Consider the following 72,089-nt stretch of genomic DNA (forward strand, 5'->3'; position numbering starts at 1 on the left):
TGTCTGTGTGTTTGAGTGTTTATATGCAATTTTTACCCTAGTCATGTTAACTCTATTGCAATCTTACCTATTCCAGACTAATATTTTTGCTTCATCTAATGTTTTTATTCAAAAACCATGAAGTAGACACATCTCATTTTTAGGAAGATAAATAATTTGCCCAAGTGCATATAAATGGGAGAGTTGAGATTTGAGCCAAGGTTTGTCTGTCTCCAAACGTAAATTCTAAGCTTGTCTACAGCTACCGAAATTCATGCTATGGAAGACCAGCTAATGATAAAATCATACAAGTGTGTTTTTAGGTAAACTGAATCTACTCTGTTCCTTTCTCCTCCAGCTTCTCAATGGGTTTGTCTAATTGAAAGTAGAGGCAGGATATTAGATGATGGGAATGATAAGGTTTGGCTGTGTCCCCACCCAAATCTCATCTTGAATTGTAGCTCCCGCAATTCCCACGTGTTGTAGGAGGCACCCAGAAGGAGATAACTGAATCATAGAGCAGGTCTTTCTTGTGTTGTTCTTGTGATAGTGAATAAGTCTCACGAGATCTGATGGTTTTACAAAAGGGAGATTTCCTGCACAAGTTCCCTTCTCTTGTCTGCCGCCATGTAAGACGTGCTTTCACCTTTCACTATGATTGTGAGGCCTACCCAGCCATGTGGAACTGTGAGTCCATTAAACCTCTTCCTTTTGTAAATTACCCAGTCTGTGGTACGTCCTTATCAGCAGTGTGGAAATGAACTAATACAGGGAGGTAAGAGATAGGTAGGGGGTACTTGTTATCATGGTTTCTTTTTTTCTGAGTCTACATTTTACAGTCCCTAAGTTCCTGTGAAAGACTATAACTTTAATAACTACAGCCTTTTCTGGGTTCTAAAAACTATTCTTCCCCTTGGCATTTCAGACATAGCAGTGGTAACAGCTTCATAATGTTTCTCAATTTAGGTACTTTTGCATCCTGTATAGTTCTCCTTAACCCTGTCAGTACCTTTAAAACACTCTGCTTATTAAGCCTGGTGGCAGCATGATCTTCGTACTTTGACAGCCCTATAAATGATAAAACCTGTGTGCTATATACCCCATTATATTTTTAATTACATTTAAGATTAAAATATTAAAAATTATATAAATATTTATATATGCTTCATTTATAATGTAGATCTAAACCTACATTCAAAAACACAAGAATAAAAAAAGTTGGAAGTTATCTACAGAGTAAATGGACAATAGAGTAGGTGGGAGCAGAAGTATTTGGACAATTTCCAACATAAACTTTGTATTGTCATTTGATGCTTAAAATATATAAAATAACTACCTGTACAAAATAGACTGAATAAAATTAGCACAATCATGAATGGCATTAAGATGCTTTAATTTCAAAGGTGAATCTCATTTTTTGTCCTAAAGAATGAAATTATTATTAGTTTACTAATTTAATCTATAGTTTTTGTTGATCATGTTTCCTACTTTTCATTCTGTCGCATTTTGAGAAACCAAGGCCTCCCTCTTTCTTACCTTATCACTAGGCAGAGATTTTTAACATGATTTCAGGACAAAAAGGAGACTAAGGATGGGAGAAATTTCAGTGCAACAATATATGGATAGAGGAAGTGTTTTGATGTTTTCCTATTTTGACTTAATTTTGGTTCTATTTTCATTTTACAAAGGATGCATGATTTCCCAAGGCTCAAGAGAACCGCCTGGCATAAACATTTGCAAACATTAGTCTGATTATCTAGGCTCTACTGGAGACAGATGAAAGGTGATCTGAGTTTAATGTATTGTATTGTCTCTGCTCAGGGTAAGATCACTGAGAGGAATCTGCATCCTGCCAGGCTGCATGTAGGTACTGGAAACAAAGAAAATAATGTTTACTGACAGTGATTCTGAGATGCAATGATCCAGCCATCTATGCTTATGAGACACAATTGCTGTTACTTGTGTGATCAACACAGGAAACATTCAATTTTACACACCCTAACATCATACAGTAAATATTTAATTTAGGAAGCAAGTTTCTGGATATTGTATACTTTCTTTTGTAGCAGATAGGAAAAGTGTCAATTTGTAAAAACTCTTTACCCCTATTGATTAGGAATTTATTATGTAGGAACAATTCTTCTGTTTTATTTAGAATTCTTAATGGTGCAAATAAGGATGCTTCAGTCTTTCATCCTCAATAAAAAAAAAAATCACTGAACTTCATGAAAACAAAGGCCTCATCTCCCATGATTTTTAAAAATTATTTTTGAATTCAAGATAAGTATATACTTATAGGGAATAAGTTGAGTTTTAAAAATATGCTGCTGCTTCTTAATACTCTTCTCATATTATTATCATCTAAATATTTCCTATAATTTGTATATCTTAATCCCAAAAGTCCCAACAAAGACATTACTTTCCCTAAGCAGCATCTCCAGGAGTAGTGTGTGGATTGTGGTGGGTCCACAGAGCCAATAGCCAGAGCCATCAATCAATATGCAAAGACATAAGTGGCAAATTTTCAGGGCCACCACAAATTGATCTTACTGTGTTTCCTCAGTCAGTATTACATTCTGTAATGATATAGCCTTCTTATAGGTTTTAGTATGCTGCATAAGATAGTATCTCACAGTGTTTTACTCCATCCAAGGATATAAACTCCTCTCATTCAGAAGGCTTATTAAAGTAGCCATCATGCCAACTCCAAAATCTATGCTTATTCATCTGACATAAAGCATATCTACAGAACACGAATCCTTGCACAGTTGTTTCTAAATCATTTTAGAAGTGAAACAAATAAATCAGCCCAGAAAATTCCAAGGCTAGCAGTTTGCTTTTCTCCCTCTTTATTTTCTCTACACATCTTAGATATTTCAGACTGGAAAATATAATTCAATCAAATTGTTAAAAGGTTAATATGTTTATTACTATTACTCTAATCATGAATCTTTAGTAGTCATCAGAAACATTTCATATTTTTATTAATCAAATCTCAGGTTTGAAGTGAGTCGGATTGTTCCTTTTTTACATTCTTTTCCTTAAAAGGATCGTATCAAAAATCGGTGTGTTACACTGCAATTATCTTATGTGACTATAGCACTGTTAAAAATCATGAATAATTATTTTAAGAATATTAATCAAAATATTTGTATTGAAAATATCAAAGGGAAATGTTCCACAATTTAAATCAAAGTATTGGGAAAATTATCTCACATATCGCTGAATATTATTGCTTATTTGTCCTACATGTTTTAAACTAGAAAGACATATTATGCAATTCCAGCAGGCAATTGAGTAAGACTACCTAGATTTAGATGTAAAATTTACAAATTTCTAATTTAGTGACCACGAGTAAGACATCCCTGTGAACCTTAGTTTTCTTATTTGCAAAATAGGCGATGCAATATAAACCACCATATAAACTCATTGACAGACCAATTAGCATGCATAGAGTCCATTTTATAGAGTCCTGCCACTATTTTGTTTTTGGCTTAAAAAGTTGTTAATTTAATATTTGATATACAATACTATTTTTGTATCACATAGAATATGTGAATGATTAACCCCATGGGATAACAATTTATAACATTGCCATTCTGCCAATGGTGGATAATTACAACGAAAGTTTATCCATTGTTCCCGAACAAATTATTGCAGTTGTATGATGTTTAAGAATAAGAGTGAAATCATTATCTCTAGTGTTGTTTTTAAAAATTCCAAGATTTTGATAACACTGTGAATCTGAGAATAGCTGGCAAGTAGAATATATTAAACCTATAACAAGGGTTCTAGTGGAGTTGTGGAAATAACTATTCTATTATAGGCTTTGCTGATCCTGTAGGAAAACAAATAGCTAACATTTAAAGGTTCCATATAGAGAACAGTCTAGCACTTTGGCCCACCTGGATATATTTCTTCTTATGAAGCTACACATATTATTGATACTAGCATACAGAAATGGGCAAAGAAACATAGTATTACATGAATATAGTATATTCCTATCACCCTCATTGCAGTGATCTTATGGAAAGTTTGAATAAACAATTAAGTCATGTGTTCTTTAATTCAGGAGGTGAGAAAGGCTTGAAAGCTTTAGTACAAATGTGCTCTGTTGCAGGTGAAAGAAGAAAAGAAAGAACACTACTGGAAAGCTTTCAGAATTTCTATGTAGATATACGTGATGACAGTAATAGAATTATGCAACTTTATTACCTCTCATATTTCTTGAAAACTTTTATTTTGTTTTGACTGAGTTGATGTTTAAGCATTGTGGCTACACTCAGCCAGTAGGAGAAGATGTCACTGCAAAAGACATGAATCCATACCATTGAATTTGGCTTGTGCATTCTTAAAAGAACCCTGGGGTCGCTTATAACATGTTCCCTTGTAGTTAAAATAGAGTTAGTTATGACTACATTAGCAAAGGGAAGGACAGTTGTGCAATTTTTACCTGTCAAATCCTATGATACTTTCCAGGGGAAGAAGCAGAGGAGAAATCATACCGATGTTGTTACGGTTTGCTGAGTAAGTAATACTGCCAAAGCAGGCTATTCTGTCAGGGTGAGTTAAATGAGGTAATAAATGGAAACTGATGGAGCTTATGACAAATGTGAAGACGACACACAAGACTGTCTCAAAGAAATACAGTCATTCTTGTCTTAGCTCATTTATGCTGCTATAACAAAATGTACCATGAACTGGGTGGCTTACAAACAATAAAACTTATTTCTCACAGTTCTGGAGACTGGGAAAACCATGACCAAGGCACTGGTAGATTCAGTATCTGGTGAGGGCCCATTTTCTGGTTTATAAATGACATTTTTATGTTGTGTTCCCACATGTTGAAAGGGGCAAAGTGCCTTTCTGGAGCCTAAGAGTACTCATCTCATTCTTGAGGGCTCCAGCCTCATGAGCTAATCACCTCTCAATGGCCTCACCTTCTAATGGCATCATATTGGTAATTAGGTTTCAACAGATAAATTTAGGAGAGGCACGAAGACTCAGACCCCAGCAATACTCTAAACAGCTTCTCTCAGGCTTATTGCAGACAATGGGTGACGTAAAGCAAAGCTGCCTAAATTACTCCTTTTTCCAGTAAAAGAAAATAGGTCTCCTGCTTACTTAAAGTGTCTACCTAAAGACTTCGCCTGAATGATCTGGATTTAAGGATTTAAGGTGTGATGGGGCACACTCTAACATAATCGTTGACTGGTTGGAGCTACCATTTGACTCATGATATTAGGATTATATTCATTGTTGTTGTTTCTGAGTGTGGTCTGGGGAACCCCTGAGAAAAAAACAAATGATAAATTTTAAGATGAGGGCTCAGAATTGACAGTTATTTACATCTATATTCTATGAACAAAAGACAGTTATATTATGTATTGGTTGCCATCATTCTTTCACTTGAAGCCAAATCGTTTCAATCTCTGTTTCTGTGGCCACACTCTATCTTGTTTTATGTTGTTTTGTTTTGTTTTTCAGACAAGGTCTTGCTTGGTTGCCCAGACGGGACTCGGAGTGCAGTAGTGTGATCTGGCTCACTGCACTGCAACCTTTGCTTTCCAGGCTCAAGGAATCCTCCCACTTTAGCCTCTTGAGTAGGTGGGACTACAGGTGTGGGCCACTATGCCCAGCTAATTTTTATTTATTTATTTATTTATTGTAGATACAGGGTTTCACCATGCTGACCAGGCTGGTCTTGAACTCCTGGACTCAAGCAATCTGCCAACCTTTGCCTCCCAAAGTGCTGGGATTACAGATGTAACACACTGGACCTGGCCCTTTCTCTCTCTCAAAATTGCTTCTACTTCTCTTATAAGGATACATGTGATTGCATTTAGGGTCCAAAGAATAATCTAGAATAAGCATTTTCTCTAAAGATTCTTAAATGAATACAGTCAATGCCTCCCTTAATGACAGGGATATGTTCTGAGAAATGCATCTTTCAGCATTTTCATTGGTGTACAAACATAGAGTACTTACACAAGCCAAGATGGTATAGCCCACAACAAACCTAGGCTACACAGTACAGCTTACCACGCTGAGGCTACAAATCTATACAACATTTTACTATACTGAACACTGGAGACAACTGTAACACAATGGTAATTTATTTATTTTTATTTATTTATTTTTAGATGATAGAGTCTTGCTCTGTTGCCCAGGCTGGAGTGCAGTGGCACAATCTCGGCTCACTGCATCCTCCATCTCCCAGGTTCAAGTGATTCTCCTGCCTCACCTTCCCAAGTAGCTAGGACTGCAGTCATGCACCAGCACACCCAGCTAATTTTTGTATTTTTAGTAGAGACGAGTTTCATCATGTTGGCCAGGCTGGTCTCAAACTCCTGATCACAGGTTATCCACCCACCTCAGCCTCCCAAAGTCCTGGGATTACAGGCGTGAGTCACCATGCCTGACCCTTAAATATATTTAAACATAGAACACGCAGAGTAAAAATACGGTGTGAAAGATAAAATGTGGTCCGCCTGTATAGGACATTTAACATGAATGGAGCTTTTAGAACTGCAAGTTGCTGTGGGTGAGTCAGCAAGTGGGTGCTGAGTGAATGTGAAGGTCTAGGATATTACTGTACACTACCGTAGACTTCATAAACTCTGTATACTACCGTAGACTTCATAAACACTGTACACTACCATAGACTTCATAAGCACTGTACACTATTGTATACTTTATAAGCACTGTTCAATGCTGTATACTTTATAAGCACTGTACACTACCATAGATTTTGTAAACACTGTACACTACCATGGACTTTATAAACACTGTACACTTAAGCACTACTAAATTTATTTAAAAATATTTACTTTCTTCTATAATTAAACTTAGCTTACTGAAAGTTTTTATGTTATAAACTTATTTTTTTTTACTTTTGACTCATACTCTTATAACATCTGAAAACACAAACACATTGTACAAAAATATTTTTCTTTATATCCTTATTCTATAAGCTTTTTCTAGTTTTTAAATTTATTTTATTATCAATTTATTTTTAAACTTCTTTGTTAAAAACAAGACACAACCATGCAGATTCACCTAGGCCTACACATGGCTAGCATCATCAACATCAGTTTCTTCTACCTCCACATCCTGTCCCCCTGGAAGGTCATCAGAGGCAATAACACTCAAGGAGCTGTCATCTTCTGTGATAACAATGCCTCCTGAGGGACCTGCCTGAAGCTGTTTTACAGTTAACCTTTTCTTTTTCTTTAATAATAAGAAAGCATACACTTTGAAATATAGTATGTTAAATATTAGGTGATGGGAATTTTTCAGTGTCATTATAATCTTATAGGACCACAGTCATACCGTGTATGCAATCCAAATTGTGACAAGAAACATGACTGTAAGATACTTTTCCAAATAAGGTAATATTCACAGGTGTCTGGGATTGGGACATTTTTGGGGCCATCATCCATTCCACATAAGGCAAAGGCCAAAGTCAAATGGTGGGCGACAGACTTCATCCATTGTAAGGATATGGCCATAGTGTAAGTTTACAACACAACAAGGGGCTACTAAAAAGTTGGGACCAAAAAGAAAAAAAAGAATTGCCATCTTTTACATAGTGAGTCATGGTATGCAAATTTTACATTTCCCTAATATCAAAACGTCCCCAAATCTCACTGAACTGTTGGTGTCAGGCTTAAAGTCTAGGTTCGCATGATCTACAGACAAGTTATCCCATTTTTAAAAATTTTCAAAGAAATTTTTTAAAATTTTTGTAGGTACACAGTGGGTATATATATTTATGGAGTACACGAGATATTTTGACACTGGCATGAAATGCAAACTAAGCATATCATGGAGAATGGGATAACTGTTCTCTCAAGTATTTACCTTTTGGGTTACAAACAATCCAATTATACTCTTCAAATTATTTTAAAATGTAGTTATTATTGACCACAGTCACCCTGTTGTGCCACCAAATAGTAGATCTTATTTATTCTTTCTACTTCTCGTACCTATTAACCATCCTCACCTTTTCATCCTCCCCCTCACTACCCTTCCCAGCCTCTGGTAACCATCCTTCTACTCTCTACGTCCATGAGTTCAATTGTTTTGATTTTCAGGTCGCTCAAATAAGTGAGAACATGTGATGTTTGTCTTTCTGTGCCTGGCTTATTTCACTTAACATAATGATCTCCAGTCTCATCCATGTTGTTGCATATAGCAGGATCTCATTCATTTTTTGTGGCTGAATAGTACCCCATTGTGTATATGTACCACATCTTCTTTATCCATACACTAATTACAATTATGGAATCTTAGCATAAACTAAACACACTCTCACTTTAAAAGGGAAAACAAAGAGGAGGTGCATATTATACTCTCTGAATATTGTGAAATCTTGCTGAGAAAATGTTATTAGGTTGTGGAAATTTTCCTTAACTTAATTCTGCTTTTGATCCCCGGGAAGGGCTTCTCCAACCACTTTTCTTTATAGTTTGAATTTGCTTTCTGGGGAGATTTCCTTCCCTATAATATGCTGTTTATTCAAAGAGATCACTGAAAAATATGCCCTTCAATCAACATTTTCAAAATATTTTCTTCTTGCAGAATGCTGGGGGGCAGGGCAGAGATATTTATCACTTTTTACATTTCCCATCAACTTTACTCCAGACTGGCAATTCTTTTGGAAATACAACTTTCTCAAATATTCATTAGCTTCCTTGATTTTTGATTCAAGTCTACTCTGTAGCAAAAGCCAGAAGCAAAATTTATGTCCCAACCTCCCTCTCTGTCTAGGCTTGTTTACTCCAACTATGGGCGTGCCATGGCTGCTAGGAGACCTAAAGCCTATTTATCCTGCAGAAACTATCTTCTGGGGAAAACCTGAATTATTTTAGAAATTTTAGTCAACATTTTCATAATAACAATGTTGATTTGGTCATATCCTTTAGGTTATGTCTTAATGTGAAAATATTTAACCGACATGAGAGTCTGAACATAAAAAAAGTTTTATTTTCCAAACTAGCAAATTCTGGTCCCTGCATATTAATCTCTAAATTCTACTTTGAAGCTTTTCAGTTCTTTTCTGAGTTAATTTCTGAGTTAATATCTTTCTTGGAGTATCACAATATCCCATATAATCAATATGCTGCCTGGAAGACTGTTTAAGTCTAAAAGCTCATTTATACATTTTCTACCGTCTAATTTACTGCAGGTGAAGAGTTGTACTAAATAATTTGCTATAGCAAAACATGGATTGCCCTTTTCCCAGCCTACTATTTTCCTTTTTGCTGTGTTATCCCAACCTTCTCTAATTATTTTCTTGTCATTTACTAACTTCTTTTAATAGTGTCCCCATCTCCAGCACCTGGCACAAAATTACTGCTACATACTTCAAGGTTGTCTTATGGTAGCTTACCTCCCCGGGTATTAAAAAAAATGGATTAATCTGGGGATTTATCATTTATAAAAAGTCATTATTTGATTTTGAAAACATGAGAATACTGTATTAGTCTGTCCTCATGCTGCTAATAAAGACATACTTAAGACTGGGTAATTTAGAAAGAAAAGAAGTTTAATTGACTCACAGTTCCACGTGGCTGGGGATGCCTCACAATCACATTAGAAGGCAAATAAGGAGCAAAGTTATGTCCTACATGACAGCTGTCAAAAAGGGAACTTGTGTAGGAAATCTCCCCTTTATAAAAGCACTGGATCTCCTGAGACTCATTCACTATCACGCACACAGCAGAGGAAATACCCACCCCCATGATTCAATTACCTCCCATCAGGTCCCTCCCATGACACATGGGGATTATGGCAGCTACAATTCAAGATGAAATTTTGGTGAGGATATTGTCAAATCATATAAAATACCATAGCAACTAACATACACAAATGTGAGGGGAGCTACACAGTGAAGGTCTGGAAAAAGAAAGTTGTAGTATCAGAGAGCTGTTGACTATTCCAAACTAAAGCATTGATACAGAGATATGGACTGTGTGCAGTTGCTATAATCAAGTTATCTTCTTTTCAGCTGCAAACTTTGAAACTGGTGCTTCCCTTGAAAGGCAGTTGTTTATATTACAAAGATATATCAGTTTATACAGATCAATTAAGACTTAGTAGATTGCCTGTCTATTTGTTTTCCAGAGACAACATGATTGACTAGCCAATGATATATGTCTCTGAGAGTCAGACTATTTTGATTACTGCTTTGGAACTACTGTTCCTATTCACCAAATCTTTGACAATTAAAATTAACTCATCTCCTGGATGGCTGTTGTGAAACCTTGATTCTTGTCTTCTTAGTTTAAAAGAATTTAAACAAGAGACATACAGCAAAGGAGATACAGCATAGAGTAATTTATTGCCAGGAGAAAGAATACTCTAAAAGTTAGGTGAAGAATAGACAGTAAATACTGAGAGACAATTCAGGGTGGGCTGCTCATAAGGGTGAGACCACAAACCTGACACTAGGAAAACTCCCTTTATGGGCGCTGTATTAGTCTGTTTTCACACTGTTATAAAGAAATACCCAAGACTGGGTAATTTATAAGGAAAAAGAGGTTTAATGAACTCACAGTTCCACATGGCTGGGGAGGCCTCACGATCATTGCAAAAAGCAAAGGAGGAGCAAAGGCATGTCTTACATGATGGCAGGGAAGAGAGCGTGTCCAGGAGAACTGCCCTTTATAAAACCATCAGATCTTATGATACTTATTCACACTCAGGAGGACAGCACAAGAAAAACCCACCCCTCTGATTTATTTATCTCTCACTGGGTTCCTCCCAGGACATGTGGGAATTATGGAAGTTACAATTTTAGATGAGATTTGGGTGGGGACACAGCCAAACCATATCAGAAACCTTACATAATTATTCATAAGGGAATGGGAAGAAGTGTTACTAGTAAGCATGTTATTATGGGTGGTCCACTGGGTGCACATGTGCAGTAGCTGTACATGCTTTTTCATACATTGGATATCTCATTAGAATGTTAAATCTCCACCCAGGGGTGTATTTTTTACTATTATAATGAGTAAAAGATCAGTCCAAGGTCAGGTAAAATTAAAATGCACATGCTCTCTATAGGGAGAATTTCCTACTGAAGATAGCTTTGCTTGAATGATCTTGACTACAATGTGAATGCTGGGGCTTATTTTGCTGACTATATGGTCACCATGGTTGTTGCATCCAGAGGATGTGGTTGCTTCTTTGACCACATATCCTGCTTCAGTGTCACTCTGTAATTTTATTATCACAATTGCATATCAGGATTCTAGTTTAATGTTAATAGTTCCCACTAGAGTTTCTGTCATACAGAGAAGAGTAAACACAGAGCACATTAAGGACACTGGGGTGCCTATCAAAAATTTCTAACTTGCAGTCATGGTGAAAGACGATTCTTCTGGACCCTCTTAGGGTGGGTGAACAAGTCTTTCAGACTAAATCCAATTTAGCATCCCCTGTCTGTAAGCCTTTGAAACCTTCCTCTATCCAGCCAGTATGGGAATTTTAACTTTATTTAGTTTAGGCCACCTTTGAGTCTATGTGTCAGTCAACAAACAAAACAATTAGAGCCTTTTGTAACACCTTCTGCTAAATTATTGATTCCAAAATCTCTGTTTAGTAAGTTGATATCAGTTTCAGGGTTGTGGCCAAGATGGCTGACTACAAGCAGCTACTGTGCATGGTTCTCACAGAGCGGAACAGAAGGGGTGAATAAACCTTCAACTAAAGCATTCAGGTACTAGCATTGGGACCAATCAAACAAACAACTTGATCCATGGATAACAGAGCCAAAGGAACCTCCCCCACCCAGGGAAGTGGTGAGTGAATGTGCAATCCCAGGAAACCACGCTTTACCCACAGATCTTTCCAACGCGTGGGTCAGGAGATCCCCTTTTAAACCTACCCCACCAGGACCTTCAGTCTGACTCATAAAACTATGTGGAGTCTCCACAGAGTAGCCACTTGGGCACATGTGGAGGCCCAGGAGATTTAGATACTCTGGCTTTCTGGACTTCCCGGCAAAAGTAGCTGCAAATTTAGACCCCCTCTACATACCCCCAGGAAAGAGGCTGAATCCAGGGGGCAAAATAGCAATTGTCTGCAGGCCCCATTTCCATGACACATCGCAGTGTAAGACCCTTTGGCATGAAGTTCCAGCCAGCCACTGGTAGCAGTGTTGTGACTATCTGGGACGGAGCTCCTAGGGCTAGGGACAAGCTGCCATCTTTGCTGCTTGGGCAACTTAGCTCTTCCAGCCTTTAGGCTTTACAGAGTCCAAGCAGACTGGGGGTGGAAGCAGTAACCCAACACATCACAGCAGCCCTACTTGGCCAGACTACTTTTTAAGCAGGTCCCCAATCCCATTCCTCCTGACTGGGTGAGACCTCCCAACCGGGGTCTCCAGCTACCTCATACAGGCTCATTCAGGCTGGCAACAGGTCTGTACCTGCCGGGGATACAGCTCCCAGAGGAGGTGGTAGGCTGCCATCTTTGCTGTTTTGCAGCCTTCAATGGTAATACCTCCAGTGAAGGTAATACTTCCACTGGGAAATCTGGGGTGACTAGGGACTGTAGCAGGCCTCAAGCATACTGCAGCTGACCTACAGAAAACTGAGCAGATTGTAACATGGGTGCCTGGTTCTGTATCTTTTCACTAGGCAGATTGCAACATGGGTGCCTGGTTCCATATCTTTTCACCAGGCAGGTCCTCCAGGCCTGTGCATCTAGCCATTCCTCATCAGTGCTACTGAGATAGTAGCAACTTGGCAACTCACTGGACATAGCCTCCAGGGGCAACTGAACTGTCCCTGCTACCCTTGGACTAATGAAGGAGCCAATACTCTAAGTACCATATCCATACCCCCAACAAGCTACAGTTGACCCAAAGTGAGGAGGCCAGTCCATCTACCAGGAGTCCCACACTTCCACCACTGCTCATCACCAGACAGGGAATCCATGGCTTGGGGCCACAGCAAAGACCCACCATCGTGGGTGGACTGCACTGAGCAATTGCTGACCCACATCTCTCTTGGATGGAGCCCCCAGGAGATAAGCAAAGTGGTGAAGCAGCAAGCCAGCTGATAGGGAGCCCAGAGGGTTTGATGTGGGACTTTCTGTAGTGGAGCATGATCAAGGATGGCCATCTCTGTAGGCTCAACTTGCTCCCATAAAAGACTTTAGTCCTAGGGGAACTGTCAGACCTGATCTTTGCAGGTGATCTTGCACATCAGATGGGGATGGTCCAACCTGAGTATTCCTTGGTCTGCTGGCCTCTCCTGGAGCCCCAGCCTGGCCATGCCTGCTTACAGGGAAGTCTCAGGTGCCCTGGGGGCCCAACACCATAGCTTCTGTGGTGGTGGAACATGCCTGACTAGTGAAGAGCTCCAACAAGGCAGCCCCTATGGCCATGTACCACCCTGCAGGTTCCCTCACCCAACTGCAGCTTCCCTGGAGCCCACAGCAACTTCCCACATCACTTTGCTGGTATGTGTCTGCATGAGCAGGTTTTGGTTTACTTTCCCTGCCAGCACATAGGAGTGCAATAACTCCCAACCTTCACTGACCACCACTGCAGATGGATTCTTGACAGGTACAGAGCCAGAAAGCCCTGCACCCACCAGTGACCCACATTTATACTAATGCTATGTAAAGAACAGGGGCCCTTCCACACCCTGAGCAATCACTTCTGTTTGTGGGGCACCAAGAAGGCACCCAGACTCACACTGGCCAGTATTCTGCCCCAAACCAACACCATCTTCAGTTCAACAGCACACACAGTTCCCAGAAATGACTCCCTGCTTCTCCTTCAGCTGCCTTGCCTCTACCACTGTGTTGAATGCCCACAGGGAGGCAGGCAGCCCTGCATCAGCTAGCACTCTGCTGCAGCTGCCACCTTGGTCCTCCCAGCACAGTAGACTCCAAACCTCAAAAAGACAGAGAACAAAGTCAAAACTCAATACAAGTCCTGCAGATTTTGAGCATGCAGTCCAGGAGTTGGGAACTGAATGTAATGCTGGCCCATGAAAACCTTCCAGAAATAAAGCCAGTAGGCTAAATCCAGCTTGTACCACAATCAAACCCCAAAGTCATCAAGTAGAATTTTAAAAAAATCCAAAGGACAGCAACCTTAAAGATTGAAGATAGATAACTCCACAAAGATAAGAAATAATCAGCACAAGAATACTAAAAACTCAAAAAGTCAGAGTGCCTTCTTTCCTCCAAAAGGCCACATCACTTATCCAGCAAAAGTTTGGAATCAGACTGAGGCTGAGATGGCTGAAATGACAGAAGTAGAATTCAGGTATAGACCTGAAAAAGTTTACTGAGCTAAAGGAGTAATTGTATCCTAATGTAAAGAAGTTAAATAATTATGATAAAACATTACAAGAGCTGACAGACAAAATAACTAGTATAGAGAAGAACATAACCAATCTGATAGAGCTGAGAAACACACTACAAAAATTTTATAATGTAATCACAAGTATTAATAGCAGACTAGACCAAGCAGAGGAAAGAATTTCAGAGTTTGAAGGCTGGCTTTCTGAAATAAGACGGACAGACAAAAATAGAGAAAAAAATAATAAAAAGGAATAAACAAAACCTCAGAGAAATGTAGAATTATGTGAAAAGACCAAATCTCCCAGTGATTGGTGTACCTGAAAGAGATGGAGAGAACGGAACAACTTGAAAAACATGTTTTAAGATATCATCTATGAGAATTTCCCCATTCTGGCTAGAGAGGTAAAATCTTCAAATTCAGAAAATGCAGAGAACCCCAGTAAGATATTCCATAAGAAGATCATCCCCAAGACACATAATCATTAAATTATCCAAGGTCAAAATGAAAGAAAAAATGTTAAAGGCAGCTAGAGAGAAAGGCCAGGTCACCTACAAAGGGAAGCCTATCAAACTAACAGCCAAACTCTCACCTGAAACCCAACAAGCCAGAAGAGATTGAGGGCTAATATTCAACATTCTTGAAGAAAAGCAATTCCAAGCCAGAATTTCACATCTGGCCAAACTAAGCTTAATAAGCAAAAGAGAAATAAGATCCTTTTCAGATAAGCAAATTCTGAGAAAATTTGTTACCACCAGAGCTGCCTTATAAGAGTTCCTGAAGGAAGCACTAAATATTGGAAAAAAAGACAGATTATTACCAGCCAAAACAAAGAGACACTGAAGCACAAAGACCAGTGACACTATAAGGCAACCACATAAACAAGACTGCAAAATAACCAGCTAACATCATGATGACAGTATCAAATTTACCATAAATGTAAATGGGCTAAATGTCCCAATTAAGAGACATAAAGAGGCAAGCTGGATCAAGAACGAAGACACATTGGTATGCTGTCTTCAAGAGACCCATCTCACCTGTAATGACACAAATAGGGTCAAAATAAAAGGACAGAGAAAAATCTACTAAGCAAATGAAAAATAGAAAAAAAAGTTGCAGTTATAGTTTGAGACAAAATAGAATTGAAACCAACAAAGATCAAAAAATACCAAGGACATTACATAACAGTAAAGCGTTCAATTCAACAAGATCTAATTAATTATCCTAAATATAAAGACACCCAACAAAGGAGCACTTAGATTCATAAAGCAAGTTCTCAGAGACCTTCAAAGAAACTTAAACTCTCACACAATAATAGTGGAGACTTTAATACCTCACTGACAATATTAAACAGATCATTGAGACGGAAAATTAACAAAAACACTCAGGACCTGAATTCAGCTCTGGATCAAATGGACCTGTCTACAGAACTCTCCACCCTAAAACACCAGAGTATACATTCTTCTCATGGCCCCATGGCACAGACTCTAAACTCAATCAATAATTGGAAGTAAAACACTCAGCAAATGCAAAATAACTGAAATCATAACAAAAAGTCTCCCTGACCATAGCACAAACAAATTCAAAATCAAGACTAAGAAATTCACTCAACACCATACAATTACATGGAAATTGAATAATTTGCTTCTGAACAACATTTGAGTAAATAATAAAATTTAGGCAAAAATCAAGAAATTATTTGAAACTAATGAGGAAAAAGATACAACATACCAGAATCTCTGGAACAGAGCTAAGGCAGTGTTAAGAAGGAAATTTATAGCACTAAATTCCCACATCAAGAAGTTAGAAATATTTCAAGTTAACGATCCAACAACTAAAATAATTAAAGAACCAGAAGCAAACAAATCTCAAAGCTAGCAGAAGACAATAAATAACCAAAATCAGAGCTGAACTGAAGGAGAAAGAGACAGGAAAAACCATTCAAACAATCAACATATCCAGGAGCTTTTTTAAAAAATTAGTAAAATAGATAGACCACTTGCTAGAATAATAAAGAAGAGAGAGATTTAAATAAACACAATTACAAATGAAAATGTCAGTATTATCACTGACTCCACAAAAAGACAAAGAGCAAACAGAATATTATGAACACTTTCTGTACATAGACAAGTCTTGAAAAAAATAGATAGATTCCTGGACACATACACCCTTCCAAGACTGAGCCAGGAAGAAATTGAATCCCTGAACAGACCAATAGTGAGTTCTAAAATTGAGACAGTAATAAATAGCCTACCAACCAAGGAAAAAAAAAAAAAAAGCCCAGGACCAGAAGTATTAACAGGTGAATTCTAACACATATATAAAAAGAGCTTGTATTATTCTTATTGAAACTATTGCAAAAGATTGAAAAGGAGAGATGTCTCCCTAACTCATTCTATGAAGCCGGCATTATCCTGATACCAAAACGTGGCAGAGATACAACAACAACAACAAAAAACTTTAGGCCAACACCCTTGATGAACATCAATGTGAAAATCCTCAATAAAATACTAGCAAACAAAATCCAGCAGCACGTCAAAAAGCTTATCCACCACGATCAAGTAGGCTTTAACCTCAGGATGCAAGGTTGGTTCAGCCTGCACAAATCAATAAATGCGATTCATCACATAAACAGAACTAAACACAAAAACCACACAATTATCTCAATAGATTCAGGAAACGCTTTCAACAAAATTCAACATCCATTTATGTTGAAAACTCTCAATAAACTACATACTGAAGGAACATATCTCAAGATAATAAGAGCACTATATGACAAAGCTACAGCCAATATCATAGTGAATGGGCAAAAGCTGGAAGCATTCCCCATGAAAACTGGCACAAGACAAGTATACCATCTCTTACCACTCCTATTCAACATAGTATTTGAAGTTCTGGCCTGGGCAATCAGGCAAAAGAAAAAAATAATAAAGAACATACAAATATAAAGTGAGGAAGTCAAAGTATCCCTTTTTGCAGATTACATGTTCCTATATCTAGAAAACCTGATAGTCTCAGCCCCAAAGCTTTTTAAGCTGATAAACAATTTTAGCAAAGTCTCATAGTACGAAATCAATGCGCAAAAATCCCTAGCATTCCTATACACCAACAATAGTGAAGCTGAGATCCAAATCACAAACTAACCCTTTTTTTATTATTATTATACTTTAGGTTTTAGGGTACATGTGCACAATGTGCAGGCTTGTTACATATGTATCCATGTGCCATGTTGGTTTGCTGCACCCATTAACTCGTCATTTAGCATTAAGTATATCTCCTAATGCTGTCCCTCCCCACTCCCCCCACCCCACAACAGTCCCCGGAGTGTGATGTTCCCCTTCCTGTGTCCATGAGTTCTCATTGTTCAATTCCCACCTATGAGTGAGAACATGCGGTGTTTGGTTTTTTGTCTCCTTGCGATAGTTTACTGAGAATGATGATTTCCAGTTTCATCCATGTCCCTACAAAGGACATGAACTCATCATTTTTTATGGCTGCATAGTATTCCATGGTGTGTATGTGTCACATGTTCTTAATCCAATCTATCGTTGTTGGACATTTGGGTTGGTTCCAAGTCTTTACTATTGTGAATAGTGCCGCAACAAACATACGTGTGCATGTGTCTTTATAGCAGCATGATTTATAATCCTTTGGGTATATACCCAGTAATGGGATGGCTGGGTCAAATGGTATTTCTAGTTCGAGATCCCTGAGGAATCGCCACACTGACTTCCACAATGGTTGAACTAGTTTACAGTCCCACCAACAGTGTAAAAGTGTTCCTGTTTCTCCACATCCTCTCCAGCACCTGTTGTTTCCTGACTTTTTAATGATGGCCATTCTAACTGGTGTGAGATGGTATCTCACTGTGGTTTTGATTTGCATTTCTCTGATGGCCAGTGATGATGGGCATTTTTTCATGTGTTTTTTGGCTGCATAAATGTCTTCTTTTGAGAAGTGTCTGTTCATGTCCTTCACCCACTTTTTGATGTGGTTGTTTGTTTTTTTTCTTGTAAATTTGTTTGAGTTCATTGTAGATTCTGGATATTAGCCCTTTGTCAGATGAGTAGGTTGCAAACATTTTCTCCCATTCTGTAGGTTGCCTGTCCACTCTGATGGTATTTTCTTTTGCTGTGCAGAAGCTCTTTAGTTTAATTAGATCCCATTTGTCAATTTTGGCTTTTGTTGCCATTGCTTTTGGTGTTTTAGACATAAAGTCCTTGCCCATGCCTATACACTGAATGGTATTGCCTAGGCTTTCTTCTAGGGTTTTTATGGTTTTAGGTCTAACATGTAAGTCTTTAATCCATCTTGAATTAATTTTTGTATAAGGTGTTAGGAAGGCATCCAGTTTCAGCTTTCTACATATGGCTAGCCAGTTTTCCCAGCACCATTTATTAAATAGGGGATCCTTTCCCCATTGCTTGTTTTTGTCAGGTTTGTCAAAGATCAGATAGTTGTAGATATGCGGCATTATTTCTGAGGGCTCTGTTCTGTTCCATTGATCTATGTCTCTGTTGTGGTACCAGTACCATGCTGTTTTGGTTACTGTAGCCTTGTAGTATAGTTTGAAGTCAGGTAGCGTGATGCCTCCAGCTTTGTTCTTTTGGCTTAGGATTGACTTGGCGATGTGGGCTCTTTTTTGGTTCCATATGAACTTTAAAGTAGTTTTTTCCAATTCTGTGAAGAAAGTCATTGGTAGCTTGACGGGGATGGCATTGAATCTGTAAATTACCTTGGGCAGTATGGCCATTTTCACGATATTGATTCTTCCAACCCATGAGCATGGAATGTTCTTCCATTTGTTTGTATCCTCTTTGATTTCATTGAGCAGTGGTTTGTAGTTCTCCTTGAAGAGGTCCTTCACATCCCTTGTAAGTTGGATTCCTAGGTATTTTATTCTCTTTGAAGCAATTGTGAATGGGAGTTCACTCATGATTTGGCTCTCTGTTTGTCTGTGATTGGTGTACAAGAATGCTTGTGATTTTTGTACATTGATTTTGTATCCTGACACTTTGCTGAAGTTGCTAATCAGCTTAAGGAGATTTTGGGCTGAGACAATGGGGTTTTCTAGATATACAATCATGTCATCTGCAAACAGGGACAATTTGACTTCCTCTTTTCCTAATTGAATACCCTTTATTTCCTTCTCCTGCCTGACTGCCCTGGCCCGAATTTCCAGCACTATGTTGAATAGGAGTGGTGAGAGAGGGCATCCCTGTCTTGTGCCAGTTTTTAAAGGGAATGCTTCCAGTTTTTGCCCATTCAGTATGATATTGGCTGTGGGTTAGTCATAGATAGCTCTTATTATTTCGAGACACATCCCATCAATACCTAATTTATTGAGAGTTTTTAGCATGAAGCGTTGTTGAATTTTGTCAAAGGCCTTTTCTGCATCTATTGAGATAATCATGTGTTTTTTGTCTTTGGTTCTGTTTATATGCTGGATTACATTTATTGATTTGCATATGTTGAACCAGCCTTGCATCCCAGGGATGAAGGCCACTTGATCATGGTGTATAAGCTTTTTGATGTGCTGCTGGATTCAGTTTGCCAGTATTTTATTGAGGATTTTTGCATCAATGTTCATCAAGGATATTGGTCTGAAATTCTCTTTTTTGGTTATGTCTCGGTCAGGCTTTGGTATCTGGATGATGTTGGCCTTATAAAATGTGTTAGGGAGGATTCCCTCTTTTTCTATCAATTGGAATAGTTTCAGAACCCTTATTCACAACTGCCAAAAAAGAATAAAATACTTAGGGATACAGATAACTAGTTCTCTCTTAAGAGGAAGACTATTGTTCAAAGATTTCAGAACCACTGCTCAAAGATTTCAGAGATGACACAAACAAATGGGAAAAACATTCCATGCTCACGGATAAGAAAAATCATCATTAAAATGCCCATACTGCCCAAAGCAATTTATATATTCAATGCTAGCTATTTCTATTCAACTACTGTTGACATTCTTCATTGAGCTAGAAAAACCTATTTTAAAATTCATGTAAAACAAACAAAGAGCCCAAACAGTCAAGGAAATCCTAAGAAAAATGAACGGGGCTGGAGACAACACAGTACCTGACTTTAAACTATGTTACAGGGCTACAGTAACCAAAACAGCATGGTACATAAACAGATGCACAGATCAATGGAACAGAATAGAAAATCCAGAAATAAAACCACACAGTTACAACTACCTAATGTTCTTCAAGCTTGAGAAAAACAAGCAATGGAGAAAAGATTCCCTATTCAATAAACAGTGCTGAGATAACTGGCTAACCATATAAAGGAGATTAAAACTGGACCCCTTCCTTACACTATATACAAAAATTAACTCAAGATGGACTAAAGACTTAAATGTAAAATCAAAATCTCTAAAAACCTTGGAACACAATCTAGACAACACAATTCTGGATGTAGGCGGGGCAAAGATTTCATAAAAAGGCATCGAAAGCAATTGCAACAAAAGTAAAAATTGGCAAATTGGATTTAATTGAACTACAGAGCTTCTGCACAGCAAAAGAAACTATCAACAGAGTAAACAGACAACCTAAAGAATGGGAGAAAATATTTGCAAACTGTGCATCTAACAAAGGTCAGATATCCAGCATCTATAAGGGGTTTAGACAAATTTACTAGAAAAAAATGAACAATCCCATAAAAACTGGGCAAAGGACATGAACAGACACTTTTCAAAGGAAGACATACATGTGGCCAACAATCATATGAAAAAAAATCTTGAATTCACACATTTAACTTAACAGTTAAAAAAAAAAGTTTCAGCCTGATCCAATGTTTTATTTTTCTACTGTGATCTCACATCCTTAAGATAAATTCCAACAGATATTTCTAAGATTCCTGTGTAAAGTGGAAAAATCATGCAGTTCTTGGTGTTTAGCACTTTTTTACAGGTTAGACTTTGTATCTTACCCTTTTTGGCGTGCTGGAAATTGAGTCTAATTATAGGTCTAGAAGCATGTATGGGTAGGACATGAGGTGATTCAGTAGTCCCTTGCAAGTCAGAGGCATCAGAAGAGACCAATATAAGTTCTTTGGATATGGGTGGAAGGTCCACTTCTACTGGGATAGAAGGTCTGGAAGAATTAAGGGATTTGATAATCCATTATTGAAATCTGTTCATATTAACTTAGTTTAATTTTTAGAATTCCATTCCTTCCAATGAATGCCCTCACATTAGAGAAGATATCTAGCAAGACTGAGAATCCAATTTGCATTATAATTCAACCACTCACAGGATGAAACGCTGAAGTTTGGTTTTTAGAAAGCTTTAACCTGAGGCTATTGGAGATGAAGATTTATTTCAGTGCAGATTTAAAACGTTTCCAATTATTTACATAGAGCCTGAGCCAGGAATTTGGTCTCACAAGCTCATCCTTTTCTTTTTCCACTGCTATGAACTTAACTGTATCCCTCAAAATTAATAAAGCCCTACTTAATTGGATTAGAGGTCCTAATCTATCCCTAATGTGACTGTATTTGGAGATAAGGCCTTTAAGGATGTCACTTATTTAAATGAGATTGTAAGGGTAGGACTCTAATTTGATAAGTCTGAAACCTTACAGAGAAAGAAATGCTAGAGCTCTGTTTCTCTCTTTCCTCACATACACACCAAGGAAAGTTCATGTGAGCACCCAACAATAAGGTGGTCGTCTGAAATCCAGGAAGCATGGCTTCACCAGAAACTGGCCATGCTGGCACCTGGAATGCTGGGGTTTCCAGAACTGTGAGAACATAAACTTCTGTTTTTCAAGCCATCCAGTCAGTAGCATTTTGTTATGACAGCTAAGCTAACTCATACACACACGTACTCCAGCAAATCCCGTGATAATTCTTAATTTGACTAAAGTGTTCTAAAATATCTTCAATAGGTATTTGATTAAGAGTATCCAATGGCAATCTTTTGCATTATCGCTATTGCCACATTATTTGAGGGAAAATCAGTATTTCTTTTATAGTCATGAGTGTTTTGAAATCTGATTACATTAGAAAACCAATTCCAGAAATTTCAGAACCAATTCAGAGAACTTATTTTTAAACTTCTCTTCTTCCAGAACCACTTTCAGTACCAAAACTGTAGCCATCATGGGTCAACTAGAGGGACAAAAACAGTAGTAGATAAATATTAAGAGTTTTATTGTCATCATTTGGCTTACATGATTTGGGAGAAATGTGTATGTAGCAAATCGAAAATCCAAAGGGCAAGCTGTCAGGAGAAAGGCTGGAATTCTTTAGCAAAGACTGAAGCTGTTAGGTACAAGATTAATTTCTTCTTCTTTAGGGAATCCTCAGTTCTACTCTTAAGATCTTTCAATTGATTAAATAGAGCCCACACAAAATAACTATTATAACATCAAGTATCTCTAATTTACAGCCAACTGATTATTGACCATGATCACATCTGCAAAATACCTTCAAATAACACCTAGATCAGTGTTTGATTGAATATCTAGAGATTGTAGCTTACACAAGGTGACATAAAAACATCACATGTGCTATTGGCAAAAAACAGCAAGCATTTAATAAGATTCAAAATATTGACATTCAAAATATGTCAATAATTATAATAAAGTTAAATGAGCTGACAGTTCTACAATTTTTTTATGTCAAAATTAGCCAGTATTTCTTAGAAAGACTCGTTGTTGTTGTTGTTGCTGTTGTTGTTTTGTTTTCCTTAATATAAACCCATTGTGCATTTTAGGAAAAAAAATAATAAAAATTTATTGAATGTACATGTGGCTTGCTATACAAAACCATGATATTATAGCAAAGCAAACATATTTACACAACTATCAAAATTTATAAGACCCAATAAAACAATTTATGTATATTCAAGTAGATATTCTTGCAAATATATTTCTGTCAACGTTTGTTGAATTTATTTTGATACGTGAATATTTCAATCTGTAGCATCTTGATGGTTCTAAGATAGTTTACGTGTCTAGGGTTATGAGTCTTCTAGTTTTAGTAGGATGTAAAATAAGTACTAATTGAGTAAACATTTCATCAAGGCATTTACAGGTTTGTGTTAAAATTAACCCACCGTAACTCATAGAACCTGTCTCATTCTTATCATCTTTTGGAACACTACTTTTTGGCAAACTGAGCATTTGTGATTCCCTGAATATTCCTCCTGTTTTCCCTAATGCTGTGCCTGGTTGACCCTTATGTCCTGTCTAAAAAGTTTCTCACCCTCATTCTTCCCATTCATCCACCCAAGTAACTGATTACGTAACTTTTATCATTTGAACCGCTCTAGCACCTTTTAGTGGTAAATTTTTTATGACACTTTCTTTATTCTGTCTTATATAATTTTTTATTCATATTATTTATACTCAACGAGAAGACACTGTGCTTTATTTATAATTGTCTCTATTCAGTGATTAGCCTAGTTCCTTAAACATATCAATTTTCAGTAATTATGTCTCATTTATAAACTATAACCCACTCTGCTTTAAGAGCAAGGGGTTTTTTTTTAGCTGTAATAATTATTGTCGTAACAATCTTATTACTAAAATGATTTAGGAAGAAATCAACAGCCTCTCTCACTATTATTTTTCAGATCTATATAATGTTCATATAATAATACTGTCAGAAAAGCAAACCTGAACAGGCATAATAAAATTTGAAAGAAGCAAATAAACAATCAAAAAAAACCCCAGAAAACTTTATCTGAACTAAAAGATTTAAATGATTACTACCATCTTATTTATAATTTTATTTTTATTTTCCAATATTGTATTTAATAAATATCTATTTCCATATTCTACTGAAGCTCTAATACAATATTCAATTTTATGGTCAATACAAGCAGAGCCCTCTGCTGTATGACAGAAATATAACAAGATAATACAGTTCCTTCAAATTCACTGGAAACAGTTCAGTAAGTAATGTGCTTATAGCTATTTCCTTCATGTTTCAAAAATACAAATTAGTTGTAGCTTACATAGGTTGTATTACTATAGTTTAAATTATATTTTCAAAAATTAATATGCTGTACTAACTAATTTTTTTTCCTTCAGGACTGCAAGTTGCACAAACAAGGCTTTGTATATACATAAAGTGTCAGACAGAAACCAAGATTCATTAACATCTTCCCAGATTCTTTGCTAGTTTATAACTGTATTAAATATTCTTCTTCCAGTCACCTAGGGTCTTTACTCATTAGCTGTATTTAATTAAATAGCTGAGTTACTCTATTTTGAGTATATTGCCTAATCCATTAACTAATAGATACCTATTTTCCTTTCTTCTTTCTTTCTTTCCTTCTTTCCTTCCATCTATATTTTCTTCCTCACTTCTTACACTTCATTCCTTCTGTTCTTTCCTTCCTACCTTCCTTGAACCAGTGTTATAAAGAGAGGTCAGAGAGGCAAACATAAAATTCTAATTCTGTTTGCATTTCAAGAGTGACACTATTTTAAGTAGCATTCTTATTTCATTGGCCAGAGGGAATTTATCACTTGGGCACAATTTCATTGTAACTAATGCATCAGAACTTTAGCCAGAATATACTCTGATGGAGCTACACATACTAATTGAGAAATAGTAGTATTTTCACCTAAAAATTAATGGTGTTTATAATACCATTAATATAAAACTCTGAAAGTCTAAAGTTCCATGAGTTCCGGGGGCTGGGATTGTGATTTGCCCAACTGTATCTTCAGTGCAATACATAGTTTCTAATACATAGTAATTTCTGAATGTATCAATTGTGAAAGTAGTTATTTAGTGTTTAGACTGAACAGAGAATTACACTCTGTTAATTCTCTAGAACATTCATACAGTGCAATAATGTACATAGAAATCATTATAACCTGGTTTAATTGATAACGTTTTATTTTTCTATAAAATATGATCCATAGCATTTTTGAAAAAAAATAATTGTTTCAAAAGCAACAAGTATATAATTCTACAAGGTGTTAACAGCCCATAAATATTATAATTAACAAAAAAATTCTGTGAACTAATTATACCAGTTAATTTTATAATATTTTCAACGTCTAAAAAAATTAGAATTATAGTTTTATATTGGTATACATGTATACAGGGTAAGATAAAGTTCTAATTTTGTTATCTAAGGGTTGTATTAACATAAATTTGACGATAATTATATGAAAAATTGACCAGGTTATTCTTCAGTTCTGGTAAAGTAAGAAACATTTATTTAAAAACTATAAATAATAAAATAGAAAGCACTATTAAAGCTGAGAAATTCTTAAATATTTATACAGCAACGAATTGCAATTAAACATTGGCTCTCAAATTATATCTCTAATAAAATGCTGGACTAGAGAAAAAAATTCTATACTATTATAAGGAGAAGATATGAATATGACATCTATCATCTTTACCTAGGCTCTGAGGCCCCAGACCATCCAAAAACACCGGTCGTGTGAGAACATCTGGTCCTCTTGTTCAAACTGATTTTTGTTTTCTACTTGTAAAGTGGATTTTGGTTTTTTGCTTTTAAAAATATTTAAATAGGGGAAGTCTGGGGAACAGGCTGTGTTTGGTTACATGAGTAAGTCCTTTAGTGGTGATTTTTGAGATTTTCCTGAGGCTTGGGGACACGGGTGGTGCTTGGTTACATTAATAAGTTCCTTAGTGGTGATTTCTGCACCCAGTGTGTGTCTTTTATCCCTCACCCCCTACCACACTTTCCCGCAAGCCCCCAAAGTTCTTTGTATTATTCTTACATCTTTGCATCCTCATAGCTTAGCTCCCACTTATGAATAAAAATACACGATGTTTGGTTTTCCATTCCTGAGTTACTTCCCTTAGAATAATGGTCTCCAGTTCCATCCAGGTTGCTGTGAAGGTTCGTGATTCACCAGCCTCATTCTGCAAGGGACTGTCACTGAAAACTAAGCCTACCAAACATGAGCAAAAATTAAAGGTCTCATACCAAAAACACTGTCAACAAAAGCAAACATTGATAAAAGAATCAATGTCAAACTAAAAAGCTTCTGCATTACCAAGAAAATAATAGAGTGAAAAGGCATAGGCCATTTTTGTGGAATGGAAGAAAACATTTGCAAACCATTTATATAATATGTGATTAATTCCAAAATATATCAAAACTCCTATTACTCAAAAGTAAAAAGAAAAAGAAAACCAGACACAAAAGAATGAATAATCCAATTTAAAAATGAACAAAGGACTTGAGGAGACTTTCCTCCAATGAAGACATACAATATGACCACCAGGTAGGTAGAAAGATACTCAACATCACTGATCACCAAGGAAATCCAAATCAAAACACCACTGAGATAGCACCTCACATCTGTTAGGATGGTTATTATCAAAAATAAATAAATATGAACAAAAATATGAAGAACAAAAATATGTATAATCTTGATGGAAATGTAAAATGGTACAGCCACCATAGAGAACATAGTAAGGAAATTTCTTAAAAATTAAAATATAACTACCATATGATCCAGTAATCTTATTTCTTGGCATGTATGAAATCAGGATCAGAGATATCTTGTACTCTCATATTTATTACAGCATTATTCATAATAGGTAAGATATGGAAACAACCCAAATATCCATTGACAGATGAATGGATAAAGAAAGCACGGTATATACATACAATGGAATATTATTTTACCTTAAAGAAGAAAAAATACTACCAATTGCAACAACATGTATGAGCCTAGAGAACACTATGCAAAGTAAAATAAGCCTGTCTCAAAGATGATTCCATGTATATGAGGTATCTGCAATAGTCAAACTCATAGACACAGAGAATAACAGCGTAGTTACCAGAGACTAAGGGTAGAAGGAAACAGAAAATTGTTGGGAAATAGGTATAAAATTTTAGTCACTTGATATGAGTAAGTTCTGAGATAATCTGTGTAACATAGCACCTATAATTAACAATGTGGAGTTACGCACTTCAAAATGCATTGAAGTTAAATCTCAGGTTAAGTGTTTTTACTGTATTAAGGAAAGAGACAGAAAATTTGGGGAGGTGACAGATATGTGTATGTTTAATATCTTGATTCTTGATGGTATCACAGCTGTATGCATATGTCCAAACTGATCAAATTACATACAGGTAGATTAAACTTGTATAGTTTGCTTTTTTGTTGAATATTAACTATACCTTAATAAACCTGTTAAAATTTAAAGGTATTATTAAATCCCTATGAAAACACAACCCACCTTCAATGAGAATTACACTGAATGTAGCACAGAGAGGTGAAACATCAGAAAATATGGATGACTGTTTAAGACCAGAAGATTAGGATGTAAAACCATAGTTGTATGTGTGATAGGAACCACAGAAGATCTGGGGAAGAAAATAAAGCCCTAATCATTTATAAACAGCAGAAATAATAAATACAATACATATGAGATGACTTTTTTTACTGTCAGAAATTACAGATGGCAGAATTTACTTTCCAGAAAAAAAATTAAGATTTTTTCATGAAGATGGAACTAAAATCCACTAAAATACAAGTAAAATGTGGGAAGTTATGGTAAAGAAGGGATACAAAAGAAAGAATAAGAAACATACGTTCATTTTTGTAAGATTTCTAACTGCGGAGTACTAAATGGGAGGAAAATGAGGAGGAAATAAAGCACTAACAATCACTTGAATAACCTACTTGAAACCTTTCTATATTACATTTTCCCCAGTTGTCAACATGGTCATTTATATCAAATGATCTCAACAGTCCGTTCACATTTAAGCATGTATAATTTAGCTGAAACAAGTCTTTATTATGTACGATAATTTTTTTGCCTAAAATAAATATGATTAACAGATAATTGGTTAATCCCCAAACCTTGTTGTGTACTTACTTTTTATCCTATTTCTCCAATGAAACCATTTAAAGTAACCACTAACTAAGACTAAATTTGACTGCTATTTGTTTAATATCTTTTCATGTTTTGCCTTTCTAATTCTCTGGCTGGGAAAACAATTAGCAATAAACAAGTAAGTGGTAATGTACAAGGGAAAAACAGCCAAAATTCAGCCACAAAGTTCACAGTTGTCTCTTTTTTTCATTTTGATAATATAATGACTGAATAAATAAAGATTTATATATTCATTCAATAAATACTAATTGAGCCCAGCTGCGTTCCTGTCATGGTGCTCAGTGTTGAATGGATGTAGTGTTTCACTACTTACAGATTTGAACTCCAAGTTCAGAAAAGTCAAAAAGAAATAATAGCTCAAAAGTTAGATTAAAATAGAACTAGAACCAATTTACAAATCCAGCGTTCCTCGTCTGCCTCTCATCATGTTGGAAATGAATGATCATTGGTTACTAAAGCAGATTTTTCACAAGGGACTAATTAATCCAGAATGTCCAAGTATTTTTGTTTCTAATCATAGTAGAAAGACAGACATTAAAATGAACAAATACCGAGATAGATTTGTAAAACATTATTAAAATATATATTTGGTGTAATTAGCAATCATCCTAATTTTAATTTATTATTATGTCCTTCATTGCTCATTCCCAACATTCCAATTGAAGTAATTCGACCACTTCTCTCCCACCAAAGTTTAAGATGTCCCAGATGTGGGTCTATAAATAGATCCACTAAACTAAATAGAATTTCAAGTTAAAAAGAAAAAAAAAACTACACAAAAATAACAACAGATGCTGGCAATCTGTTAGTGATAATATAAATTAGTAAAGACATTATGGAAAACAGTATGAGGAGTTCTCAAAAAACTAAAAGGAGAGCTACCATGTGACCCAGCAATTGGGTATTTATCCAAGGAAAGAAATACAGTATATCACAGGCATACCTGCACTCTCAGTTTACTACAGCACTCTTCACAATAGCAAAGATACGGAATCAACCTAAGTGTCCACCAATGGATGAGTAGATTAAAAATGTGATATAAATACAAAAATGGCATACTATTCCCCAAAAAAAGAATAATATCATGTCATTTGCAACAATATGGATGGAACTGGAGGTCATGATATTAAGTGAAATAAGCCAGGCACAGAAAGATAAATATTGCATGTTCTCACTTATATATGGGAGCTAAAAAATGCCGATCTCATGGAGGTGGAGAGTAATGACAAATACCAGAGGCTGGGAAGGTGTGGAGGAGGATTAAGAGAGGTTGGTTAATGGGTACAAATATACAGTCAGATAGAAACAATAAGTTCTATGTTCTATAGCACAGTGGGGTGACTATAGTTCATAACAATATATTATATGTTTCAAAATAACTAGAAGAGAGGACTTGAAATGTTTCTAACACATAGAAATGATGAATACTTGAGGTGATAGATACACTAAGTGCCCTGAGTGGATCATTCCACATTCCATGAATGTAACAAAATATCAGAGGTGCTCCGTAAGTATGTAGAAATACGTATCAATTGAAAAAAGACAAAATCCATAACATAAATGTAAGGAAGTCCAACTCTTCTGATTTTTCCCATAATGTTTACTTGATGCTTTAAAAAATTAATAATAAATTTATACAAACAAAAAGCTCTTGAAATAAATTTAAAGTGTTACTCTAAAGAAGACATGAATGATAAGAAAATGAAAAAGCCTTCTTTCTGATATGGAAAAAGTTTTCATGGTCTGGATAGAATATCAAACTGGCTACAACATTCCCTTAAACCAAATTCTAATCTAGAGCAAGGCCCTAACTCTCTTCAATTCTGTGATGTCTAAGAGAGGTAAGGAAGCTGTAGAAGAAAAGTTTAAAGCTAGCAGAGGTTGGTTTACAAAGTTGAAGAGATGACGCCGTCTCTCTAACACACCAGTGCAAGGTGAAGCAGCAGGTGCTCATGTAGAAGCTACAGCAAGTTATCCAGTAGTTCTAGGTAAGATGAATGATGACGATAGATACACTAAACAACAGATTTTCAATATAGACAAAATGGACTTCTAACGGAAGCTGCCATCTAGGACTTCCATAGCTACAGATAAGCCAATGCCTGGCTTCAAAGCTTCAAAAGATAGACTGGCTTTCTTATTAGAAGGTATTACAGCTGGTGACTTTAAGTTGAAGCCAATGTTCATTTACTATCTGAAAATCCTAGGGCTGTTAAGAATTATGCTAACTTTCATCTGCCTATGCTCTATAAATGGAACAATAAAGCATATCTGTTTATAGCATGGTTTACTGAATATTTTAAGCCCATTGTTTAAAACTACTGCTCAGGAAAAAAAAAAGATTTCTTCAAAATATTACTGCTCATTGACAAGTTACCTATTTACCCAAGAACTCAAATGAAGACATATACAAAGATTAATGTTATTGTCATGCCTGTTAACAAAACATTTATTCTGTAGCCCATAGCTCAAGGAGTAATTTTGACTTCCATTCATATTATAAAATAAATACATTTTATAATGCTATAGCTGCCAGAGATAGTGATTCTTCTGATGGATTTGGGACGAAGAAGTGAAAAGTCTCCTGGAGAGGACTGAGCATTCTAGATGCAATGGACAATATTTATGATTCATGGAAGGAGGTCAAAATATTAACATGAACAGGAGTTTGGAAGAAGTGGATTCCAACTCTTATAGACGACTTTGAAGAATTTGACTTCAGTGGAGGGAGTAACTGCAAATGTGTTAGAAATAGCAAGATAACTAGAATTAAAAATGGAATCTGATGATGTGACTGAATTGCTGGTATCTCATCATGAAACGAATGGATGAGGAGTTGCAAAATAAAAATTACGGGTGAACAAAGAAATTGAGATTAAATCTACTCCTGGTGAAGATTCTGCAAACATTGTTGAAATGACCAACATATTATTTATATTATTTCATAAACTTACTTGGTAAAGCAGTGGCTTTTGCAACCACCATCCTGATCAGTCAGCAATCATCAATAATGAGCATGTTTCTCCACCAGGAAAAATATTCAGACTAGCTGAAGGCTGAGGTGATTGTTAGCATTTTTTAGCAATAACTTTTTTGAGATTTTTGTTTGTTTGTTTGTTTGTTTTTGGACAGGGTCTCACTCTTGTCACTTAAGCTAGAGTGCAGTGTCATGATCTTGGTTCACTGCAATTTCGAATTTCCAGGCTCAGGTGATTTTCCCACCTCAGCCTCTCGATTAGTTGGGATTGCAGGCATACACCACAACACCCCGCTATTTTTTTAATTTTTTTTTTTTTTTTTGTAGAGACCAGGTTTATCTACGCTTCCCAGACTGGTCTCCAACTCCTGAGCTCAAGCGATCTGCCGGCCTCAGTCTCCCAAAGTGCTGCAATTACAGGGGTGAGCCACCAAGCCCAGCAATAAAGATTTTTAAAATTAAGGTATGTACATGTTTTAGATATAATGGTAGTGCACATGCAGTACACTACCATATAGTGTAAACATAACTTTTATATACATTGGAAGTCAAAAGTTTGTCTGCCTCACTTTATTTGCATATTAACTTTATTGCAGTGTCTGGAACGCAACTCGTGATATGTCAGGTATGCCTACACTTTGCATTTATACATTTTATTTATCCATATTCCTTAAAATATCTTCCCTGCCTTGCTTTTTTTTTCTTTTTAACTAACATGTAATCCTTACATTTCTCTGAAACTATTTTGGAAATGTAACCAGAAGATGAGCACTCATAATTCTGCATACATTTGAATCTTCAAAATGTTCAAATGTTTATACATAGAGATGATGTGTGTGTGCGTGTGTGTGCATGTGTATAATCTTAATCAGGATCATAACAATCATGCCTGTTTTATTTTAGAAAAGCTTGAGCATGTGTTACTTATTTACTCTCACTTCTCCCGTTTTCTTCTCCCTGTTTTCTGTACCCATGTTAAATAAATGACACTTCATTTTCCATGCTTACATAATTATCTAATTATTTATTGTTTTCCTGTTTGTTTTACAAAACAGGTCACATTTCTAATAGGGAATATATAATTTGGAGAAATAATTACGTAATTACACCGCAAACCCTTGAAGGTAAAAGATGTGAGAAGAAAACACAGCATACGTTTATTAAAAAACATATTTACTTTCAAAACTCTTTCTGTTCCTTTTGACTTTTTCATCAATTAAGCATAAATTCAGCTCAGTGCAGTATTATAAAAAACATTGGAAAATGTAATTGGTAAATCTTCTCTTCCCATAGGAACAAAGAGCAATGGCACCTTGTTTATCACCCTGCAATAATGTCATTACTACCCAGTTGACCTCTGATGCACAGTGACAGACAGATGATAAAGAATTCAGTGCATATTTGATAAATTCAGAAAAACATTTTCTTGCAATGAAAAAATACGTTTTCTGGCATTTCTACTTTCCTTCTTATTCAATAGCTTCTACAATAGCTCTATGTGATGCTTTAGAAGCTCTCTATGACTCTTTGGAAACCCAAGCCAATCTTTGAATTTTTTTCAGGCTTCTCATTAAGAGCAATGATGAAGACAAAGCAACAGCATTAAATTGAGGATACCAACAAGTGATGCTTGTGTAGCACTCTTTTAACATTTGTATAAGTGAATGTAGTATGTGTACGTGGAATGACACTGAATTGATCAAAGGGCCAACTGGATTTTTTCAATCGGGTTTGGAAAACCTTAATTTGTAAGATGTTCTGAGAAGAAATCAGCTTAATGAATTCAAAAATATCAAAACATCTCAATTATTTTGTAAAATTTCAAAAACAAAAAGGAGATATATATTATATGAATTAAATCTGCATAATGATCTAATTCAAAGTGATAAAGTGGGAACCCAGGCTCATGATCTGAGAAGTGTATATACATGTTTTTGATCTTGAAGTAATGGATACTCCAAATATTTTCATTTAAATGTAAGAAGAGGCACCATTACATAATATTTAATAAAATAATCTTATTTTATTATTATTATAAGTTTTAGGATACATGTGCACAACGTGCAGGTTAGTTACATATGTATATACATGAGCCATGCTGGTGTGCTGCACCCATTAACTCGTCATTTACATTAGGTATTTCTCCTAATGCTATCCTTCTCCCCTCCCCCCCCCCCAACAACAGTCCCCAGAGTGTGATGTTCCCCTTCCTGTGTCCATGTGTTCTCATTGTTCAATTCCCACCTATGAGTGAAAACATGCGGTGCTTGGTTTTTTGTCCTTGCGATAGTTTGCCAAAATAATCTTATATAATATCTTAGGAAATCTCTTTCAAATTCTGACTGTACTGATGATTAGCAAGTGATTTTTGTGTGCCTCAGGTATTTCTGTAAAGACAGTGTGAAATATATAGAGCTATAGGAGTAAATTAACATATACAGTGCATTTAATTAGACAGTTCCTGTAAAACAATAAGAACAGTGCCTGGAAAATAGAAAGCTCTCACTAAATATTGCTAATTGTTAAAAAATTCAGGTAATGGTTAAAGTCTGCACAGAGCAGATATGTTTTTTTCTGCTAGGTCTGTGAATTGGACACAAAGATACAATTTCCTCCATTATGAAGAGAGTTGGAAAGAGCTTTGAAAAAATCTCTTCTAATATCAACTTAATGCATCAGTCGTAATAGTTAAAGAAAATAAAATATATAAAACATGAAAGAAAAAAGCCGAAGCCCAAACACATTGGTAGAAAAAAAAGTGACGGAAATAAATAAAATTTTTAAATGCTATTACTTGCAATACTTCAATAAGAAGGACCGTATTTCTTCAGATGAGGGTGTTCAGGGTGTGGAGAATTGAGTATCAAAATGCCCTAACATCAAGAAGCAGGAAAAACTTCCTAGGATGAACAGTGTGAGATATCTGTAAGGTAACTTGAATTTGGGACTAGAAGAGAGTGATATTTGACAATTTGTTTTCTAGGCTTCACAATGAGATTCTGGTAGCAGTTAAACCCTGTAGCAGCACAGGGAAGAGAAATCAGGGGCAGCTGTAAATACTCAAAAGCTGTGAGGTATGCTTCTGGGAAACCATTTTATTAGGATCTAAAGAAAATTCACATCATTTGGAAATAATACAGTTATTTTATTATCTTTTTACAAAATCAAAGCTGATTTGTTTCAAAGTGGCTAAATTGATCTGCAGGCTTTTAGCCTATATTTCCTCTGTAAAGAAGGGCTTGTCAATAAACACGGTTGCACTCTCAGTATTGGAGTTTGGCATGAAGCCGAATGGGCTCCTTAATAGAATATCACTACATGACGTGGTCAGAATGAAGTAGATGCTTATGCTTCAAAAAAACTCATCATTTATATGAGTGAAATATTTTATGACATTTATCTGGAATTAACACAGCACCCTAAATATAACCAGATGACAAATAGGAGTGGTGAAAACCAGGAATTTTGAGATATTTGAGTTCTACAGTAATTATTTTTCATTTGCCTGGTCTCAAACATACTGTGGAAAGCCAATGCCTTTCAAACCTTGCAATTTACCGTGAACAAAAGGTGGAATCCTGTTGGTCAAGCACGAATGAGGTACTACCCCATCCTGTGTGCACAAAACAGGTTTGCAGTGCAGATGTAGCAATGGCTTGCGGTTTTAACACTAACCAAATGAAACCATAAAATTACCCCCAAAGTTTTTAGGACCTTATCCTAAAAACTACCTAGCAAAATAAAGAATATTTTTGGAGCTGAAAAGACTTAAAATATATATTAGAAAATTTATCTAATTGATTTTTCAGCAAATGGAGGTTTTTTTTTACATTAATCTTAACTGAATGCAGGATAATAAAACATATAGATAAACTCAAAAATAATAATCACTTTATCCTCCATATTTCTCCCATATTTGTTGTAGAAGCCTCATCCTATATCTGAGCCTTTAAAGTTGACGGTCCTCATGTCTAAAACACCAAAAGCAATGGCAACAAAAGCCAAAATTGACAAATGGGATCTCATTAAACTAAAGAGCTTCTGCACAGCAAAAGAAACTACCATCAGAGTGAACAGGCAACCTACAAAACGGGAGGAAATTTTTGCAACCTACTCATCTGACAAAGGGCTAATATCCAGAATCTACAAAGAACTCAAACAAATTTACAAGAAAAAAAAAACAACCCCATCAAAAAGTGGGCGAAGGACATGAACAGACACTTCTCAAAAGAAGACATTTATGCAGCCAAAAAACACATGAAAAAATGCTCGTCATCACTGGCCATCAGAGAAATGCAAATCAAAACCACAATGAGATACCATCTCACACCAGTTAGAATGGCCATCATTCAAAAGTCAGGAAACAACAGGTGCTGGAGAGGATGTGGAGAAATAGGAACACTTTTACACTGTTGGTGGGACTGTAAACTAGTTCAACCATTGTGGAAGTCAGTGTGGCAATTCCTCAGGCATCTAGAACTAGAAATACCATTTGATCCAGCCATCCCATTACTGGGTATATACCCAAAGGACTATAAATCATGCTCCTATAAAGACACATGCACATGTATGTTTATTGTGGCACTATCCACAGTAGCAAAGACTTGGAACTAACCCAAATGTCCAACAATGATAGACTGGATTAAGAAAATGTGGCACATATACACCATGGAATACTATGCAGCCATAAAAAATGATGAGTTCATGTCCTTTGTAGGGACATGGATGAAACTGGAAATCATCATTCTCAGTAAACTATCGCAAGGAGACAAAAAACCAAACACCACATGTTCTCACTCATAGGTGGGAATTGAACAATGAGAACACATGGACACAGGAAGTGGAACATCACACTCCGGGGACTGTTGTGGGGTTGGGGGAGGGGGGAGGGATAGCATTAGGAGATATACCTAATGCTAAATGACGAGTTAATGGGTGCAGCACACCAACATGGCACATGGATAAATATGTAACAAACCTGCACATTGTGCACATGTACCCTAAAACTTAAAGTATAATAATAATAAAATTAAAAAAATAAAGTTGAAGGTCCTCAGACTTTTCTGTGTCTCATTTTCTAATCTCAATTGTTCTATGCTTCTTGCATCTCATCTAACATTTCCTGGTTTCTACCACCTTTATTCACACGTCCCAAAATCTATATCCTCAGTTCTAATTGCTCTCATAAGCTCTAGATTAATATGTCTGATGGCTCATGAAAACAGTTATTTGAATATCTATGGGGAATTATGAGATAATCATCTAATTTTAATCTTGCCACCCTCTCCCAAACCTCCTCTTCTACTGGCATTCTCTTTTTAGTTATTTGAGTTTAAACCAGAGCATCATACTTGACTTTCACTCCTCCACTCCCTTTCCTAGTCAGTCTCAAAGCCATGTTGATTCTGCCTTTTTTATGACCCTCAAACTTCACATTTCTCTTTCTCTCATGCTGCTGCTCAAAAAAATACTATTATGAACTCCCATCTGAATTTGTGTAATCATTGATATTGTCTATTTTCCATTACATTTGCATCAGGATATTAGACATCTTAGAAAAAGTAACTATTTATAATATCCAAATAAAGTAAATATTTGACTTTTATTTTTTATTTTTACTTTATGTCAAAATCTATTTTTTTTTCAAATTTATTTTAGGTTTGAGGGTACATATGCAATTTTGTTACATGGGTATATTGTGTGATGCTGAGATTTGGGATATGAATGATCCCGTAACCCAGGTAGTGAATACAGTAACCAATAGCTATGTTTTCAACCTTTTTATCCCTCCTACCTCGCACATCTAGTAGATGTTAGTGTCTGCTGTTTCCACTTTTATGTCCATGTATACTCAATATTTAGCTCCCACTTATAAGTGACAACACGTAGTATTTGATTTTCTCTTCCTGGAATAATTCACTTAGAATTATGACATCCAGCTGCAACCGTGTTTCTGAAAATGACATGATCTTATTCTTATAGCATTCCATGGCATATAAAATCATATTCTTTAGCAAGTCCATACTGTTGATGGACATCTAGGTTGATTCCTTGTCTTTACTATTTTAATTCTATTGTGAATAGTGCTGCAATGAACATAGGAGTGCCTGTACCTTTTTGGTAGAATGATTGATTTTGCTTTGGATGTATACCTAGTAATGGGATTGCTGGGTTGAATGGTAGATCTGTTGTAAGTTCTTTGAGAATTCTCCAAACTGCATTTCACAGTGGCAGAACTAATTTACATTCGCACCAGGAGTATATAAGTGTTCCCTTTTCTCCACAACCTTGCCAACATCTGTTATTTTTTTGACTTTTTAATAGTAGCCATTGGGACTGCTGTGAGATGTCATCTCAATGTGGCTTTTATTTGCATTTCTCTAATGATTAACGTGATGTTGAGTATTTTTTATATGTTTGTGGTGGTATGTATGCCTTTTTTAAAAAAAGTGTTTATTCATGACTTTTGACCAATTTTAATGTGGTTAGTTGTTATTTTCTTGTTGAATAAGTTTCTTATGACTTCTGGATTTTAGATCTTTGATGAATGCAAAGATTGCAAATATGTACTTCCATTCTGTAATTTGTCTATTTACTCTGTTGATAGTTTATTTTACTGTACAGAAGCTCTTTAGTTTAATTGGGTCCCATGTTTATGCCCCATGAAGCTTCCTAAACAGAACTAAGTGGGGAAGCAATAAAATCTACTATATAGGCCATTGCAGTCACAATGTTGATCATGTAGGGGATTCCAATAACTGTTAATTTATTAAATAAAAATGATCTCCAATACATTTTGGTATGATAAAATAGTAGGAAAGCTTCTCCTTTGTTCATAAAAATATGATAAATGTCTATTATGTGGGTTTTATGAACTTTATATTCTTAGGGAGGAGAAGAAACTAGTTTATAAAGAGCTCTGGACTCTTAAGTTTCTAAAATGTTTAACTAACACTGGTACATTAAAAGCCTTCTCTATACACCATAGCATTAAAGCAAACAAACACACACACACACACACACACACACACACACACACACACACAAACATAATACTGGGGTAAGGGTAATTTGTTTTGTTGTTGTTTGTGTGTGGGTATGTGATAGGTTGAATTATTGACTGTGATTCTTCCATCTTTCTGTACCTATACCCATGTTATGGCCTCATTGTAGGTGGAGTTCCTTGACTTTGAACCTGGCCACATGACTTGCCAAAGACAAGGGTATATAAGAGCTATTGAGTTTAATGTGAGCCAGTTCCAAGCCAGGCCCTGAAAAAGCCTCAAGTGTTTTCATTAGCTTGCTTCCACTTTGATATCACCAGGAAAAGATCATAGACCTAAGAGGAGGAGAAAACTCTTGGACAGCAGAACTACCAGAGTTGATTTGACCTAGCCATGACCTGGATTTGCCTAGAATGGCAAAATTTGACCTAGCCATGACCTGGATTTGCCTAGAACGGCACATCTCCATGGATTAAGCAGATGCTTTTGTAGTAATAAATGAGTATTGTTACAAGCCACAGAGCACTGGGTGGTTTACACAAAAATAATTAACTTATGCAATTTTATTATGCTTCATTAAAAGTGCAGGCAAATCGGAAGCATTCCTTAAGAATTCATTGTTAGCCCCGAGGTTGATCACTTACCTCATTAATAATATAGTTTACATGTAGTTTCATATTAATTTTCTAAAAGCTGATATGCAAACCTGTGTTGTGAAAAATATATATATAAAACTGTTAAATTATGTTAAATAAATGAGCTAAGTGGAAAAGAAAACCAACAAACAGTAGTTTCATGTCATGAAGAATAGAAGGTAAATAGGCTAAAATTATTTAAAGTGATGTGGGACACTGTGTCCTTTTAAAAAATTATAGATAAGATTTTTATTTTACTTTGGAAATAGATACATACTTATCAATCCTTTCTGGAAAAGTAATGCTATTGGCAACCAATTATGGGAGTGAGAGAGTAAACTATATGAATTATAACATGCTACTAAAGTACCATTCTTTATATTTTCCTTAGAAAGAGAACACTTTCTATTAAATATAATAAATTGCTATTAAATTATATATTAACTCAGATACTCAATAAAAAATGTGTTGTAATTAAGCTTTTCAGAATCTCATAATTCTTTCATGTGGGGGTAAAAGTATTAAGTAGTTTAGCCAAAAAGTTCTAGATTTCAGTTATTTGTGATCCATTAGAGCAGGCAGCATGAAACATGCAGAAAAATGTATCTGTATTTACTTTTTTTCAAGTGAAGCGTCATATTTTGTCTTTTATTATTAAATTTTTGATTCTGTAACAGCTATTATTTTTGTGTATTATAAACAGGAAATCTGTTTGATAATTTTATCAAAACATCTGTTTTTCTGTATACACTATTTCCAAAATGGGTATGTTTATAACCTCTTCAGGAATATAATTGAATCCATGTTTGGCTTGCATATCTTATATGAATTCTACCTCTACCATGTCAAGAATTATTTTTCTCTTTGTTATTGTCAGTTTTAAAATTAGTTCGATGTTTATGGGAGAAGATAAGTCATGCTTTATAGTTTGTATAAAGCAAATGAGTGTTCCACCAGATATGGCATGCAGGCTGCCCTGGTGAGGGGGTATCACCTTGGACAAGGCAGCTCTGTTCAGCTGACAGCAAATCCCAGAGCGGGACTTGAGAGGAATTTAGGTTGAAATTTTCTCCATCAATATTCCAAGAAGCTAGAAAAATGAGGTTCTCAGTCTTTTGGAGGTGTGTAGAAACTGCTGGAACATTAATTTTTATTTAATTTTGTTTCATTTATTGATTTATTTTATGGATCAGAATACCAAATAATGCCTTTCAGATTGCTTTGTTTATGATTTGGAAGCAATGTGCTTAAAGGTGATTCAACATGCCAAATATAGCCAGTCAGGATATATCCTGATTGGTCAAAGACAATTTAAAAGCACTAAATCTTACATCTATGGTTAATGTGCATAGAGCTTACCTACTTAGTGATGTGTTTCATGTTCTGTATTTCATCAATTTTAAGTTATCATTTTTTTCACATTGCATTAGTTTTCAAATTAAGAAAAATTAAAATATTTTTGCTGGCCAGACTACAGCCATTCTTGTATTTGCCTGGGCAGATGTGAAATAGCATATAACTATTCTTATTTTTTCACTTTCATTTAAATATATGCATCAATAATTATGTTTCATTTTAAATACATTTCTGTTTAATTTTCATTTCATTATATTACCACTAGCATGAACACTTGGGTAACGGAGGTCATGATTGAGACGAAATGTTTGGGGCAGTACTAGAGTACTCTTTTAAGAAATGATGAATCACAGACAACTTTGATAGTACAGAAGGCAATGTTATATGAGAAAAATACAGTAGAAAATATTCTTATAATTGCACTGGAAGTGCTTTTGCTTTCTTAGTAGTAGATGAAATAAGAGTATGTCTAATCATGAAGGTGCTTTATATATGAGGAAATACAATTTTAAGAAATTTTACTCATATGTCTTTTAAGAAGTATCAAAGTTATAAAATGACTCTGAATCCCAATCTGTACTACAAGGAAGGAGAAGCAAGCAGGAATCAGAACAATAAGCAAAACAAGGAACTCAAGCCTATGTGTGGTGTCTCACACCTGTAATCACAGCAGTACCAGAGGCTGAGGTGGGAGGATCACTTGGGCCTAGGAGTTCTAGACTAGCATGGGCAACATGACAAAAGCCCATCTCTATAAAAAATACAAAAAAATTTTCTGGGCATGTTGGCACATATCTGTAGTCCCAGTTAGTTGGGAGGCTGAGGCAGGAGGATCACCTGAGTTCAGGAGGCTGAGGCTGTGGTGCACAGTGATCACACCACTGAACTCTAGCCTCAGTGATAGAGTGAGACCTTGTCTCAAAAAAAAATATAAAGAAACATGATAAACATTTAATATAATATAAAATGAAATTTCAGACTATAGCTATTAAATATTATGAAAGGGGGATTTTAAGTAAATTGAAATGAGCAAAATAAAATTACAGGAGCATATAAATTCAGATTATGTATGCATCAGTTAACCTAACAACAAAATATATAATGTGATTATTACAAAAGTATAAGAAAACTCATAGAAATATAATTGTACCAGTAAATAACCTTAATATTATTTATCTATGACAAATAAGTAGTAATATGATTAAAAGTTAATAAACATTACAAAAGTTAGATAATGTTTATTTATACATACATAATATGTATACATATGGCTCAGAAATATATAACTTAGTGTATTATAAATTTCACACACACACATATACACACACCTAAACACATTTACACACACACACTCACACACGCACTAAGGGATCTTCAAAAGTTTCATGGAAAACGTGTATTCAGAAGTAACAATGTGGCTGGGCGCGGTGGCTCATGCCTGTAATCCCAGAACTTTGGGATGTGGAGGTGGGTGGATCACAAGGTCAAGAGATGGAGACCATCCTGGCCAATATGGTGAAACCCCATTTCTACTAAAAATACAAAAAAAATAGATGGGTGTGGTGGCACGTGCCTGTAATCTCAACTACTCAGGAGGCTGAGAGAAGAGAATTGCTTGAACCCAAGAGGCGGAAGTTGCAGTGAGCCCAGATCACAACACCACACTCCAGCTTGGCGACAGAGCAAGACTCTATCTCAAAAATAGATAAATAAAAAATAAAAAAATTTTAAAAAAGTAAAAACTATGAATAGATTTCAAAACTTTTTTTGGACCAAAATATATTTATTTGTTATAACATGTCTGAACAAGATCTAGTTTGAGGATGAAACATGAGTTTGAAAATAACCCCTATATGAGCAACATGAATTCTAGCCAAATTGAAGCATGAACAAACATCAAATTGAGACAGCCAGGTGAGAAAGGCCCCCTGACAGAGCCTCTGACTGACCCGTGTACTGGGAGAAACACATACCTGGTTGTAGCCACACAAGTTCACACCATTTGCAGTGGCAAAGAGCCCGGTCCCTCCTTTTCCTGGGTGGTACCTGGGATTCAAACTGCAAGGTAGGAAACCCACAGGCAGGAAACACACTCATGCTTCACTAAGAGCCTCTGTTCCCTTTCTTTTCCTTTTTGCCAAATAAATCCCATTTTTCTCACTCTTCAACTCATCTGTGAGCCTAAATTTTCATGGCTGTGTGATAAGGAACTCCATCTTTAGCAAAACTAATGAAAAAGTCCTGCAACATTTTTGATGCACAACGTAGGGGCTCGAGAAGCAGTGGTGAAATGGGGACTCAAAACCTCTCACTGTCCTTTCTAAGCCTTTTCATTCTAGAACTTCTGAGGGCAGGGGAAACTGTGTCCCCACCCTGTCACTCCTGGGGGCTTGAAATGTCGGCCTCAGTCTCCACGGGATTGTCCTCCCTTTCTCTGGATGGACCAGTGAGTGATGGCTTCCTCTTCTCCTCACTGGGCTTCCCTCCCTGCTGGGGCTGGGACTCCTGGCCCAAGACACTCTGCATGGCTGACTGGCATTTTCTGCCATGTGCCCATGGAGTCTTTCCCTCCCCTGGCCAGAGAGGCCAGCTTTGACCCACAACAATTAAACTTGTCTTCCTGGTGGAAGAACTATTTGCATAAAATAAGAGGTTCTTCCCCATGCATTTTTAAACTTTTTTCTTTCCTCTTACCCATGCTGTCAGTACTAAACTTTTAAGCAAGTTATTGTTTTTTTTTCCTTTTTTTTTTCCTGTTGGAAGATACTTTACTAGGCCAGGTCCCCCAACTATCACTGTTTAAATTCTCTGTAAAGTTTTGGTTGTGAGGAGAGAGGTCATTTCTCCTACTGTCCCTTGTCTCCAAAGAAAAGGAGGAAGTAAAAACTGAAAAATAACAGACTGATTGGTGCCACTGGCGAGGCCTGTAGGTTAAAGATTAACCCCCACCTAACCGCTTGTGCTATCTATAGATCACAGACAATGGTATGGAGAAATACTTGCCTTGCTTACCACCCCACCTAGTTACACACCCAACGCTTGCTCAGTCTATCACGACCCTTTCACGTGGACCCCTTAGAGTTGTAAGCCCTTAGAAGGGCCAGGAACTCTTTCTTCTGGGAGCTCGGTTCTTGAGATGCAAGTCAGCTGATGCTCCCAGCCAAATAAAGCCTCTTCCTTCTTTAACCCGTTGTCTGAGGGGTTTTGTCTGCATCTCGTCCTGCTACAGTTGTAAAAAAAGAATCTTGTGGGGACTGGGTATTCTTCTGTCTGTGTGTTGTATGTAATGTCTGGAGAAAGAGCTCTAATTAATTTGGCCTAAAGAAAGACAAGCCCTTGGACCTACTATTTTTTTAAGGGAAGATAAAAGCTGTGGTACCTTTCAGTTCATGTGATTTTAACTCAAGAAATAAAAATAACCTTAAAGATTATTGGTAAAAAGCAGATGTCTTCAAAATGTAAATAGGTGGAATACATTATGCAGGTCAAAGTCAAGATTTGCTAATTGTCTTAAGGTGACAAACTGCTTTTTGGGTTTTGAAAACTATCTGACTTGCCTGCTTCACAACTGATCAGGTCTAGGGGCATATGGAACTAACTATGCCCTTAATTATGCACTTATAACATGATTTAAACAACTTACCAGGTTTCACATTAAAGTTAAAATTACTAGGAGTTAACATTATAACATGTAATTGAAACTACTGAAAATAGATTTACATGTAAGGTGTGTAAGAACAGTAAAATGTTACTTATTTATTTATTTTTGGTAAAAGGTTATAAGAAGGCATGAAAATTTAAATTTTTGCCTAGGGTTAAAAAATTGTTTTTAATTCATTAAGACAAAGCTGAAAGTTCAAACAAGTGGTGGAAAGTTTATGGAAATTAATCTTGCAGACGAGGTTCTCTGTGTGAACATACTGACTAAATTCAAAAAAGATATTATATGATTTCTTTGTAAATTGAGCATTGAAATAAAGCATAACAAGATTTTCTTAAGGCACTAATCTGCTCTTTATCAAAATTTATAAATGGTTACAAAAGGTTTTGGCTTCTTTAAATTTTCTGAGTCATCATTTTGGCAAAATAAATCGTTTATGGCAATCTGGAATTCTCTTTCTTAATATAAGTGCTTTAAACATATTTAACAGGCATCCCACAATCAAATTTCAGTTTCAAAATTGAATTTTCTGACACCTGGCTTTTCAGATACTTCAGAGGGCTCCTGAGGCACCCAGAAAAGAGAGGTAAAGAGGATTACTTGACATATTTAGGTACATGGGATTGCCAAAATCATGTTCAGTCTTCTTTAGGTTATATTTTGATGAATAATGCTAATTAATATATATTCCAAAATTGTGTGGGATTTCTAAAATTTTAATGTCTAAGTATATGCTATCAATCATAATTAAGGTTGTCATGTTAAGTTATTATAAGCCACAGAGATAACCGAAGTTCTTTGTCAATGGTGTTTCAAACTGTAACTATCCTGGACATTTTGCTTTTCACAGACAATTGTTGTCTTGTTTTAATCCTTTTCAAAAGATGGTTTATAATAAACTATAGAGCTTTAACAGGTGCTCTCTGATAACTTTGGAGTTTGTGACATTGGAATAAAGGAAAATGTACAGGACTCATAAATAGCTGAAATGTCCATGAATATCAAGCAAAACAAGAGTTTACTAAATGGACTAAGTTCAGAAACTGAAGCAATCTATTTAACCTTTGCTTGGAATACTGCTGATCCTTGTTTTATTTTGCAGAGTCAAGGAAACTTATTTTGAACTATTTACAGCCTTTAATAATTAAGTAAGTTATACTCCTATAAACAAATTTGGAGCATGTTTGTTTCTCTCTGCCTGGTTCCTCTAGAATTTGGAAACTATATGTGAGTATTCTTAACTTATGGCAATATAGTTGCTTGCATCAGCGCAATAAAAATCCATTTTTCTTTTGCAACGGATCCAATTGGAAAAACTGGTTATTTTACCAAAGCTTTAACTGGAATGGTGTGCTTCCACTTAAGGAGTCAAGCTCGACTTGCAGAGCCAATAAAAGTCCAGTGGGGAAACTGGCCTCATACTCTTGTCTATTCAGTCCCTGTACAGGGTTCCTGATCTGTGGTCAGTAAAGAATGTCACTTTCAGCTGGGCGTGGTGGCTCACGTCTGTAATCCCAGAACTTTGGAAGCTAACATTAAAAATTAGGGTTTATGTTTTCATTTTTATATTTTAATTCCATCTTCCCATAAACTGTTGGAAGTACTCTTTTAAGTTTGTGTGTCTGCGTATAGAAAATATATGTTTTCCAGGCTACTGAATATATACCTAATGCAGGTTAACTTGAAGGAAATAAAGACTATCTGATTAAGGAGAAGTAAACAAAAGTTGAGTAGATTTTTAATATGTAATAAAATAAATCAAAATAAAAGAAAAATGAAAGAAACAAATGGGATTATGTTTTCAATCTAATCGAAAATTTTCAGTACCAAATTTTGCCGTATCTTTCCACATATAACTGATACCAAATTTTTCACATATTTCCTGATGTTTAATAATGTATCTTATTCATCCAAATAAGGTTTTTATTTCTCCTTTTTCAACTTCCTCTTATTTTTCCCATTCTTTTATTTCTTTTTCCTTTTTCCCTTCCTATTTTCCCTCCCTCCCTCCTTTTCATCTTCCTCTTATCCTTTCTTTCTTTCTTTTTGTTTTTTTAAGATGGAGTCTTGCTCTGTAGCCCAGGTTGGAGTGCAGTGGCACAATCTCGGCTCACTCACTGCAAGCTCCGCCTCCCAGGTTCAGGCCATTCTCCTGCCTCAGCCTCTCGAGTAGCTGGGACTACAGGTGCCTGCCACTGCGCCCATCTAATTTTTTGTATTTTTAGTAGAGAAGGGGTTTCACCTCGCCAGCCAGGATGGTCTCGATCTCCTGACCTCGTGATCCACCCGCCTCGGCCTCCGAACGTTCTGGGATTACAGGCGTGAGCTACCGCGCCCGGCCCCTCTTTTCCTTTCTTTACTTTCTTTCCTCCTCCACCCTGTCTCAACTTCTCCCCTCCTTCTTTCATTCCCTTTCAATCTTCCCCAGCAATGTTAAGAGAAAAATCTACCCGTGAAATAATTTATTACACTTATCAATTTTATATTAAAGGTTAAAATTAATATATAATTAAACACTTAAATGTCAAATCCATGATCTGCAGAGGTAAATAGGGCTGCTTCTAAAAATTAACCACAATTTCACTTTTTATAAGTAAGTTTTACATTAAAAATATTTTTTGCTCCTTCTTGCACAGTTTGTTAAATTGTTTAATTTGTTTTAATTTATTTGGTTTGGCTTATTTGCTGATTAGAACAAAAACAATAATATAATCATTTTAGACATATACATATATAAAAATTACTGAAGGAAAACACAAAAAAGTTGAAGCAAAATATTTGATTTTTAAATGATAAATCCTAAAGAATAAATAAATGTAATATATACTAGAACAAGCTTTAGTAGAAGTACATTACTTTAATGGAGTAATGATGATCACCAACGATAAAATTTAAAAATTTTTCCTGGCTGTGGTGGCTCAAATCTGCAATTCTGAACTAACGGAGGCTGAGTCAGAAGACCACTTGAGGCCAGGAGTTCAAGTCTGGCCTGGGTCACACGCATGCATGTTCCTTTACATTAGAACAAATTGCATTTCTTTAGTTATATACCCAGTAATTAGACTGCTGGGTCAAATGGAAGTTGTAAGTTCTTCGAGAATTCTCAAAACCACTTTCTACAGTGGCTGAACGAATTTACATTCCCAGTAGGGTATTAGCATTCCCTTTTCTCTGCAGCCTCACCAATATCTGTTATTTTTTTAGTTAGCCATTCTGACTGATATGAGATGGTATCTCACTGTGGTTTTGACTTGCATTTATCTAACAAGTGATGTGGAGTATTTTTTCATATGCTTGTTGGCTGCATGTGTGTGTCTTCTTTTGAGAAGTGTCTGCTTATGTGCTTTATTTTTTAATTGGGTTGTTTAATATCTGCTTGATGATTTGCTTAAGTATCTTGTAGATTCTGGATATTAGACTTTTGTCAGATGCATGATTTGCAAATACATTCTCCCATTTTGTAGTTTGTCTGTTTACTCTCTTGATAGTTACTTTTTCTGTACAGAGCTTTTTAGTTTAATTACGTTAACTTGTCAATTTTTCTTTTGTTGCAATTGCTTTTGGAGATGTAGCTAAAAATTATTTTCCAAGGCCAATGTTAAGAGGGTATTTCCTAGGTTTTCCCCTAGGATTTGTATACTTTGAGGTTTTATGTTTAAGAATTTAATTAATCTTAAATTGATTGTTTTGCTTACGTTGAAAGGCAAGGTCCAGTTTTAATACTCTGTATATAGCTAGTCAGTTATCCCAGCACCATTTATTGAACAGGGAGTCCTTTCCTCATTGCTTGTTATTGTCAACTTTGTCAAAAATCAGATTGTTGTACATGTGTGGCTTTGTTTCTGTGTTCTTTAGTCTGTTCCATTAGTCTGTGTGTCTGTCTTTGTACCCCAGGACATTCCGTATTGTTTACTGTAGCCTTGTGCTATAGTTTGAAGTCAGGTAGTATGATGTCTCTAGCTTTGTTCATTTTGCTTAGGATTGCTTTGGTTATTTGGACTCCTTTTGTGTTCCATGTAAATTTTGGAATAGTTTTTTCTAATTTTGTGAAGAATTGTGTTAGTGGTTTAATAGGAATAGCATTTGCTATGGTTTGGCTGTGTATCCCCACTCAAACCTCATCTTAAATTGTAATAACCCTCATGTATCAAGGGCGAGACCAGGTGGAGGTAAGTGGATCATGGGGGCAATTTTGCCCATGCTGTTCTTGTTGTAATGTGCTAGTCTTATGAAATCTGACAGTTTTATAAGCATCCCACATTTCCCCTGCTTGCACTCATTCTCTCTCCTGCTTCCCTTTGAAGAGGTAACTTCTGCCATGATTCTATTTTCTGAGGCCTCCCCAGCCATGCAGAACTGTGAGTCAATTAAACCTCTTTCCTTGATAAATTACCCAGTCTCAGGTATGTCTTTATTAGCAACGTTAGAACTAATACAGCATTGAATCTGTTAATTACTTGGGCAGTGTGCCTATTTTAACAATATTGATTGTTCCTATCCATGAGCATGGAATGTTTTTCCACTTGTGTCATTTCTGATTTCTTTAGCAGTGTTTTGTAATTCTTGTTGTGGAGATCCTTCTCTTCCCTGGTTATTTGGCTTTTTTTTTTTCTATTTTTTTTTTGTAACTCTTGTGAATGGGATTTCATTCCTGATTCATCTCTCTCCTTGGACGTTATTGGTGTATAGAAATGCTACTACTTTTTGTACATTGATTTTGTATCATGAAAATTTGCTGAAGTTGTTTATCAATTCTAATAGCATTTGGAATTCTTTTCAAAATATGGTAAACATCAAAAATGAAATCCAGTTTAATTTATTGTAAATTAAATTGTAAAAACCAATATCAATCTAAAAAGAAACATTCTCACATATAAGTAATAATGGTGGAATTATTTGCAAAGGCCATCTAAGAAAGAAAGCCAAAATGATTTCTGTGTGCTTGCTATTATTTTAACAGAAAACTATGTCCATGCTATTTGGGCAATGCCTTTATTCTAGGTTACAATGGGATTCACATTGTTGAAGAAAAAACAGATATAAAATTTGTGACAAACAACTGTTACTTATTTTCCCTGTTTGTAAATGATACATGACTGAACATGATGATACCAATTGTTTATCAAGGCTTGAGAAAATATAAGTAGTAAATCTTTCTGTGCCTGAAAAGAAGTTCTTTCCTTTTTATTCAGAGCAAATAAACTACACAACATAAATATGGAACATAAAGTGGTTTTAAAAAGTGTAATGAAGAGAATAGGATGTTTATTCTATCTGAAGACACATTTGGACTTTGTTTCAGAAAAATCTACTGCTGTCGTAAACTATATCAGAAAACCTGATAGCCTCAATGGAGAATTTTGTTTATTTGACGGATCCCAGACTTTTAATCTCTCCCCTCCCTAGGAATGTCAAATTTCAGAATATATATATATTTACATATACATGTGTATATATGTGTGTGTATGTAACATATATATTTATGTATATATCATATTACAAATCTATATAAAATGTGTGTATATATAGAGATACATTTATATATATCCAACCGTGTGCATATATATATGTGTGCTTGTATCTATATATATAAAATCTATAATTGTTCTATGATGGTTCTGTTCAGAATGAACTCAGACTTTATTTGCTCTGAGAAGCCTTCAGACACTTCCACAATAGTGGTAAAATGTATCACTTTTGTAATTCCATGGTAATCTGATAGTGGCTTTATTTGACTCTTACTACATAAGGATAAAATTATCCATACATTTGACCATAAGCTCTTCTTCACTTTTTTTTTTTTTGATGCTTCGATGACATAGCCTGATGTTTATGCATAGTGGGTACTGAACATATTTTATTGATGTATCATGATTATTTGTTACTGTATTTACATGGTCAGATTTAAATTTGTACTGAAATCCATGTCATTAGGTTAAATTCATCCATAATTAAAATAATTCAAATAAAAAATCAATTTTACAAATGCCATTTTCAATATGACAGATTTCATAGTAATTATCACTTTTCTTTAGAAAACTTTCATGAACTTTGCATTTTCACTCAAATCTCAAGGTCAATTTATAAAATCCTATTTGTATTCCTTTAAGCTTTATTAAAGTATAACTTATATACAAATATTGCTCATGTTTAATGTATGCATTTTGATGAGTTTGAACATACACCTACACCTGTGATAGTATTTTTAATTCCACTACCAGGGTAATAGACTTATATACATCGCCTCCAAAAGTTTTCCTGAGAGCTGTCAAAAGCAAGCAATGGGAAAAAGACTCCATATTTAATAAATGGTGCCAGAATAACTGACTAGCCATATGCAGAAGATTGAAGCTTAACCCTTTCCTTATACCATACACAAAAATCAACTCAAGATGCATTAAATATTTAAATACAAAACTGAAAACTGTAAAATAAAATAAACTGGAACACAACCTAGGCAATACTATACTAGAGATAGGAATGGGCAAAGATTTCATGACAAAAACACCAAAAGTAATCCAAACTAAAGCCAAAATTCACAAGTGGGATCTAATGAAACTTAAGAGCTTCTGCACAGCAAAAAAAAAAAAAAAAAACTAACTAACTAACTAACAAAGTAAACACACAACCTACAGAATGGGAAAAAAATGTGCTCATGGATAGGGAGAATCAATATCATTATAATAGCTATACTGTCTGAACAATTTATAAAGTAGTGCTATTCCTGTCAAACTACTAACAACATTCTTCGTGGAACTAGAAAAAAATCTGTTTTAAAATTCATATGGAACCAAAATATGTCCCCAATACTCAAAACAATCCAAAGCAAAAAGAACAAAGATAGAGGAATCATGTTACCTGACTTCAAACTATACTACAAGGCCATAGTAACAAAAACAGTATAGTACTGGTGCAAAAACAGGCACATAAACCAATGGAACCAAATAGAGAGCCCAGAAATAAGGCTGCACATCTATGACCATCTGATCTTTGACAAAGCTGACAAAGACAAGCAATGGAAGAAAGATGCCCTATTCAATAAGTGGTGCATTTTGATGAGATTTTGAATAACAACCAAAAATTACAAATGTTCAGAGTGATGGATATAATAGATATAATTACCTTGATTTGAGCATTATACATTGTATATATGCATTAAAACATCATAATGTACTTCATAATTATGTATAATAATTATATATCAATTATAAAAAATAATTAATTTTAAAAATCCAGTGATGTGGATTGTCAAGATGTCTACAATTTTATATTGTCCAATGTCATGTCTTTTAACAATGTGCCATTGGGCATTTATGATATTTTGTACCATATTTCAACCTTATCCAAAGCTTGAAATTAGGTACAGTAGTAAATTTGAGAAATTTGTACATCAGTGCCATCTGGAATTTTCTGGCCAACCCAAGCCCTAATTTGATAATGCTGTATAAAATAGTGACATATGTGTAGTGTACATTCTATTCAAAATATTAATGCTTAATCCACTTCATTAAAATCCTAAAGTCATACTAATCCTGGTAAGTCAGATGTTATAAAATGCCCTTTAATCTAATATGCGTGTGTGTGTGTATGTGTGTGTGGTGTTTTTTAGGTGATCTTTTAAAAGCTAATTCTGTCATATTTTTACATGAAAGTAAAATGATCTTAGAAACACATACACAGACACACACACACACACACACACAAAGAAAATTAAATAAACCAAAATTATACAAAGGTTTAAAGGGAATGAGGAGAAAAAGATTCACTTTTTACCACTTTCAAGCAGTCTCTCAGTTCAACTACTCAGAGGTAACTTATGTATCTTTCTATTTGCATATATTAGTTACTCATAGTTACATAGCCCTATATACACAATGACACAAATGTATTTTTTATATGCAAGACTATACTTGAATATTTTTCTAAAACATTGCTCTTTGTTATTTAAAATATATCCCTATCTTTTAGCATTAGAGTATGTATAGATCTACATTGCGTACTTTATGGTTCTTTATTTTATGGCTGCCTTAAATACATAAATTATTTAATTTAACCTATATTACTAGTAAGTAATATTGTTTCTAAGGTTTTGGTTTTTGAGACAATTATAAATAATATTACAGTATCTAGGTAAGTGTATATCCTAGTTTTGTGCTGCTATAACAAAAAACATGAGTAATGTATAACACACAGAGATATATTGCCTCCAAGTTCTGGAGAATACAAAGTCTAAGATCAAGGTGCTGGCATCTGGCAAGGACCTTCCTGCTATGTCATAATGTGGCAGACACATCTTATGGCAAAAGGGTAAAAAGAATGTGAGAGAAAGAGCAAGAGGAGGAAAATCTACTGTGGACATAGCAAACCCACTTGCATGCTCACGGCTTCTGATTATGTTCCTTCAACTTCTACTGTTCCTCTTGGATGAAAATATACATTTCTACCACCTATTAGAAATATTTGTCTGGGTGGGTGTGGTGGCTCATGCCTATAATCTCAGCACTTTGGGAGGCTAAGGTGGGAGAATTGCTTAATACCAGGAGTATGAGACCAGCCTGGGAAACCCCTCTCTAAAAAAACTGAAAAACAAAGTTATCCAGGCTGGTAGAGCATACCTGGAGTCTTACCTACTTGGGAGGCTGAGGCAGGAACAGCCCTCAAGCCCAGAGATTGAGGCTGCAGTGAGCTATGAGCATGTCACTGCTCTCCAACCTAGGTGACAGAGCAAGATCCTGTCTTAAAAATAATTAAAATAAAGGGAGAAATATTTGTCTTACAGACATCTCTGTAATTTCACAGTATATAGTTGAAAAGAAGAGTCAACAAAGAAAGAGGCCAGGCGCCGTGGCTCGTGTTTGTAATCCCAGCACTTTGGGAGGCCAAGACAGGTGGATCACTTGAGGCCATGCATTCAAGACCAGCCTGGCCAACATGGTGAAATCCCATCCCTACTAAACATACCAAGATTAGCTGGGCATGGTGATAGGCACCTGTATACAGTCCCAGCGACTCAGAAGACTGAGATAGAAGAATCACTGAAACCCAGGAGGCAGAAGTTGTAGTGAGCAGAGATCATACCACTGCACTCCAGCCTGGGCTACAGAGCAAGACTCCATCTCAAAAAAAAAAAAAAAAAAAAAGATGTAAAAAGAAAAAGAAGCGAAGGGTGAGGGTAGTGTTTGTTTGACAGCAATAGAGCTAGATAGATTGGACTGAATCCCAGTTAGGCAACTTTCTGGCTACATACTTTGGAGAAGTCACTTACCCTTTCTGCTCCTAGATTTTCTCAAGTGTAAAAAGGAATCACAATAGAAAAAGGAAAGATTGAAATAAGAATGACAGAGCTCTGCATATAGACACAGACTAAAATATGTCAAATGTAATGATTCAATATCAGTAGGATGACAAAGTAATTAGACTTGAATATATATTGCTCAAAGGAGGAAACTGGGAAAAATTATACAGAGTTCATATAATTAGTTTTTCTGTTCTCATGGAATAGGGTCCTGGAAGCCTAGCGGGAAATTGTTCTGTTTTTCCAAATGCAAAAATCACTTAGTATGTTGCCTTTTATTGGTTTCCATTGCAATGTGGAAGGCCTCATATTTTTACTTGATTTGATGTAAATAAAAGTTGCATCAATTTAAGTGGATCAATTTCACTATCCACCCACTCATTCTTTTATCCATTCATTTTTAATGTATTTACACATTGAATAAACCTTCATTGGTTTTCTTTCAATTGTTAACCTCTTACTTGGCAGTATGAATTTTTAAAAAAATAAATGTGTGATTTAAACAAAAAAGAATGAAGAGTAATTTTATGACAAATTTCTCATATATTTTGAGTGAACAGTCAGAGTGAAAACATACAATATGATTATTTGACAAGGCAGTAATAATTAAATGTGTTTTGTTGATTTAAATAGTATTTATTGTGTTCTTGCTATGATCCATATGCTCTGTTAAGGGATCAGTCCAATTGCCAACAGTGATAATCATTGGATATTTTCTAGAAAGCCCATGTCTGAAGCTACAGTATCCATCTGAAATCATGTAGGAAGAGACAAATGCAAAGGATATTGAGGCAGAAAGATAAATATTAATAACATAATATTTGAAGAGATAAATGGATGTTTTGGGGACATAACGCATTCTTAATTGAGATTCCCATTACATATTAATACATGCATTACAAACTGATACAGTTAGTAGCGTAAATAAATTACTTAGGACTCCTGAGTGTTTAAGTGGTTCTGACACCATCCTTCTTATCTAGCTTACTTATTCACAAGAATTTTACACTGAGAAGCTGACTGTGCGTAATAATTGTGGTATTATTACAGTTTTTTGGTTTAAGTTAGTGAAGAAAACTGAGAGACATATGTACAGAGAATCACATTTTTTCCAGTAATTTGACCACTCAGAGAGACAATGAAGAATAAAGATTATCAGTTTGATCTCAGGAACAGAGAATTGCACTCTTCTGAGACCAAGTTGAGAATCTTGGTTTTAACATTATTTAATATAAATACCACAGACATTTCTTTTAGACTCCATATGGTCTCTTAAAGAGCTAGTGACATGAAAAACATGTTCAAATAAAATTATTCTAACTCTTCAATTCAAGATGAGACTATTTGGAGAGTAAAGAGAGAGGACAAGTGGATACCTTATTATCCAGGTTTATTAGTGTACTAAAGCAATAAAAGTACTGAATCCAATGTACTCTCCAAGTCAATTCTTATATGAAGAACAACTTTATATCCTGATGAAGTAAAAATCACAAAATTCAATAGTGAAGATTCAAGGTAATGACTATTTTAAGGAGGACATATCTTTTTCAGACTGGCATATGGTCCAACAATGTGCTGGCCTCATTACTGACACGGTGTGAAACTAGAGCAGAGAAACATTTAGGGCTCTACATTAAGAGGGCTAGGTACACTAGTGAAGACAAAACAATACCTTTAACAAAACAATGTATCTCAAATAATAAGTTTTATGGCTCTTTGTTTTTCTGTGCTTTTCCGTGCAAGTATGATAGCATACAGAAATTGCTTAACTAAAGAAATGCAACAGAATCTTAAACTAATGGGTATGGTATGCAATGCTTTAACTTAATGATGTGGCACTTTTTGGACTATCCCACTTTATATGTAAATTTTTATAACCCTTATAAATGGAAAATCTCATATAGACTATGCAACATCATTGTGCAGCATAAAAATTATATCCAAATGATTTTTTTGATGACATGCATCCATTAGAAGGAGCCAATAAAAATGTTATAAACATATTTGGATCTGCTAGGTGATGATTTTTCCTGACGAGCTAATGTGTTGTGCTACGAGTAGAAATGGAGTAATACTGTTGAAAAGAATAAAATGACTCCAGTGTAATTTACGCAAAAATAAAAAATTTTTTAAAAAAACAGTATAGTCTGCAAAAGCTCAGCTATTAAGGTAGTCCTTTGAGAATTGTAAGTTTCACATGATAATTTTTACAAGCTATTTTTCTAGATTGATAGGAAGTTTATCAATAAAGATAGCATTGTCTTAAATTTGCATTTTAACAATTCAACCACTGTTAAGATCTTCAGAGCTTCTAAAATAAACATTTTTCCCCTGAGTTTGCTATAATTTGAAAAATAGTTCTGAAGAACTGAAAATGTACAAATATATGTCAATTTTCTATGGGTATTATCTTTAATAGTCCTATATCTACCTAAATTTTAAAGCAAAGACTATATATATATACGCACAGATTGAATGCAGCATTTATATATGATAAATTTTTGAAGGCTTGACTAAACTCTTTGGGTTCTAAGTGGTAATTGAGTAATCATTGATTTTATTTGTCATTTAAACATAACACTGAAATTCTCAATATAGACTTGATTAAAAGTGAAGATTGATAAACCCATCAACCAGCCTGTTGTAAAAAGTGGTAGAAAACTTTTAACAAAAAAGCAAATTTTTAATCACTTACTGGCTATAAAAGAAAAATAGGTTAAAAAGAAATAACATATATGACAATTGTCTACTGACAATATTGCAATTTTTAATTCAAAATTGTTTTAGACTAAAAAGATACTATTTACACAGCTAAAAAACAAGTATAGCAGTGGTTGCCAGTTCTGGAAGTGCAGAGCCTAATAAAAAGGAGATGTTCTTATAAAATCATAAATGCTTTGCAGAACTAGTTAGATAGAGAGGACAATTAGTCAAAAGACTGCAGACTATGAACCAATGTGGTGTAAGGGGGAAGTTTAGATTCCATATTTATGACCAGTGCCTGAAACTTAAAGTAGGTATAAGGTCAGAAGCATTGTGGTAAACAAGGTCAGCATTTGCAATTAAGACTACAGAATAAAGAAAAGGCTCTGGAAATTTTGAATTAGCTGCCAAAGAAATTAAAGATTAGTAAGTGAATAAATAAATCAAATAACATAGATTCTTAAAAGCCAAAATCAATTTATGATTGCATGCAACAGAGGGAGATATAGCTATATATAAATACATACAAACACACTCATACTGGTTAGAAATGAACCAGTATATATACTATATATCAATTATTAGCAAAATATATTACTTATTAGCAAATAGTCCAAATGTATATCATCTATAAAGAATTTCCACACTAGCTATTTTACAAACCAGTTCTAGAATTTTAGACTGGTAAAACCGCAATGACACATAGCAAAAAAAAAAAAAAAAAGAACTAAATAAATATAGAATAAGAGAAAAATAGCTTTTTAAAAAACTTACAAAATGTAAGAGAATAGAAAAATATATTTGTAAATATTCTCTTAAATCTCTTTAAATCTAGGGTTATTTGTGTATGAAAATGTTATCAAAAATAAAAACATAAAGTAGTTTACCATAAAGTATTAATTCCACACCCACACAAAATACAGACAAAAGAAAATACTTCCAATATACTTCAAGTCAGTACAAAACGTAAGATTTAAAATTTTACATTCATTTTATAAATTTAATTTAAAATGGGTAAACAGAATTACTTCGATATGAAAGAGTAAACCAATAAAATAAAAATAACAAAATAGTTAAAAATAAAATTCAGTGGGTAGTCAAAGAGGTAATTAAGTATATATGATTGGAATTGTGGTTGAAAAAATATTTGAGAAGACTACAGAATACAACACAGAGACAAAAATAGATTTTATAAAAAGAAGACAAATAGAAATTATGATAATCAGAAGGGTGTGTGTATGTGTGTGGGTATGTCTCTCTCTCTGTGTGTGTGTGTGTGTGTGTGTGTGTGTGTGTGTGTAAATAAAATGTGGGGTTGGAGCCCCCCTACAGAGTCTTCACTGGGGCACTGCCTACAGGAGCAGTGAGAAGGGGGCCACCATCCTCCAGATCGCAGAATGGCAGAGCCACCGACAGCTTGCACCCTGTGACTGGAAAAGCCATAGGCACTCAATGCAGGCCCATGGGAGCAGCCACAGGGTCTGGCCCCTCCAAAGCCACAGGGGTGGAGCTGCCTAAGGTTTTTGGAGCCCGCCCCTCAAATCAGAGTGCCCTGGATGTGGAACACGGAGTCAAAAATTATTTTGTAGCTTCAATGTTTAATGGCTGCCTGCTTGGTCTCAGACTTGCACGGTTCCTGAAGCCTCTTTCTTTGGCCAATTTCTCCCTTTTGGAATGGGAGTATTTACACAATGCCTATACCTTCATTGTATCTCGGAAGTAACTAACTTGTTTTTGATGTTATAGACTCATAGGTGGAAGGGACTTGCCTTGTCTCATATGAGAATAAAAAATAAAATACAAATAAACTAACATATAAATATAAATAAATTAAATCAGAGATTTTTATATAAAAACATGAATGTTGACTTTCATGTGTGTGTTTGTAGCAACAAGCAAAAAGTACATGAGTAAATAATGCCTGTGAAATTAAAACTGCCCACTGTTATTGATGCCTACTCAAAACAATTTTAACTTTATTTTCTATTTTGTATTAGATAATTTTAAAAATTACAGAAATACTTGGAGAGAAGAGGTTAAAAAGACATGCATAAATTAATAAAAATACAAGAGGCCAAAAACGTGAAGAAATGCTTAACATCACTAATCTTTAGAGAAATGCAAATTAAAACCACACTGAGATAGCATCTCATGTCAGTCAGAATGCCTATTATTAAAAAGTCCCAAAACAACAGATGTTGATGTGGATGCAGAGAAAAGGGAATGCTTATACACTCTTGGTGGGAACATAAATTAGCTCAGCCTCTATGGAAAACAGTATAAGGATATGTCAGAGAAGTGAAAACAGAGCTACCATTCAACCCAGAAATCTTACCACTGGGTATCTACCCAAAAGAAAATAAATAATTATGTAAACAAACATCTGCACTTGTATATTCATTACAGCAATATACAGAATAGCAAAATCATGGAACCAATCTATGTGTCCATCTATGATTGACTGGTTAAAGGAATATGGCATATTTACATCATGGAATACTATGCAGGAATAAAAAGAATAAAACCATGCCATTTTCACCAATATGGATATAACTTAATGCCATTATCTTAAGTGATCTAACTCAGAAACAGAAATCAAATCTCATATGTTGTCACTTATATGAGGGAGCTAATCAACGTATACCAATGAGTATACATAAACATAAAGATATAAATGATAGACACTGGACACTCCTAAGTGGGAAAGGTACGAAGGAGGTGAGGGTTGAATAAATACCTATTGGGTACAATGTTCAATATTTGCTTAATGGATACACCAGCAGCCCAATCTCCACCATTATGCAATATACCCATGTAACAAACATGCACATGCACCACCTAAATCTAAAATTTTTCAAAAATTAAACAATCTTCTAGAATGATTTAATTTTGACATTTTGGAAACAATAAAAATCAATATAAAATAGTGCACTCCTATCAAAAGGTTTTTTTTTTTTTTTTTTTTTTTTTTTGAGATGGGGTCTCACCCTGTCTGTCCCCCAGGCTGGAGTGCAGTGGCTCAATCTCGACTCACCTCAACCTCCACTTCTCAGGTTCAAGTGATTCCCCAGCCTCAGCCTCCCCAATAGCTGGGATTACAGGCACACACCACCAGGCCCAGCTAATTTTTGTATTTTTGCCACGTTGGCCAGGCTGGTCTCAAACTCCTGACCTCAGGTGATCCACCCGCTTAGGCTTCCCAAAGTGCTGGGATTACAGCCATAAGCCACCATGCCCTGCCTCAATCCAAAGTTTTAACAATTTGTAGAATTGAAAGAGAATACCAAGCACAGAACTCTATTTTCAGAAAAGTAGCTAAGTTGCACACATAAATATAAATGGTGCATTAAGATCACTTTTTGGAATTCCACTTGCTGATGTTAACAATGTAAGTTTTAAAAGTTTAAAATGTGCTGGTGTGTGTGCTAGAAGAAATAACACTACTTTGAAACCTGCTTTCCTAACTAGTGGCTGTAAATTAGGAACATAAAAATTGTGATAATTTTACTTATTTCTTTTCAGTTTAGATGCTTTTATTTCTATTTCTTGTGTGGTAGATAATATAATTTGATATAATTCTATATGTAAAAACCAGAAAGAGTTCACAAAACACTATAAGAACTAATAAAATTTGTAAAGTTGTAGAATAAAAAATCAACTTAAAAATTATTAGCATTTTATACATAAATAATTACCTAACTGAAAAAGATATAAATTATTCTTAAGTTTCTCCACAAGACAAAAAAAGTTTAATTTATGACAGCATCAAAACAAAAAAGAACCTGGGAATAAATGTAGCCAAAGAGATGAAAAAATCTTGGTATGGTTTGGCTCTGTGCCCCCACACAAATCTCATTTTGAGTTGTAATCCCCTCCGTCCCCCTTTTCAAGGGAGGGACCTGTGGGAGGTGATTGGATCGGGGGGTGGTTTCTCCCATGCTATTCTTGTGATATGGTGGGAGTTGTCACGAGAGCTGATGGTTTTATGTGTGGCATTTCCTCACTCTTTCTCTCTCTGGCTGCCTTGTGAAGAAGGTGCTTGCTTCCCCTTTGCCTTCTGCCATATTCCTAAGTTTCCTGAGGCCTCCCCAGCAATGCAGAACTGTGAGTCAATAAAACATCTTTTGTTTGTAAATTACCCAGTCTAAGGTAGTATCTTCACAGCAGTGTGAAAACGGACTAATACAAATCTGCATATTTAAAACAGCAATACAAAATTGGAAAATTATACAAACAAATGGAAAGATATCTAATGCTCATGAATTGGAAGAATTAATATTTTGTAAATGTCCATATTTTCCAAAGCAACATTCAGGTTTAACACAATCTTTTTCAAAATCCCAAAGACATTCTTTATTTTTTTGAGATGGAGTCTCACTCTGTCGCCCAGGCTGGAGTGCAGTGGCACAGTCTTGGCTCACTGCAACCTCTGCCTCCCTGGATCAAGCAATTCTCTTGCCTCAGCCTCCCGAGTAGCTCCCGAGTAGCCTCCCGAGTAGCTAAGCCCATTGAAGCCCGCTGAAATCTAGAAATTTAATGTACAACATAACTATAAATAATAAAATTGTGCTGTATTTTGGATTCATGCTAATCCAGTAGATTTTACTTTGTTCTGCCACAAAAGTCAAACAAAACAAATTGTATAACTATGCGACATGATGGATTGTTGATTTGCTTTTCTATGTTAATCTTTGGTACTATCTACCTCTATCTCATGGCATCATGTTGTATATTTTCAATATACATAACAAAATGTATTTTTAGAAAAAGAGAATCAGCAATAATCACATTTGTGCTCCTAGCTCCTGAATATTAAACTTATTATGGTATCCTATTTAAATACAATTTATAGTTTCTATTTTTTATGCAATTAAGCTTCTGTTTTAGATGATTTATTTTTAAAACATGAGTAGAATAACCATCTCTACCCATTCTGAATCATAATTGGATATCTCTATGTATAGTTCAATCTCATAGTTTCACTTTTTTTGTCTGTAATAAACGTAGTTGTTTTTGAGCTGCTCATTCTGAAGTTTTTCAGTTTCATTACTTGGATTTTCTAGGAAAAAAAATAACTCCCCATATTTTAAATACATTTTTAAATTAGGGTAAAATTTACTGAACCTCATAATTATGTTTAAAGTTTAAAACTAGATTTATATTAGATCACATTTAAAGGTCTCTTTGATATTCTTCAAGCCCAGGAACTGAATTATTTCTTCTTAACTATGCACTGTTAATTTCATTGTGGGGATTAATAAATCCTGTCATTATCCATTTATAAACCTGCTATTTTCAGAGTTGCATTTATTGCTTGCCTTTTTTCAAAGTGCCATTTCATAAGAGCAGTTTAACAAATGTTAAATTTCAAAGACAGATAATAGATAATTACAAGCATTTAAATGACGGATGTTAATATGATCTTAATAAAATGTCATGTAAATTAAGGTAATGTCTGCAGAAGACAGTCATTCTAAACTAATTTTATTGTTACATAACAAATATGTCTCACCTCTTACATTCTACCCACACAGTTGTCTACTCACTATTTAATAGTTTTTTTTAATTAAATTATTATTTTTTTTATTTTTATTTTTTATTATACTTTAGGGTTTTAGGGTACATGTGCACAATGTGCAGGTTTGTTACATATGTATCCATGTGCCATGTTGATTTCCTGCACCCATTAACTCGTCATTTAGCATTAGGTGTATCTCCTAATGCTGTCCCTCCCCCCTCCCCCCACCCCACAACAGTCCCCGGAGTGTGATGTTCCCCTTCCTGTGTCCATGAGTTCTCATTGTTCAATTCCCACCTATGAGTGAGAACATGCGGTGTTTGGTTTTTTGTCCTTGCGATAGTTTACTGAGAATGATGTTTTCCAGTTTCATCCATGTCCCTACAAAGGACACGAACTCATCATTTTTTATGGCTGCATAGTATTCCATGGTGTATATGTGCCACATTTTCTTAATCCAGTCTATCGTTGTTGGACATTTTTAATACAGTTTTTAAATAAGGGTTAGAGATAACAAAATTGTTCTCTTTACTTATCAAAATATTTGAAGCAAGTTATTAAATAAAATGATCTTATAGAACACAAGTTTTAAATTAAGAAATGTTTTAAAATAATATTCAATAAGTTGAATAACCTCACAATAACATACAAAGGTGAAACAATATTTTCTCCTTTTAATCAATCAGAAAACTTGGCATAAATAAATATAGCGACCTGCCCAAAATAATGAAATAAGTCTTGTAACCAACTCTTAACTCTCAACACACTAGAAAATTATACTACTAAAAAGTTTTGATTAGTTATGTATAAATAGAGCAGTGCTGACATGTAATATAAAGAATGTGCATGAATGTGTCTCAATAGAAGTTTTGTTTAGAATCGGTCATCTACAGCTCATGTGCAATTACAATTTACAAGCTTTCTCAGGTTTACCACTCTACTGTGGGGCCTTTGATGATGCCAACAAAATTTCATTAAAATTCTGATATATGCTCTACAGTTAAAATCTAAACTCTTATTAACTAAAGAAATGTGAAAGTTTTATTTATTAAACAAAATATGTGAAAGTATTTAGGTAGACATTAATAGTTTCAGTAATAGTCTGTAAAATATTTTATCTCAATTCATATTTGACTACATTTTCTATATTGAAAATAAACTTATTTTAGACTTGGAGAAAAAAATGGCACTATTAAAGAAAATGAATAAAGCAATCATGATATTAGATGAGAACACTTGTGTCTTGAGAGAGAAATAAAAAGAGTGAAAGAATCAAAAGATAAATAAGCAGTGCCAAAATCAAATTGTACTCTGGATGATTATGAATAGATTTATAACAAAACACAGTATTGTTTTTCAAATAACTTAATAAATACAAGAAACATTGTGAATGATTTTTTTTTTTTTTTTTTTTTGTGAGATGGAGTCTCGCTCTGTCACCCAGGCTGGAGTGCAGTGGTGTGATCTGGGCTCATTGCAAGCTCCGCCTCCCGGGTTCATGCCTGCCTCAGCCTCCCGAGTAGCTGGGACCACTGGCACCCGCCACCTCGCCCAGCTAATTTTTTGTATTTTTTTTTTAGTAGAGACGGGGTTTCACCATGTTAGCCAGGATGGTCTCGATCTCCTGACCTCGTGATCCACCCACCTCGGCCTCCCAAAGTGCTGGGATTACAGGCGTGAGCCACCGCGCCCAGCTGATTGTTCATTTTTATTACATAATATTTAAAATATGAAGTACACACTTCTGTAACTTAATATGTCATTTGGATAGCTTTTCTCAAGAAGAGTGAAATAAATAATTTTATTATGTCTTAAATATTACCAAGTCAGAATATTCACAGATGGATACTCTGTCCAAATGAGTATTTGTCATTGTGCATTTACACACACATATATTTTGTCATTGGTAATTTTGTTGCAGAAATTATTGTGAGAAAATAAATTTTAAAATACGATTCTATGAATACATTTTATATTTTACCTTTTTCTGGCACATACTGTTGCATCAAACTGATTAATTAATGTAATTATGTTAAACTTTTCCAGTTAAAAAAGATAATATGCACTGCAAAGCTGAATGTGTATACTACTTGTTGAATATACTGGTATTTAAATATACACATTTAAAAGACTCCTGTGAAAATTAAATAAATGAAGTTTTATTTGAATATCATTAGTTTCTTCACACTGAAACTGAGACATTATTAAAAGTCAGTATGTGAAACCTCGTCTCTACTAAAAATACAAAAATTAGCCAGGCGTGGTGGTGGGCACCTGTAATCTCAGTTAGTCGGGAGGGTGAGGCAGGAGAATTGCTTGAACCCACGAGGTTGAAGGTTGCTGTGAGCCAAGATTGTGCCACTGCACTCTAGCCTGGGCAACAAGAGCGAAACTCCTTCTCAAAAAAAAAAAAAAAAGAAAGTCATATAGTTCACCCATTAGTTAAGATTAAATTTAGAACAAAAAAAATCATAATTATAGTTTATTCAATTTTTCTCATTAATTCTGACAATCTAATAAGACTATCTTGTATTCATAATTATGAAATGGAACACTGTAAACATAGTATCAATATTAGTCAGTGGTATCCAAGGATATAAACGTGCTCCTGGGTTAGGCTAACTTCTTTCTCATTTGATTTTCTAAACCATTTATATCTCTGAATTTTGATTTCTATTTACTTACAATAAATAGTGTGGGTAGATGAACCATACACTTCAATTATCATAAAAAATATTTTTGTTGATCTACAACATTTTAGTTTAAATTTAATTTTAATGTTTCCTGTGTTTAACTGAAAATATGTTCAAATTAGTTTATTTAAATGGTCTGAAATTTTGATATTCACAAGAGAGTTCTTCACTAAAATAGTTATAGCAAAACATTCACCAAAATTTAAAAAACACTATTTTAAAAAACATGTATTTTTATATTATCATTGAAGTATTATAAAAATAAAAATATAAAAAGTTTAAGTAAATATATACCTTGGCAATGAAAATGGCTTATATAATGACAGCATTTATGACAGCCACTAAACAGAAATTAATAAGAAAGTTTTTATTTCTGTTTATATTTTATTTAAATATTTTATAAACTTCTTGTCAACTTACTTGACATATGGGTTTAAAAATTTAGGACACGTACACTTTGTACATTAATTCAATGACTAGCTTTTAGTTTGTTTTATTTTGTAAGCCTCAGTGATTTTTCCCAAAACATATCCTTAGTTCTTCTGCTAACATTTGCACAGGAATAAAGCACAAATAGGGAATATCTGATCACAGAGGATACTGTGAATACTGTCACATTGGCCACTCATGTCCTCAAACTTAGTACATATTTGTTTTAGAAAAATATTCTCAAGGACTTTCTCAGTAACATCAAGAAAAATGACTTATTGAAAAGTGGAGATATGAAAGCGTTTGCTACTTCTGTTATAAAACCTCTTCCCTGGCTAGCTGTGTGACACTTATTATAAAGGACCCCTAATCATGGTTCATAGCTGTTATAGTTTTTTGTTTATTTTCTTATTTAACGTCTTTAAGGAGTTAAATAAGCAATTTTGAAAATAATAACATAATTATTATAGCCTCAACATAAAGGAAAGAAGCAGTATCAAAGAGCATTTTTTTTGGTGAAACATTATCAGAAAATAATGAATAGAGTTTTCATAAGGATATATGGAGAACATGCTAAATCACTTATCATAAGCAAACATTAGAAGCTAATTCTAATTTATTTAGGAAATAAGATATTTTTTCTTGGCAGGCTAATTGGTAGCATCTAGAATCTATGTGATGGGTGGAGAATTAGACTTTGGTAAGAATCAAAGTATTATTGGCATAATTGAAATCCAGGCATAAGAATAATGAACTTAGCTTGTAGCTAATTGAGAAGTCATCACAAATACTCTGACATTGTCCCTGGAAATGTCACTGTTCAAAATAGGCTGTGGATCCCCCCGATCTGTACATGTGGACATGGCCACCCTGGCACTTCTGGAAGTAATCTTTGATCAATCCTGCAAATTTGTGTGAATCTTTCAAATGTAAAGTCTCAGCACAAAGCATCTTAAACTCAGTGCATAGACCATATCCACACATTCTCAAAAAGAAGAGGGGGCACAGGAAGAATATACTTCTCATTTTAGGTGTCTGTACAGAAAGCTAGTTACTACCTGCTACCAAAGTCTACTAGTGGTTTTACTCCAATATAGGGAGATGGTATAAATGCTGGGCTGCTGAAATAGTAACAAAATCACACTGCATTAAAGGATTTGTTTTTAAGATTGCTTTGTCATGTTTTATAAGCATTAGACAACTTTTAATTGATTATAAAATAATAGACAAGCGTAACTAAAACATTAAAAATTTAATAGAAAATGTGATTCAGTGTTTCAGTGTCATGGATCACAGTGAAAGTAACTTACACTCTATCTCCTTTGCTTGTCCTCTATTTAAAAAATCATTCTCAGCAAACTAACACAAGAATAGAATATTATAAAGAAAATTTTGCTGATTAATATATAAATTGTAGTTTTAGAAGTGATTTGACCAAATTGTTAAGGAGGAGAATTTCTATATCTCAAATATACTAGGCTATGAGTAATAAAAATTAAAAAGAAATATAGGCAGACTGATAAAATTGCAATAAAATTCAAATTTACAAACAATTTATATGAAACCTTTTTTAGAAACATTAAACAGCAATAAGTAAAAAAATATGTTTTGTACAGTACAGTAAAAAAATAAATTTTGTACAGGCAGTTCACTGATGGGAAAATGACTGTTGAATTTGTTTAATAATAATGTTAATTATATAAATGTCAAAGAAGAAAAACAAGGAAATAGCATTGTATATCATACACTCAGGAAACTAAGTTGTTAACTGCTTTGGAAAGTATTTGTAAATATATATACAATTTTAGATGAGTGTTATAAAAATTATAAACCTCTAACTATACCATAAACGCAACACAAAAATGTCAAATGTGCACAAGGAATATAAAGGTTTCATGCAACATATATTTAACAATGACATAAAGTTGGAAACATGGTAGTATCCACCAAGAGGAAAATATGAAACTTATACAAAATCAGGGTTCCCATACAACAGTACACTATGACTAAAATAATAATTTGAGTTATAGGAATAAGTATAACAAAATCTCTAAAACCTAATATTGTATGTAAAAAAAAACAAGTTGAAACATAAGTCTGCTGCAAAAAATTATGTAAAATTTAGAGATTCACAATAAACTCTAGATATTTCATATGGATACAATTATGTAATTTAAGTACTGGGTATATAACCAAAGGATTATAAATTATTCTACTATAAAGCCACATGCACACGTATGTTTATTGCAGCACTATTTACAATAGCAAAGACTTGGAACCAACCCAAATGCCCATTAATGATAGACTGGATAAAGAAAATGCGGCACATATACACCATGGAATACTATGCAGCCATAAAAAAGGATGAGTTCATGTTCTTTGCAGGGACATGGATGTGTTCATGTCCTTTGCAGGGACATGGATGAAGCTGAATACCATCATTCTCAGCAAACTAACACAGGAACAGAAAACTAAATACTGCATGTTCTCACTCATAAGTGAGAATTGAATGATGAGAACATATGGACACAGGGAAGGGAACATCAAATACCAAGGCTGATTGGGAGGTGGGGGGCTAGGGGAGGGATAGCATTAGGACAAATACCTAATGTAGATGATGGGTTGCTGGGTGCAGCAAACCACCATGGCACATGTATACCTATGTAACAAACCTGCACATTCTGCACATTTATACATGAATCTGAGAACTTAAAGTATAATACAAAATAAACATTTTAAAAAAACCTGTTTTAATTGTATTGTGTTTTCCTTTATTGTACTTCACAGATACTATGATTTTTACAAATTGAAGGTTTGTGGCAACCCAGTATGAAATAAGTCTGTGGATGCCATTTTTCCAACAGCATATATACACTTTTTTAGAATTTTTTAGCAATACAGTATTTTTAATTAAGACAAGTAAATTTTTAGCACAATACTATTCCACCCTTAATAGAATGTAGTATACTATAAATATAAATATTATATACACTGGAAAACCAAAAAATGTATATGACTCACTTCATTGTGATATTTGCTTTACTGTTATGGTCTGCAACAGTATCCAGAATATCTCCAAGGTATGTCTAAGTACTCAAAACTCTTTCAAAAGAAACCTTACTACAAACATTGATCTTGTCATGGATAAATTCATAAATGTTTAGGTTTAAAAACATCTAGGAATCAAGACTCTGGCTTTTATAAAGATAATTTATCTTCTAGAATCATGCCTGAAGAGACTTTGGTCAAAGAGTTTCAAAAGCACTCATCTAGTCCAAACTATGGTCATCTCCTCAAGACAAATATGTGAAGAGAAGACTCACTAAGCTTAAGATAAAGGTATTGGGATTATCATTATCAATATAATTAATCTGTCATTTCTACTACACACACTTGGACTGTATCTTACATATTTTAGCAGTATTTCTAAGTATTAAGCTGTGCATTCTTCAGTGAGAAATCTTATCAAAATTTATGTTTACTTGGATATATAGATATCAACAAAAACTATTTTTATATATACCTATTGTTTTTTAATAATATTTAAAGGAAAGTCAAACAAACTTACTACTTAAACAGCATGAACAATCAGTTATATAGGCTTGTATTCTTAAAATAAAACCCTAATATGCATATGTAAAAAAAGGATTACAGTTCTACAAGGTAAGCATACCATACACAATTGCAGGAAGTGCAGACATGTCTCAGAAATACAGAAGTGACAGGAAGTTACTCATTCCTTTTACATTCTTCTCATGATTTTATAATTCCATTTTGATCCTCTCTACCTCTCTCTCAAATTGTTGCCTTATCTGTTCATACATATTTATTCATTATTTACTAGTAATCTCTCCTCCTTGAGTCTACAGAAACTTGGAGTTCATGTTTTTTAAATGAGGGATTAACTCTATTCGAATGTCAGTCACAAAATTGAGGAAAAGGAAGTTATATGATTTTAAATCAGGTGTCCATTTGTGACTGTTGGCCATGATATTATTCAGGGCAAATTCTGTTAGAAGGCATTTTGCAATCAATGCTTATCTAATACGTTGCCTGGTTAAAATACATAACACCAACCTTTCTCCCCAAATACATACATTAACAACATCCCTTAGCATCATAATCTAGCCACATTAGTCTGTTTTCACAGTGCTAATAAAGATATACCCAAGTAATTTATAAAGGAAACAGGTTTAATGGACTCACAGTTCCACATGGTTGGGGAGGCTTCACAATCATGGTGGAAGGCAAAGGAGGAGCAAAAGCACATTTTACATTGCTGCAGACAAGAGAGTTTCTGCAAGGGAACTCCCATTTATGAAACTATCAGATATCCTGAGAATTATTTTCTATGATGAGAAAAGCATGGAGGAAACTGGCCCCATGATTCAATTCTCTCCACCTGGCCCCACCCTTGACATGGAGGAGGATGGTTATTACAATTCCAGATGAGATTTGGGCGGGGACACAGCCAAACCATATCAGTAGCAAAGTATATCATGCATAAATTTGACTTCTAACCTCCTCCTCAATAAAGGCAAACAAAAATGCCAGATTTTTGCCTTTTGAGATAAGGCAAATCATAAGGTCATTTTGAATATGGCTAAACTAAGAAGTATATCTTCTTCAAGTAATTGAAAATTGAACACACATAATATTAATCACTATGCCATGTAGGCCATACATTTTTAAAGAGCCAAGATCTGCTGTAAAAAGTGTCTAGAAGACTAAACCTGGAATCTGAAGCTGTTTTACCCAATACAATTTAATGTTCTCAATGAAGTCGCTGAAAATCTAAGCACAATATTGGAGAAACTCAAAGATATAAGGACAAAAATTAGAGTTAAATGATCTGATAATAGATGCATCAGTATCCTCACCCTTTGAGTTATGTCTTATACAGCTTAACTAAAAATACATATATTTGTAGAGAGTAAAGCCTAGTTTTGCACCCTCTAAATCTCCGATTGTTGTTAGTTGATCTGGCATGTTAAAGACTTTGCTATTTGCCAGCAGTAAACATAAATTATCTCTGAAGATAACATCTTCTAAGACCTTATGTTAACTGAGTTACATGAAATACATAAGTAAAGACATAAGAAATATGACTGGCCCCATTGTTGTTCTCAGCCTTGGGATGCTTGTCTTGGGCAAACTTGATGTAGACTACAGGAACAACCAATAAGTAAAGAAGGACTTCAGCATAACTCTCAAATTATGCACAATCCAACTGGTAGCTGAGTGTAGATGATAATCATGGTAATATTCTTGACTATAACTGGTGATTGTCCAACAAAAAATGAATGGGTATACTATTTTTTATATTGTTATCTCAGTAAAAAGAAACACTTCTTATATATGAGGTTTCTTCTCCATCCTATTTTCTCAAATATAGATTTGCATGGCTTTTATAATACCAACTGTGTCTGAAAGCCTTAGGTCTAACTCTGGCAGCTCTCCTCTCTCCAACAACCCAAGGTGTATGCTAGTTCTCCTGAACATTAACAAAAAAGATTAAGCATTATAAGGTTGTTTTAGTGCCTATATGTTATATGCATTTTCACTTCCTTATTTCAATGATATATTATTAAGTACTGATACAACCACATTGTTTTATTTTATTGATCATGGTCTATCCATATTTGTGAAAATCACTGCAAAATTTTAAAATATAAAACATGAATTCTAGGGATCATAGTTGATGTCATTGTATTCACATACTGTTAGAAAATACACATTTCAAGGGGATCAATATTTGATCAATTATTTTTTATCTGAGCTACATATTCTAATGTTACTTATTTAATTCACACTAATTCATCAACAGAATTTTTTTCCCAACATTGATTTGCCTATGATTGCTAGAATTATGCAAGGAAATTGGACTTTTTAAATATATGAGACATAGTTTTAGTATAAGAATGTGGCACAATGAGTAATTTTCTTTTGCAATTTGTATCCATGGTGCTAAATAAAAATTACGTCTAGCATTTCCCCTGAGAACCAGAACGAGATAAGGATGTTCACTCTCCCCATTCCTATTCAGCATAGTGCTAGAAATCCTAGCAAGAAAAATCAGGAAAGAGAAAGAAATAAAAGGCATCCAAAATAGGAGGAGAGAATGTCAAACTATGTCCTTTTTAGGCAATATTATTCTATACCTAGAAAACACATAGTCTCTGCCCAAAAGCTCTTAGAACTGATATACAACTTTAGTAAAGTTTCAGGATACAAAATTAATGTACAAAAGTCCATGGCATTTCTATACACTGATAATGTCCAAGCTGAAAAACAAATTAAGAATGCAATCTCACTCACAATAGCCACAAAAATAATAAAATAGCTAGGCACGCAGCAACCAAGGAGGTCAAAGATTCCCATGGCAAGAATTACAAAACATTACTGAAGGAATTCAGAGACTGCACAAACAAATGGCTAAAAGTTTCCATGCTCATGGATAGGAAGAATCATTATTGCTAAAATGGCCATACTGCCCAAAGCAATTTACATATTCAATGTTATCCATATCAAACTATCAACATCATTTTTCACAGATTAGAAAAAAAAAAAACTATTCTGAAACTCAAACAGAACCAAAAAGGAGCCCAAATGGCCAAATCAATCCTAAGCAATAGAAACACAGCTGGAGGCATCACATTACCCAACTTTATACTACAAGGCTGCAATAACCAAAAGAGCATGGTATTGGTACAAAAACAGACATGTGGGCCAAATGACCAGGTTAGAGAACACAGAAATAAGACTGCATAGATACAACCACCTGTTCTTCAACAAAGTTGACAATGACAAGCAATAGAAAAAGAACTCCTATTTAATAAGTGATGCTTGTATAAGTTGCTAGCCATATGCAGAAAATGGAAACTGAACCATTTTCTTTCATCATGTACAAAACTCAACTCAAGATGGATTAAAGACTTAAATTTAAAACCTAAAACTATAAAAGCCCTAGAAGAAAGCCTAGGACATAGCATTCTGGACACAGGCCTTGGCAAAGATTTCAGGATGAAGACTCCAAAAGCAATTGCAACAAAAACAAAAATTGACAAATGAGATCTAATAAAACTAAAGAGCTTCTGCACGGCAAAAGAAATGCAATCAAACTAGAACTCAAGATTAAGAAACTCACTCAAAACCGCTCAACTACATGGAAACTGAACAACCTGCTCCTGAATGACTATTGGGTACATAATGAAATGAAGGCAGAAATAAAGATGTTCTTTGAAACCAACGAGAACAAAGACACAACCTACCAGAATCTCTGGGACACATTCAAAGCAGTGTGTAGAGGGAAATTTATAGCACTAAATGCCCACAAGAGAAAACAGGAAAGATCCAAAATTGACACCCTAACATCACAATTAAAAGAACTAGAAAAGCAAGAGCAAACACATTCAAAAGCTAGCAGAAGGCTAGAAATAACTAAAATCAGAGCAGAACTGAAGGAAATAGAGACACAAAAAACCCTTCAAAAAATTAATGAATCCAGGAGCTGGTTTTTTGAGAAGATCAACAAAATTGATAGACCGCTAGCAAGACTAATAAAGAAGAAAAGAGAGAAGAATCAAATAGATGCAATAAAAAATGAAAAAGGGGATATCACCACCGATCCCACAGAAATACAATCTACCATCAGAGAATACT

The sequence above is a fragment of the Hylobates moloch genome, unplaced genomic scaffold, assembly GCF_009828535.3.
Source record: "Hylobates moloch isolate HMO894 unplaced genomic scaffold, HMol_V3 SCAFFOLD_17, whole genome shotgun sequence".
Lineage (NCBI taxonomy): Eukaryota > Metazoa > Chordata > Mammalia > Primates > Hylobatidae > Hylobates > Hylobates moloch.